Source organism: Panthera onca, chromosome C1, assembly GCF_046562875.1.
Source record: "Panthera onca isolate mPanOnc1 chromosome C1, mPanOnc1 haplotype 2, whole genome shotgun sequence".
Taxonomy (NCBI): domain Eukaryota; kingdom Metazoa; phylum Chordata; class Mammalia; order Carnivora; family Felidae; genus Panthera; species Panthera onca.
Window position 1 is genome coordinate 115,706,948 of NC_138346.1, and position 51,301 is coordinate 115,758,248.

The following is a 51,301-nucleotide window of genomic DNA, read 5'->3' on the forward strand; positions in this document are numbered from 1 at the left end:
CCCCTCCCCCACTTGTGCTCTGTCTCTCTCTGTCTCTCAAAAATAAATAAATGTAAAAAAAAATTTTTTTTAATGCACAAAATAATACATAAACATAAGGCTAATGGGCTCATGACGGTGGATGAAAGTGACTTTTATATAATTTTACTTAGGGAAATTTCAAAGAACCTCTGAAAATTTTCCTAACAATAAAAAATCAAGAAAATCTGCCAAATGAAGTGGAATTAAAACAGAAAGTATGCTTTGCTGGGATGAGGGGAATAACTTGGCCCCTGGAGAGGGAAATGGAATTGGGAGAAGTTATAATGGGATTTTAGCTTTACTATAATTTTTTTTTTTTTAAGAATGGATATAATTGCTTATATAGTTGATTTTTAAGGTATTTATGAGACTTTTGGTTTTAGGATGGTAAAGTAAAGATGTCTGCACACCCTGGCATCTTCAAAAATCTTAGGATTTGGAGGCATTGGGTACCTCGAAAAGCTGGGCTGAGGTGGGGGTGCTGAAAATTCAGACTTTGATGGAAACAGGATCACCAGGGATCACTAGATATTTGAGGAAAGCCTTCAACATAAAGGAGACAGAAACCCTCCTCTGCAAACGGAAAAAGTTCTCTTGCCACTCCTGAGTATACACCCATGAGAGATGAGAACATATATCACAGGAAACCTGGTACACACATATTCATAGTACTCCAAAAATGGAAACAGCCCATATGTCAATCAACTGATGAATGAGCACACAAAATGTGGTATATCCATACGATTGAATGTTATTTGGCCACGAAATGGAATGAAGTACTGATATGTGCTACAACATGGGTAGACTTTGAAACTATCATGCTAAGTGAAGTAAGCCAGGCACAAAAAGCCACATATTATGTGACTCCATTTAAATGAAATGTCCAGAAAAGGCAAATCCATAGATTAGTTGTTGCCTAGGGCTGGGGTGGGGAATGGAAAGTGGCCACTAATGAATCCTAGGTGGTTTTGGGTTTTTTTCTGACCTCATGGAGATATTCTAAAATGAGATTGTGTTGATGGTTGCATACCTGTGAATATACTAAAAATCACTGAACTACACCTTTTATATGGGTGAGTTTTTTGGTATGTGAATTATAGCCAAATAAAGCTTTTAAAAAAGTGATCTGAAAAGAAGCAAAGATATTGGAGGGCAAAGAAGAAGATATCAGCCCTCCTCTCTTCATGTTGGGAACAAGCCCTTCGAAAATCCTACATCAGAGAATGTGTTTCTACACATTTGTCTTTTCTTTTCTTTTTTATATTTAATTATTTATTTTGAGAGAGAGAGAGAGAGAGAGAGAGAGAGAGAGAGAGAATCAGACGTGGGCTCCAGGCTCTAAGCTGTCAGCACAGAGTCCGATGCAAGGCTCGAACTCATGAACCGCAAGATCATGACCTGAGCCAAAGTCAGACGCTCAACCAATTGAACCACCCAGGCGCACCTGGTTTTTTGTTTGTTGTTTGTTTGTTTGCTTAAAGAGAACATGTTATACATACAGTTCGGCAGTTGGCACCCTGCTTTTTGCTCAAATATCTTGACTGTCCTTCTGTGCCAGTATGTATGGTCTGCTTTCCTTGTGTTCTACAGCACAGATATAACCCAAATTATGTAATCATTCTCTTAATGAAATGTCTACTGTTGTCACTATTACAAATAATGCTGCACCGGACAGCTATTTTTGTATACTTATGCACTTGTTAAAGTACTTCCATAAAATTGTATTGGGGTCAAAAACTTGACATCTAACATTTTGAAAGATATTAACAGTGTTGCCCTCCCCAAAACATCATTTTGAGCCCAGCATAATGTATAGGATTATCAAATCACAATGTTGTACACTTAAAACAAATGTAACATTGTTACACTATACTCAAATAAAAATAGTTTAATTTGATTTTTTAAGGCATTTCATTAACGATGAGTGTCATTCTCTCACACCTCTCCATTATAGGATGTTATCAGCCTTTCTAACTTTTGCCAAACTAATAGGGCAAAACAGTTTTGCTGGCCTGCACTAGCTTGTGAAACGGACTTGTGCCCCATCTCTTCCCAATTCTGTTTAGTGATGACTCATTGGCAGCTAGAAATCAGTTGTATTTACACCACAAAATTGGCAAAGATTACAAATTAAAAGCATACACACACATATATACACAAAGTAAGGAAGGGAATATGACTAGAGACTACAGTTCTCGTCTTTTTTGTTTTTTTTTACTGTTCTCTTGTTCTCATGTTTTTGTTTTGTTTTTTGTTTTTTGTTTTTTCATTTTATTTAGAGAGAGAGAGAGAGAATGAGCAGGGGGAGGGGCAGAGGGGGAGAGAGAGAGAGAGAGAGAGAGAGAGAGAGAGAGAGTCTTAGGCAGGCTCCACACCCAGCGCAAAGCCCGACTTGGGGCTCTGTCCCTCAACTCTGGGATCATGACCTGAGCCAAAATCAAGAGTTGGACGCTCAACCGACTGAGCCACCCAGGTGGCCCTCAGGGTTTTATTTTTAATTAAACTTCTTCTTTGGAGGTAGTTATAGATTCCCATGCAGTCCTAAGAAAAAATACAGGAAGATTCTACATACTCTTCCTAGTTTCTCTGGATGGTAACTTCTTGCAAATTATAGTGCAGTTTCACAACCTGGAAATCATTGATACAGTCAAGATACAGAGCATTCATATTACTACAATTTCCCTCATGTTGCCCTTTTATGGCCACACCCACTTTCTTCACACCTTAACTCCTGGTAAACATTAATCTGTTCTCAATTTCTGTAATTTTATAATTTCAAGAATGTTAATGTAGATTGAATCATACAGTATGTAACCCTTTGTGATTGGCTTTTTTCACTCCACATGATTCTCTGGAGATTCATCGAGGTTACTGTGTGTAAACAATAGTTCATTTTTTTTAATTGAGATATAATTGACATATGACATTATATTAGCTTCAGGTATACAACATAATGATTTGATATTTGTATATATTGTAAATGATCACCACAATAAGTCTAGTTGACATCATCACCATAGTTACCAATTTTTTTTTAATGTTTATTTTTGAGACAGAGAGAGAAAGAGAGAGAGAGAGAGCCCGTGAGCAGGGGAGGGGCTAGAGAGAGAGGGAGACACAGAATCTGAAGCAGGCTCCAGGCTCTGGGCTGTCAGCACAGAGCCCGATTTGGGGCTCGAACTCACAGACTGCGAGATCATGACCTGAGCTGAAGTCAGATGCTTAACTGACTGAGCTACCCAGGCGCCCCACCAAATTTTTCTTTCTTGTGATGAGAACTTCTAAGATCTACTGTCTTAGCAACTTCTACATTTGCAACATAATATTATTCTATGATCACCAAGCTGTATATTACATCCCTATGATTTATTTTATAACTGGAAGTTTATATCTTTTGACCCCCTTCACTGATTTTCCCCACCCCCCACACCCCTCTTCTCTGGCAACTATCAATCTGTTTTCCATATCTATGTGTTCTTGTTGTTGTTGTTGTTTAATTCTGCATATATGTGAGATTCGTATTTCTCTAACTTATTTAACGTAACGCCCTCAAGGTCCATCCGTGCTGTTGCAAATGGTAAGATCTTATTTTTATGGCTGAATAATGTTCCAGTGTGTGTGTATGTGTGTATTGTAAATAATACTGCAATAAACATAGGGGTGTGTATATCACTTCAGGTTAGCATTTTCATCTTCTTCGGATATATACACAGAAGTGGAATTGCGGATCATAGGGTGGTTCTAGTTTTAATTTTTTTACAAAACTCCATACTGTTTTCCACAGTGGCTGCACCAATTTACATCCCCACCAACAGAGTACGAGGGAGGGTTCCCTTTTCTCCACATCCTTGCCATCGCTTAACTATTTCCTGTCTTTTTAATAATAGCCATTGTGACAGGCATGGGGTGATATCTTATTGTGGTTTTGATTCACATTTTCTTGCTGATGAGTGATGTTGAGCACCTTTTCATGTGCCTTTTGGCCTTCTGTGTGTCTTCTGTGGAAAAATGTCTACTTACGTCCTCTGCCCATTTTTTAAATGGATTGTTTGGAGTTTTTTTCTGTTGAGTTGTGTGTCTTTGTATATTTTAGATATCCACTCCTCATTGCATAGAGGATTTGCAAGTATTTTCTCCTATTCGGTAGGTTGCCTTGTCATTGTGTTGATGTTTTTCTTCCTGTGCAATGGTTCATTTCTTTTTGTTGCCAGGGAAACTTACTGTGGTGTGGATATACCTTCGTTTAATCATACCCACATTGAAAGACATCTGGACTGTTTTTATTTTTGGCTAATAATAATAAAACTAACATAAGCATGCCTGTACAAGTTTTTGTGTGTACTGTTCTCATTTTCCCAGCTGGTCCTGAAGCTTTTGCTGGTATATATGACTTCCCTCTGTTACTTCTCATTCCTTTGCCTTAATAATGGCTAACATTTATAGGGTGTTTACTGCATGCCAGACCCTGTCCTAAGTGCTTTAGAAGTATTACTCAATTCTCAAAATAACCACTTGAGGTATGAACTATTATTATCCCTAGTTTATAGGTGTGGAAACTGTGGTAGGGTCCCCTCCCTAAGGAAAGAAAAAAAAAAAAACCCTCAAGGCAACCTTGACAACATCCTTCCCAACATTGTAACATGAGACCATTTAATCAGACTACATGTGTGTGTGTGTTACCATATATGGGAGATGAAGAAGTAAAAAATATATAAAAACTATGCCACATAGCATTTGGGGCTCCATTCTTTGGGTATGAACCCAACTGAGCGGTGCTGGAACAAATAAAGTTGCTGCCTGAAAAAAAAAGCCTGGGTGTCACGACTCTGTGCGAGAATCCTGCTACAGAAACTAAAGCAGAGATAGACATGCAGCCAGCTTGTGTTAGTGCTTAGATCTGAATCCATATAGACTGGTTCTAGAGCTCAGCCAGGACTTAAGACAACTGAGGTTCTTTCCTTGTGGAGTGACCTCGGCCTTCACTCCTGGAGGACCTGAACTCTCAGTTCTCTTCTGCTGCTTAGTCTTCTGTTAACATTAACCATTGCACATGGTGGTATGAGGTACGCTGGGGGTGCCCGTAGGTTGCACCCATCTCTCTCCCTGACCCTGTGTGTAACAGCAACCTTATTTTCTCTCAATCATCAGGATCAATCGCCCCAGCTAACATCTTGCCCCCTTTTCTGCCTTTCACTCGATGGCATAAAAAAACTAAAATACTCAGGTTACTGTCTCAAGGTCCAGTTCAACGGAACTACTGGTGTCTCCTCTTTGCAGAAGCAAATCTCCTTGGGATACCAAACCTCTAAACGGGCAAAGCTGATAGCCATGGATCTGCATGCAAAAAATGTTGTGAATGGGTTATAACTCCCACCCTTGTCTCTGTTTCTGGACTCATCGTGTATTCTGGCTGGAAGAGAAATGGTGCCATAGAATGGTTGCTGGTTCAGAACATAAATTGCACTCTGTGGTCAGCACTCCAATCTTAAAAGGTTTTACCATAAATGAGTCTTCTGGGAGGTCAGCTGCTTCTGAGGGATGGGGTACATGATAAGATCCATGACTCCCATGAATCTTCGTGTGGTGGTTAAAGCATGGACTCTAGACCAAATTGTCTGGATTCAAATACAGGCCTCACCACTCACCTACTTCTGACTTTGAGCAATTTAAGAAACTTCCCTGTGACTCAGTTTCCTTATCTGTAAAATGGAGCTAATAATAATAGTATTTTGCTCAATATGATTGCTGTGAAGATTAGATGAGTTAATGTCTGCTGGACATTGCTAGCACTCTGTCACTGTACATCGAGAGCTTTGGTCAGAAGCCATGTTATGTGGGCCACCAAGGGAGCTACAAGGCATCCAGGATGCCCACAGATGGTGGTGGTCGTGGCAGCGAACATATGGGAGCAGGGAAAATAAGTCCAAATATGAAATTGACTTCCAGAGAGAACACATTTCTGCCCCCTCTTTGTTGAAGAGACCTAACATAAGCATCCTTCACCAGGTGGTGGGCTGGTTTGGTAGCTTTTGTAGGCCAAGTAATAGCCCTGGTAGGTCAGCCATGGTAAGGGGGTAGTACATCCTGGGAAGGCCACATGCAGCCTGTGTTCTTGCCACCACAGCCACTTCTTTCATGGAATGTCTGGGGAGGAAACAGAATGACATCCACAAAGTAGGTTCCCTTGACCCACTTGGCCACCAGAAGCAACCCTAATTTCTGATGGTGAGGGACCACTGACACAAATATTCTTCACATTCTGGGACCCTCCTGTGTGGTCTATGCACAAGCCTTCTTCCTGAACCCGCTGTCCCCGATCCTCTGTTCTCATTCTGTTCGAATCTGTCCACCCAGCCAAAGCACTGGCCTTGCACGTGGATCAGTAAAGATCCTCAGACCGTCTTCCACCAACAGAGCCAGTAACAAATTCTACTTGAAATTTTACCCACTGGAGGATTCTCCTTCTCCACTAACTTCTAGGACTATCTCTCAGAAAGCATTATTATCTTTTTTTTTTTTTTTTCAGATTTATGATTTTATTTATTTATTTTTATTTATTTATTTATTTATTTTTATTTTTTATTTTTTTCAATATATGAAATTTATTGTCAAATTGGTTTCCATACAACACCCAGTGCTCATCCCAAAAGATGCCCTCCTCAATACCCATCACCCACCCTGCCCTCCCTCCCACCCCCCATCAACCCTCAGTTTGTTCTCAGTTTTTAAGAGTCTCTTATGCTTTGGCTCTCTCCCACTCTAACCTCTTTTTTTTTTTTTTTCTTCCCCTCCCCCATGGGTTTATGTTAAGTTTCTCAGGATCCACATAAGAGTGAAAACATATGGTATCTGTCTTTCTCTGTATGGCTTATTTCACTTAGCATCACACTCTCCAGTTCCATCCACGTTGCTACAAAGGGCCATATTTCGTTCTTTCTCATTGCCCTGTAGTACTCCATTGTGTATATAAACCACAATTTCTTTAAAAAAAATTTTTTTTCTTAACATTTATTTATTTTTGAGACAGAGAGAGACAGAGCATGAACGGGGGAGGGGCAGAAAGAGAGGGAGACACAGAATCCGAAGCAGGCTCCAGGCTCTGAGCCATCGGCCCAGAGCCCGACGCGGGGCTCCAACTCACGGACCGTGAGATTGTGACCTGAGCTGAAGTCGGACGCTTAACCGACTGAGCCACTCAGGCGCCCCTAAACCACAATTTCTTTATCCATTCATCAGTTGATGGACACTTAGGCTCTTTCCATAATTTGGCTATTGTTGAGAGTGCTGCTATAAACATTGGGGTACAAGTACCCCTATGCATCAGTACTCCTGTATCCCTTGGGTAAATTCCTAGCAGTGCTATTGCTGGGTCATAGGGTAGGTCTATTTTTAATTTTCTGAGGAACCTCCACACTGTTTTCCAGAGTGGCTGCACCAATTTGCATTCCCACCAACAGTTGCAAGAGGGTTCCCGTTTCTCCACATTCTCGCCAGCATCTATAGTCTCCTGATCTGTTCATTTTGGCCACTCTGACTGGCGTGAGGTGATATCTGAGTGTGGTTTTGATTTGTATTTCCCTGATAAGGAGCGACGTTGAGCATCTTTTCATGTGCCTGTTGGCCATCCAGATGTCTTCTTTAGAGAAGTGTCTATTCATGTTTTCTGCCCATTTCTTCACTGGGTTATTTGTTTTTCGGGTGTGGAGTTTGGTGAGCTCTTTATAGATTTTGCATACTAGCCCTTTGTCCAATATGTCATTTGCAAATATCTTTTCCCATTCCGTTGGTTGCCTTTTAGTTTTGTTGGTTGTTTCCTTTGCTGTGCAGAAGCTTTTTATCTTCATAAGGTCCCAGTAATTCATTTTTGCTTTTAATTCCCTTGCCTTTGGGGATGTGTCAAGTAAGAGATTGCTACGGCTGAGGTCAGAGAGGTCTTTTCCTGCTTTCTCCTCTAGGGTTTTGATGGTTGCCTGTCTCACATTCAGGTCCTTTATCCATTTTGAGTTTATTTTTGTGAATGGTGTGAGAAAGTGGTCTAGTTTCAACCTTCTGCATGTTGCTGTCCAGTTCTCCCAGCACCATTTGTTAAAGAGACTGTCTTTTTTCCATTGGATGTTCTTTCCTGCTTTGTCAAAGATTAGTTGGCCATACATTTGTGGGTCTAGTTCTGGGGTTTCTATTCTATTCCATTGGTCTATGTGTCTGTTTTTGTGCCAAGCATTATTATCTTTTTAAATAAAGAGGCACTTATTAATTATCTGCACATTAAGAAAAGAATCACTAATTCTCTAGCTTTGAAAGTGAGTATCTTGGTTATAAAATTCTATGTGTAAAAACTTCAATTTCACAAGTTTTATAACATTTTTTATTGTGCTGAAGAATCTATAACATTAAATTTACCATCTTAACCATTTATTTTTTTATCTTTTTTTTTTAATATTTATTTATTTTTGAGAGAGAGACAAAGCACGAGTTGGGGAGGGGCACAGAGAGAGAGGGAGGCACAGAATCGGAAGCAGGCTCCAGGCTCTGAGCCATCAGCGGGGCTCGAACTCACAAACCGCGAGATCATGACCTGAGCTGAAGTCAGATGCTAAATCAACGGAGCCACCCAGGCGCCCCTATTTTATTTTTTTAAATAAGTTTATTTATTTATTTTGAAAGAGAGCATGAGCAGGGGAGGGGCAGAGAGAGAGAGAAAGAGAAGATTCCAAGCAGGCTCCACACTGTCAGCACAGAGCCCAATGTGGGACTTGATCCCACAAACTGGGAGATCATGACCTGAGCTGAAATCAAGAGTTGGGCGCTTAACTGATTAAGCCATCCAGGTGCCCCCATTTTTTTTTTATTCTAGAAAGAAAGAGAGAGCACATGAGTGGGAGAGAGTGACAGGGGAGAGGGAGAGAGAATCTTTTTTTTTTTTTAATTTTTTTTTTTCAACGTTTATTTATTTTTGGGACAGAGAGAGACAGAGCATGAACGGGGGAGGGACAGAGAGAGAGGGAGACACAGAATCGGAAACAGGCTCCAGGCTCTGAGCCATCAGCCCAGAGCCTGACGCGGGGTTCGAACTCAGGGACCGTGAGATCGTGACCTGGCTGAAGTCGGACGCTTAACCGACTGCGCCACCCAGGCGCCCCAAGAGGGAGAGAGAATCTTAAGCAGGCTCCACACTCAGCATAGAACCTGATGTGGGGCTCGATCCCATGACCTTGGAATCACGACCTGAGCCGAAATCAAGTCGCTTAACCGACTAAGCCACTCAGGTGCCCCCATCTTAACCATTTCAAAAAAACTTTTTTTAATGTTTATTTATTTTTGAGAGAGAGAGAGAGACAGAGACAGAGAGACAGAGAGACAGAGGGCAAGCAGGGCAGGGGCAGAGAGAGAGGGAGACACAGAAACCAAAGTAGTCTCTGAGCTGCCAGCACAGACCCTGATGCGGGGCTGGAACCCACAAACAATGAGATCATGGCCTGAGCCGAAGTCTGGCCCTTAACCGACTGAGCCACCCAGTCACCCCTTAACCATTTTTAAATGTACAGTTTGGTTTTGGGTTTGTGCAACAGATCTCTAGAACTTTAGACGGGCTTTATTACTGCGATCATAACATTAGCACTCCAGTGCATGCTCACTGCTACTAGAAGAACTTTACATTTATTAAGTCATTTAATTTTCAGTGCAGCCTATGAGAGTAGGTATTTTTATTATCTCTCTTTTAGAGATGAGGAAACTGAGGTACACAGAGGTTAAATAACTTGCCCAAATTCATTCAGCTAGGAACTTGTAGAACCAGAATTCAAACACAGGAAATCTGGTTCTAGAATTTTTGCTGTTAATCTCCTGATGGGCCACTCCTGCCTGGCAATGGTCTGTTGTGGACAGCCAGCCACCTGTAACCCAAGCTAGAATGTTTTTTCTTCTCAGTATCTTTCCTGATGCCAGCGGCTTTCCTGATGAGCAGGCTTTTGAAGCCATTAGAGCATACTGAGGAAGATGAGTTTTGGCAAGACAGGGCAAATGAGAGGGCACAGCGGGGCATTTTGTGGTTTCTTTCTGCCTTCAGGATGTTCTCAGGCTCCACCCAGCTATACTTGGAGGTAAGAAGCATGGAGCTACTGAAATCCTGGGCCAACTAGGCGGATCAGATAATCCTTAGTTTATGAAGGGGCTTGGGCCACAAAGTCACCCGGTGTCCCATGGTCCCACATTTTGTTTCTCTTGGGACCCAGAAGCCCACAAGAGTCTATTTATCAAAAGAGGAGCCTGCTAAAGGGGGCTAAGCCTCAACACCTCTTTTGGCCACCGTGGGGACTCTCCTTCTGGGTCTTGCTTGCCACAGCCTCATGGGTCACCCCAATTTGTCAAGCACTGTTGGATCCTTTGAGTCATACGGCCCCATTGGCAGATGTGTTGAATACAGACAGGCGCGGCCAGAGAGCCCTTCCTGGTAGGAGACCCCGCAGTCACTGCAGGGGTTGGGGGGTCACTGCCTCCACCCATCATGCTCCAAGTGCAGCCCTGGACCCTGCAGCATGGCTGGTCACCCGCACACTTGTCTGTGTCCACATCCACCAAAGCCCACTCACCACTGTCCTACCTCTTTGTGTCTGAGCCCTCCTGGGCACACCTAGATGTCCAGGACTGTCATGTGCTTGATCCTAGCTGCAAAGGGATCTGGGACAGTGAGCATGGGGTCTTTTTGGTTCCTAGAGTGGTTGGTGGTGGGTTCCATCTGCCAACAGACAGAAAAAGAGCCATACGTGCTGGCCAGCCCCAAACAATGAAACACAAAATGACCCATCTCAAGGAGCTCTTGTGAAAGTTCTATGATTCACTACAGGAGAGTGTAGCCGTTTATAGGCACAGAGTCTGAAGCCAACTGCCTAGATTCAAATCCTAGACTCTGCTACCCACTAGCTCTGTGAGTTGGAGCAAGTTACTTCCTTTTTGTATGCTGTCACTTCCTTATCTGTAAAATGGGCGCAGTAAGAGTCTCCACTTCATAGGTTTGTTGTAAGGATTAATTAAACAAGGTAGAGCATGTAAAGAGCTTATGGAAGTATCTGGCACATAGTAAGCTTTTATGTGGATTGGGGTTCATTTCTTTTTTGTCTTTAAAGTGCTTAGAGCGATACCAAGGGTATGTTAAGCATTTAATAAGTGATGTCTGTTTTTGTTGTTGTTGTCATTATGACCTATTTATTGCCTACTTGTCCAGGTGCTTCTATGGACCGTATCCTAGAACTGGAACTCCCAGGTAAAAACGCTGTGCACAATTTAACTTTTGATAGGTATTGACGAATCGCATTTGTAAATAAGGCACCAGTTGGCACTCTCACCCATCTCCAGTGATGACCTTTTCCTCATGTTCTCACCATGACTGGATTTTAACCTTTTAAATTTTGGCTCAAGACACAAGAGTGTTATCGTATTCTTTCACTATTTCAATTTTTAAATTATGTGTGTATTTCAAGCTTACTTAAAAAAATGTAAAAAATACATAATTGGTACATAATGTGAAAAAGAAATATTTTTCCCTATAATCCAAGTCCTCAGAGGTAACCAGTGTTGGTTACATTTGGTAAGTTTGGTATGAGCTTACAAGAACTACAAGAAGTTTTGTCTCTTCAAATACTTTTCTGTAAACATGTAACCTTATTTATTTGTTTGTTTGTTTGTTTATAGTATACATTTATAGTACATATTAAATTAGAAGTTATGTAATTATATACTATGCAATTATAAATTATAATTTAAATTAATTAGTTTAATATGTAAAGTAGTCAAACTAAATAAAACTATATGGTTTAATTAATTAATTTTATATATAGTTTAAATTGAATGGGTTCATACTATTTTCTGTCTCTTTCCCCCTCGTCCATATTTCTTGGATATCCTTCCACATCCATATGTATAAAGTTATACATTATGGTTTCTTGGTGTTCATGTTATGGATGTTCCATAATATATTGAACTATTCCCCTACTGGTTGTTTCCAACCTGTCACTATTATGAACAAGGTTGCAGTGGACATCTTATTAATAGATTTGAATACTTGTCCATTTCCACAGAGTGGATCATCCAAGGTGGATTCCCACTGAAAATGCTGCCAGGTGCTGCTAAACTGCCTTCTGAAAATGTTCCACCATTTTATACTCTTGCCAAAAAATACAAGAGTGTCCTTGTCCTCACACCTCTTCCAACACTAAACGTTAACAATCTTCTTATTTTTGAAAATCCTGTCATGTTGTTGTTTTAACAAGCATTTCTTTAGTTGCTAATGAGGTTGGGTATCTTTATTTATGTTTATTACCCATTTAACCTTCATTTTCATATCCTTGGAATATTTTTCTATTGACCGATTGTCTTTTTCTGATTGATTTGTTGGAGATCTTTGTATACTTTTTTTCTTTTGTTTTCTAAGTTTATTTATTGTTGAGAGAGACAGAGACAGTGTGAGTTGGGGAGGGGCAGAGAGAGGGAGAGAGAGAGTCCCAAGCAGGCTCCACACTGTCAGCACAGAGCCCAATACGGGGCTTGAACCCACGAACTGTGAGATCACTACCTGAGCCGACATTAAGAGTCAGAGACTTAACCAAATAAGCCACCCAGGTGCCCCGGAGATCTTTCTATATTAAGAGAGATCATCATTTTTCAGTTTAAGCCTTTTTAAACTCTGGTTTCTGAGCAGCCTTTTGATAAGGTGAGACAGGAAATCCCAAAATATCCCCTTTCCAAACAGCACTCTCCATCTTTCTACACTTGTGACCCTGGGGAAATTGCAGTGGAACAGCAGGTTAGATATGGTATATGGAAGACAGAGAGTCCAGGACATGCAGTGAGGCCCTTTCCCAGACCTTCCTCTGATTCCATGTAGAATGAAGACAGGTGTCCCAAAGCCTCAGGATTCCTGTCTCTTTGGGACACTGGAGGGAGTATCCAAGTTGCTTGCCCTTTTCCCAGGCAGCATCTTGGTGGTGAGGTGAGAAAATGTAGGCCCTGAGAAGGAGGGGAATTTGTTCCTGCCTGTCCTGAGCTTAGTAGAGAAACTGTGACTCAGAGATACGACTCCAGGGGCCAAAGGTCCTTCCAACCTCAAATAGAAGGGCTTTCATTTTCCTTTGGATTTTTTTTATTTACAGTATTATAACATGTCCAAAATGGAAGCTTGATTAGAGGTTTTGATGGCTTAATTTGGGCCATTAACCGAAACTGATGTAATTCTTTCTTCCCAGGGCTTGTAACTGAGAAGGTGCAAGCCAAGTGAGCCTCTGTAAAGGTGGAGACGATTGCATAAAAGCCTTTTTATGGTTCTCGTCTCAGCTTTTCTGGAGCCAGGCTTGGCACAGGAGGAAGGCTGGCACAGGAGGGGCTGGGGAGGAAGTCACAGCAAACTTCCCTGTGTCCCTGGGACTGATGTCGCTGTTACCTCCTCTAGACTACAACACTGGGTTCACACCCACCTCACTTTTTCTTCTTGTAGGTTAGATATGTGACAAGATACATAATTTCTGTTGTAGTGAGATCCTCCTTCACTTAAACTTGAATCTATCTTCAAGGTAGATAGATACCCTTGCTTTCCTACAGATTAAACAGATTTAACAACAATAGAGGGGTGCCTGGAAGGCTCAGTTGGTTAAGCGTCCAACTCTGTTTTGGCTCGGGTCATCATCACACAGTTCATGAGTTGGAGCCTCACATGGGGCTTGTGCTGACAGTGTGGAGCCTGCTTGAGATTCTCTCTCTCTCCCTCTCTCTTTGCCCCTCCCCCTCTCACTCTGTCTGTCTCTCTCTCAAAACTAAATAAATAAACTTTTAAAAATGCATAAGAAAAAGAACAATAGAAAGGTACGGACCCTCTTCAGATCTTGATTCAAATAACCTGTAAAACAAAAACGTGTAAGACAAAAGGGGAAATTTGAATATCTGATAATAGTGAAGACTTACTAATTTGCATAGGTGCGATTATGAGACAGTGGTTTAAAAAAAAAAAAAAGATGGGAATGCAAGCTGGTGCAGCCGCTCTGGAACACAGTATGAAGGTTCCTCAGAAAACTAAAAATAGAACTACCCTAAGACCCAGCAATTGCACTACTGGGTATATAACCAAGGGATACAGGTGTGCTGTTTCAAAGGGACACATGCACCCCGATATTCACAGCAGCACTATTAACAATAGCCAAAGTATGGAAAAAGCCCAAATTTCCATCGATGGATGAATGGATAAAGATGTGGTGTATATATATATATATATATATATATATACAGTGGAGTATTACTCGGCAATCAAAAAGAATGAAATCTTGCCATTTGTAACTACGTGGATGGAACTGGAGGGTATTATGCTAAGTGAAATTAGTCAGTCAGAGAAAGACAAATATTTTATGACTTCACTCACATGAGGACTTTAAGAGACAAAAGAGATGAACATAAGGGAAGGGAAACAAAAATAATATAAAAACAGAGAGGGGGACAAACATAAGAAACTCATAAATATGGAGAACAAACTGAGGGTTCCTGGAGGGGTTGTGGGAGGGGGGATGGGCTAAATGGGTAAGGGGCATTAAGGAATCTACTCTTGAAATCATTGTTGCACTATATGCTAACTTTGATGTAAATTTTTAAAAAATAAAATTAAAAAAAAGAATTCTAATCTTGAAAGGATGCTTACAGAAATATTAATGCAAGGAATAATACAGTGTCTCGTGTTGGCTTCAAGAAAATCTGAGGTAGAGGAGGTCTAGGAAGAAGAGTTGAAGCAGGTAGGGTTGTGAGCAGAGTTTTAGGGAAGGTGGTGGTGTAACTGCAGGTTCATCATACTCTTCTATTTTTGTAAAAATTGACATTTTCTACTGAGAGAGAGACCTAGAGAGAGAAAGAGATCTCCCTCTCTCATTTGCCTTTCTTTTCTTCTGTCCCAAGAGACGGCTTTTTAAACACTTCCCTCTCCTTCGCATCTCCCTTGCTCTTAAATTTTTTTTTTTTAACGTTCATTTGTTATTGAGAAACAGAGAGACAGAGCCCGAGCAGAGGCGGGGCAGAGAGAAGAGTAGACACAGAATCTGAAGTAGGCTCTGAACTGTTAGCACAGAGCCAGATGTGGGCTCGAACTCACAAACCGCGAGATCATGACCTGAGCCGAAGTCTCAGCTCAACCAACTGAGCCACCCAGGCGCTCCAAGTCTCCCTTGCTCTTATTATCAGAGGCATGCCTCTGATAAAACCAAGCCATGCTTAGCACCTCAAGGGTAACCTCTGAGGCTGAGAAGGTGAGAAGAGGACATCCCATCCCACAGAAATAAACTGTTAGTGGTGATCTTTCCAGCATCCGTGACAGGCCAGAAGGCGGCTATTTCTGAGTGCACTGAGGGTGGGCTGGAAGCCCTCCAAGTGCCTCTCAGATCACCCCCAGCCCTGGCAGAGGGTTTTTTTCCTCTGAGCTCTGTTGTTATTCTGAGTGGCAGGCTTTGAACTCAGCATTGTTCAGAGATAAGGAGGTGCTGTGAAATTAGCGTGAGCAGCTGGTTGAATTTGTAAAACTCTGTTTCCTCTGATGTAAGATGAAGAAAAAGCTGTTTACCTGTCCAGTTTGCTGTGGGCAGTCCCTGAGCTAACTGCTAGTGTGCAGGGCCCGGCCTGGCACCAGCCACACCTGCTAACAGGTCCTCAGTAAATGCTACTCCCTCCTGCACAGGGCGTGTCGTTGGTCTGTTAAAACCAGGAGAAATGAGCAGGACGTGGCTCAGGAACTGCTTAGCTGCGAAAAACCTCCACCTGTCCAGCCAGTCCCACATGAGGCCTCCGCAGGCTGCTGCCTTGGGTGCCACAGGCACCTTGAGTTGTGTGCTGGGTGTGTTCGTTCTGTTCGCGCTGCTCGTTTGCACACAAACCTGCACATGTATAGACCAGACCACCCTGTCCAATCCCCGTTTACTCTCGGCCACCCACATTACCCCATGTCCTTCATTGCACTTTATTGGTAATGATGCTATTGCCTTGATTAGTTGCCATCTCCCTCCGCAAATCATCTCTATGATGGCAGAAACTGCCTTGTTTCCCACTCTGCCTACAAAACCTGGTGGAGGCCAAGACTGAATGAATGACCACGCACGCGTGTCTCTCCCAAAGGAAAGGGCAGGCAGGCAAAAAAATAAATAAAATAAATTAGTACCTTTATTTGGGGTTTTGATTACAAAAGTAATACATGCTTATTATTTTTTAAAATGTACAAGTGTCGGGGCGCCTGGGTGGCTCAGTTGGTTGAGAGTCCGACTTTGGCCCAGGTCATGATCTTGTGGTTTGTGAGTTCAAGCCCCGCGTCAGGCTCTGTGCTTGGAGCCTGGAGCCTGCTTCTGATTCTGTGTCTCCCTGTCTCTCTGCTCCTCCCCTGTTCATGCTGTCTCTCTCTCTCAAAAATAAACATTAAAAAAAAATTTTTTTTAAATGTACAAGTGTCTGGGGGTGCCTGGGTGGCTCAGTTAAGCATCTGACTTCGGCTCAGGTCATGATCTCGTGGTTCATGAGTTCAAACCCCGCATCGGGCTCTGGGTTGACAGCTCAGAGCCTGGAGCCTGCTCTGGATTCTGTGTCTCCCTCTCTCTCTGCCCCTCCTCCGCCTACTCTTGTCTCTCTCTCTCTCTCTCTCTCTCTCTCTCTCAAAAATAAAAAAATAAGCATTAAAAAATAGATATATACAAGTGTCTGAAACAAAAGTAAAAAAATTATCCCCTTCCTTCCGTTGCCTCTCTCCAAAGGTAACCATGGTTACACATGGACGTAGTACCTTTCCTGTAGCAGGGGGCATCCCCCACTCCCTCCGCACCAGGAAGACCCCGCTGTTCAGTTCAGGAGACACCTGCTTCTTCTTTCCCCATTCCCAAGAAAGTGTCCCTGAGAGTCCCCAGAAACAAAACAGCACAGCTTTCCACATTCCTTCTGGAGCTTCTTCCTCCCCACCACCCACACCCCTCCCAAGCCAAACAGAGCCAAACAAAACACCAAATGGCCTGGAGTGATTAGAAAAACTGTGAGCTCCAGAACCCAGGAACCTGAGAGGGGTTCCTGCTCGGCACCTAACTTGGCCTTGGCCCCTCTGAGCCTCAGCTTCTTCCTAAGTCAAAGGAGGATGATTCACCTACAAATTTGGGGTGTGGCAAGGGTTAAGTGGGGGTGCTGCGGGCAAGGGCGAGTGTGACCAGGTAGTTCATTCAGTTTAGTTCTGCTTGATCCCTGATATCCTCCCCTCCACCCCCACCCCCCCACCAGCCGGACTGGGATTGCTTCCCCATTGCTTTTGTTTTGCGAGAGATGAAGAACAACACTTTTTTTCCTCTCTCTCTCTTTTTAAAATTTTTTCAAATGTTTATTTACATTTTGAGAGAGACAGAGCATGAGTGGGGGAGGGGCACAGAGAGAGGGAGACACAGAATCCGAAGCAGGCTCCAGGCTCCGAGCTGTCAGCACAGCTGTCGAAGCTCAAATCCATGAACTGAGAGATCATGACCTGAGCTGAAGTCAGACTCTTAACAGACTGAGCCCCCCAGGCGTCCCTCTTTTTGTCTCTTTTTTTTTTTAAACGTTAAATTATTCTTGGAGACTCTGACGTCATATCCTCTCCTTTCCTTTCTCTGGGTTTAATCTTTCTTTCCTCACTTCGTCATCTTGCCAAAGAGTGGTCTGTTTAAAGAGGCCCAAAGAAGTCTGGCAGAGACTGGAAGGAAAGGGGGGAACCAGCAGAGGGGCTCCATACCCCCTACACCACAAGAATCTGCTTTCTGTCTGCAGATGATGGAGCAAAGCCAAAGTTCAGGCAGCGGTTACATAACCGCCTTGCTGTTCAGCTGCTGGCCTGATAACCTACCTCCTCTAATATTTACTGTGCTTTTTTGGAGCTTGAACCAGCAGGAAGGAACATGGGCCGCACCCACCCTCCTTTGGGGTGGGGGTGCCCAGTGTCAGGCATATGGCCTCCTGGGATTAGCAGACCTGGGCTGGGGTCTCACCCTCCCTGGGACTGCCCAGGGCAGGAAGCTCGAGGCCCTCCTCATATGCCTTCATATCAATCTGGGAGTCAGCCAGCTCCAGTTGGACTCTGGTTGGCTATGGAAGGGCAGATCAGAGAGAGGAGAGAATGCATAAGTTCCTGAGAAGCAACATTAGGGATGCCTGAGCCACAGTGAGGCTGAGTGGGGTGGCCCATCATGGAAGCAAAGACGCCATGGGCCATGGACCCTTCTACGACCAGCCTGAGCCCTCTCCCTGGGCTGCTTCCACCTGTAGCCCTGATTTGAACGAATTTTCCCAACCACCTTGCAGGCTGTGGAGGAAGCAGTAGGTAGGGGCTAGGGGTGCCATTCAGGAGCCACAGAGAACACCAGGTCAGGGTTCAGAGCATGAAAGAACCTACAGTCTGTGACAGAACGGTGCTTTGCGGTTCTTGTCTAGAATAAGCAAAATCACAGTTTCTTTGGGGGTGATGATTCAAGAACCTTTTTTTTTTAATGTTTACTTATTTACTTTGAGAGCACATACGCAAAAGGGGGAGGCGCAGAGAGAGAGAGGGAGACAGAGGATCTGAGGTGGGCTCAGCACTGAGAGCAGAGGGCCCAACGCGGGGCTCGGTCCCACGAACTGCAAGATCGTGACCTGAGCCGAAGTCAGACGCTTAACCGACTGAGCCCCCCAGGTGCCCCAGAACTTTTGACAAGGGGGTGAGGATGGGCTTTCTTTCTCTTTCAGATCTTGGTTGTAAGGCTACTTCAAGCCCCAAAGCAGGAAAGTAGAGGAGGTATGAGATGGGGTCCTAGGAGGAGGAGGAGGAGGCCAGAGGCGCAGGCTGGAGGCAGGGTGAGGAGAGACAGCCAGCAGATGGGGAGGCCAGCCCAGGCGAAGAAGCAGCCCCCTGGGCCACCCCCTGGGGGACAGCTGCACCCACAGGGCTGACTGCAGCACATGCCTGGCTGATGGCGTGATGGTGAGGACCCAGATGTAGGAAAGAGCCAGGGGAGTTGAGTGATAGTGAGGAGAAGGGGGTAAGGGCAGCCACAGAGCATCTCCCTCTGGGTGCTCCCTTACCCACAGGAACCAGGAGGACAGATGCCTGTCATCTGTCATACTGCAGCCCAGCTTTGTTCTTCCTTTCACTCCGGTTTGGAAACACCATGGATCTTTCCACCGGCAGTCTCGAGACCAAACTTCGTCCCTTTCACTATCCAATAAAAACTTCACCCCATAGCTTTCATCCAAGATGAAAGTGGCTTCTATAGACGCCGAGTCAGCAGGTTCCTAGAAGAAGCAAATGTTACCCCTGTCAGGCAGCCAGGTTTCAGGAAAGAGGGCCCCTTGACTTCACGATGAAAAACAAGTGGGGTGGGTTCCCTTGCCCAGCCCTTTGAACCTGGGCCTCTCTGGATTGGGGCAGCCCCAGAGAGAGTTAACAGATCAGGCCTCAACCTTGCCTTGGTTCTTCAGCAAGCACCTGTCATTTGCTTGGCAGCTGTGTGGCATGTCCCTGGGACCCTGTACTAGCAGGCTAGGCAGCCCTGGTGGCATTGAATCCTCCAGCTGGGGGACTCCTTCCTTCCTGGATGAATGGAACCCTGAGAGTCTTCTGACTTGTCACAGGCCAGTTAGGGACAGTGACATCATGCTGGACTGCTCTGGGGCCCTGCTACCCACCTAGGGAGCTGTATGAGGTACCCAGCCCAGAGATGGGGGGGGCACTACACTTCCACCTGCCGGGATTTATGAGGGTAATGAGCGTGATAATGAGTGCTGCCAATTTTCCTTCCACTTCAAAGCTCAACAGGAATACACAAGTCAGGAGAAAGTGAAACCTGGACATGGGTCCTAGTTAACCCCGGTTCCTGTCAGGGCAGCCATGGCAGGAGGACAGGGTGGGCAGTTTGGGGGTGGGTAGGACTGTGCCTTTTGGAGCCTGGACGTCTGGAATCAGAGGGCAATCTTAGGAGAGAGCTGACCCTGGCTGTGAATAGGAGCAGATGGGCCCACAGCCCTGCGTGGAAACAGACCCAAGTACAGAGGTAAGCACTGACACAGGAACATGTGCGCTCATACACTCGCGCAAACACACACTCACGCGCACAGACACATATGCATAGGCCCACACAAGCAACACTCCGGCAGGCACAAGCTCACTTAAGTACACACAGACATGCACAAGTCCAGACACACAGGAACACTCACACAGGCACGTATGCACACACAAAGACACACACACACACACACACACACACACACACACACAGAGGCATACAGGACTGTGCACATACACAGACCCACAAAGTATTCCCAGGCACCCACAAGAGATACACACACAGGCACAGTGCATATCTGCAAATGCACAGGCTCCTAACACACGCGCACGCGCACACACAGATACACACACACCCTGCAACTCAAACAGCAGCCTCCCAGGCCATTTGAGAACGTCCTGGCCAGCTGCCCTTGGTGGTTCACCCTGGGCTGTAGCCGGGGCCCTCCCCCTGCCCCGCCCCGCCCCCCAATTGGTTGTATAAATTCCTTCCCTTTGCCCCTTCCCGGGGCACAGCGTGCCTCGGACACCAGCCCGGCCTCTGTTTCTGCTCCCTCCTGACAGGCCAGTCAGGATCAAAGCATACCAGCAAGCAGCATGGGTAAGGAGGGGGCTTTCTGACAACCAAGTGCCGCCCACCCTGCCACTGGAAGTGGCAGAAAAGTTAGGTCGGGAGAGCTGGGTGGGGGGGCAGGCGCTGGACTCTGCTCCACCGGCGCCACCCCACCCCCACCCCTGAATCTCCCAGCTCAGCCAAAGTTTCTAGAGGGTGCCAGAAGAGGAGGGTGGAGGGGCTGCGGAGATGGGTGGCCCTGTACCCCCACCTGGCTTCTCAGCTGCAGCCCGGGCGCCTTTCTGCAGCTGGGAATATCTGGTGGGGCGGGAATACAGTGGCAGAACCTTTTGTCCCCAGCCTATCACCATAGGTGAATGACAGTCCTGATTTCAGCCCTGGGCCAGCTTCTTACTCCAGGAAGTAGGGAGCCCAGGCCTTTGGGGACAGATGGCTCTCTAGCCACCCGGAACCTGATCACTCTGGGATGGAAAGCGGAGCCCACACTCTGCCGCTGGGCGCCTATTCCAGTGCCTCCCACCCCTCAACCCACCCCCCAGTCCCCAAGCCCTCCTGTTCCTCACTCTCAGGCTCCTAGAAGCTCCAGTGAGCTACCCTGTGTTCATCCTAAACCCACAGATGTTCAGAGATCTTGCTAAAGATGCTTAAGACAGGGCATTGTTTCCCAGAAAGAACACTGATGCTCCTGGGGGCCTGGTGGGTGCATGGGCCTGACTGATTCTAAGAACTGCTGGGAGGTGGTGGGGGCAGGGACAGGAAGACAGCCTCACACCTCCCTCACACCTTTATTTCTCTCTCTCCGTTCAGCTTTGCGGGTTTTGTGTCTCTGTCTTGAGGTCTTGGGAGTTTTGAATCTCCTTCTGTTCTGTGTTGGGCAACCTCCCTCCCCTCTCCCTCCCCTCCTGTGCCAAGCCCTGGCACAAGTCCCCTTAATTCCTTTGGACTGGACCTCTCACCCTGCCACACCCACCCAGCCCTATGAGCAGCAACCACTGCCTGGGATTTCTGTCCCCAGCTTCTGGCACAGTCCTTCCCATATTTATACAACACTTCTCCTTTAAAGTACTTCTGAATACATTGGCTTATTTGACCTTCATGGGCACCTAGAAAAGAAGGTAAGATATTATTACCCGCTTTTAGCCAAAGCAGGGGAGAGAACATGAGAGAACAGACATCAGACCTGGAGCTTGAAACCAGGTTTCCGCACTCAACAATGCTGTTGCTGCCACCTGGGCCTCCTAAGTCACTTGGCTGCCATGAGTAGGGGACCTGGCTTCCCGGCTGAGGCCCGACTGAGGGCCTCCAGGTACCATGGAGGCTCAACTCTGGCTACTCCTGCCTCCCTACTTGTGGCCCCCCAGCTGTCAGGGCAGTGGCCAGACCGGCCATGGGCTGCAGCAAGGAGGCAACGCCCCATCCTGTGATCTCCACTCCGGGATTTCTTTCCTCCTACAGCTCCCTTTGTGCTAGTCCTCCCTCTGCCTCCTGGTCAGGCTCCAAACCCTGATGCCTGACACCTGGTCCTGGCAGCCCTCCTTCTCAGAGACTGATGTTGGTCCTGTAGATCCATGTGGCTTCTCTTGCCAGACTTCAGGGACAAGGAGGGCCACACCCTATAGCTCTGGTAGGTGGGCCTCTGAGCCCTCCAGAGCAGGACCAAACACCTAGCGTTACAGATGCAGGAAGTGGGTGACACCCGGGGGTAGAAACTAGTCTCTGCACATCCAGGTGGTAACAGCTCTGTGGCCCCAAACCAGCCTCCGATCCTTACCAGACCTTCGGAGAAGTAACCCAGGCTTTGGACAGCAGCCTAGGTCAGGACCCAGAGGGGAGAAAGGCAGGAAGTGTCCCAGACCCTGGCAGAGACAGCTTTCTGGGAAGGGAGGTGAACAGGCACCACCCTCACTTGCTGAGGAACAGCCAGGCTTTGATGGGCTCCTGTCAGGCAAGCACGAGCTGCATACTTCACTCACTGCACCTTCTTGTTTCCTTCTAATAAAAGCCAGTCGTGGTATTCTTATTACTTTCTTTTTACAGATGGTGTGGATGTTGAGGCTGGGGAGGTTAAGTAACTCGCCCCAAAGCTCCCATGGCTTGGAGCAAGTCCCAGTGAGCAGCCGGGACTGGGACGCAAGTCAATGTCATAGCCATTGTACCACACAGCCTCTCCTCCCCCTCTCCTGGGTCCTGCTTGAGTGTCTGTCCACCTTCAGGTCATACCTGTGAAGGCTCTTCCTGCCACATGCACACATGCATCAGGGCTCTGAGGGCCGGGGAGGATGGTGGTGGTGACAGGGCCGGAGTCGGGACAGGACCTGGGCTAGCACGTGGTGGGATATGTGTTGCCACAGGTAGGGAAGGAGCCTTGACCCTGCAGGGAGTGACAGAGCCAACCTGCCTCATTGTTTTCACAGCTACAAAGTGTGAGAAGTGTGGACCGGGCTACCCTACCCCTCTGGAGGCCATGAAAGGTAAGTGTGCAGCATCTGCCAGCCTGTGCCCCCAGAAGGGAATTGTGCAAAGCCATCATCCTCTACTGATCCCACTGCCGGTGAGGGCAGGAGACCTGAGGCCTCAGCCTCGGGCATGCCCAGCTCCGTGCCCATCATTCCTCTCTACCCTGCCATCCCCACTAACTGCTTTCTACTCTTTAGGACCCAGGGAAGAGATTATCTACCTGCCCTGTATTTACCGAAACACAGGCATTGAGGCCCCGGATTATTTGGCCACCGTGGACGTTGACCCCAAGTCTCCCCACTATTGCCAGGTGAGGTGCAGCTTGGGCACTGGAGTACCCTGAGTCCTCTCTCTAGCCCTGGCCCCGGCAATGCCCTTCCCCAGCTGCATCCTTCTTCACCCTCCTTGGGTACGGTTGTACAGTCTGTTCACTGCACAAGGGCACCCCCAAGGTACAGGACAACGATGAACACCAGCCTGTGCTGTGCTGCCCAGCCCAAGTGGGTCCAGGGATCCCAGTGGCATGGTCTGGGTGAGCACCACCCCTTGCCCCCTCTCCCATCCTAGGTCATCCACCGGCTGCCCATGCCCAACCTGAAGGATGAACTGCATCACTCAGGATGGAACACCTGCAGCAGCTGCTTCGGGGACAGCACCAAGTCCCGCACCAAACTGATGCTGCCCTGTCTCATGTCCTCCCGCATCTATGTGGTGGATGTGGGCTCCGAGCCCCGTGCCCCGAAGCTACACAAGGCATGTTCCCTGCCTTTGTTGCTCAAGGACCTAATGGACATGCCACTCTGGGCACCCTCCAGGCCACAGGCCACCCCCCAGCCAGCTGCCTTCAGCTCTTGCACAGTGTCAGGGCTCAGCAGCAGGGGGCGGGGGCGGGACTTCAGAGGAGGGTTACCAAGGCCTGCGGGTGGTCACCATATAGAATCATGGGGGTGGGCACTAGAGGGGTTGGGAGGAGCTTTTTGTTTTGACTCTGAGAGAGGGAAGGAGCCCTTTTTTCCCCCAGCCAATTATGAGCCAAGGACTTCCCTCAGGCAGGAGCCTCTAACCACCCCTCCCAACACATGGTTGAGTGCCATCTTTGTGCCTTGATGCTGGTGATGGCCCAGCAGGGGAGGAGCTTCTGGTCTCAAGGGTCGTAGTGCCTTCAAGACAGACGATGGGAGAGAAGTCAGTGTTTTCTGCCTGCGGAGTTAATCTCTCAGACTCTCCCTTGCTGCTCTGCAGAAGCTACCAGACTGAATCTCTGCCATATTCCCCCTGGGAAAATTGTGTTCATGTCTTGAAGGAAAAAATATGATGGTGTCAGCAGATAGGAGTGGGGGGATGGGGGAGTCACAGGTGGGTCCCCCCAGCCCTATAACATTCTGATGCCATTCCTTACCCATATCCAGGTCATTGAGGCTGAAGACATCCATGCCAAGTGTGACCTGGGCTACGTCCATACCAGCCACTGCCTGGCTAGTGGGGAGGTGATGGTCAGCTCCCTGGGAGACCCCAAAGGCAATGGCAAAGGTACCTGTTGGTACTGTAGGCACATCTGTGGGGAGAACAGCTCCCGAGCTGAGGCAGAGGGATTGAATGACCTTCCAGGGAGAACCAGAGGGCTGGGTCTTACCCAAAATTTAAACTATAGTCAAGGAACTTTAGTCGTTTCAATGATTTCTATAAAGATGAAACTTGAATGACAAATTCACTTAGAAATTTCAGTCAGAACAGTGCCCTATGTTCTGGGGGACTATGACATGACCCCGGAAAACACAGACATTTAATATCAGCCTTTACGAATTCATGGGCAAGTCTCACAGTCCGTGGGGTCCTTAATCTTCACATCGGCACTCTCATTTATGGTGCTGTCTTAGCTAATACTTACACAATGTCTCCTGTGCGCCAGGTACAACCTATGAGGTAGGTGTGCCTAGCATCTCTGTTTTCCAGATGAGAAAGCCAGGGCACAGGCTGGGTAAATAACTTAACCAAAGTCATACAGCTAATAAGCTGTAGAGGCAGAACTCAAACCCAGCAGAGTGGTTCCAGAATCTATGACCTAATCACCACACTGAGCTGTTTCTCTCTGAACCTTACCTATTCCATTTGAGGGCTTGGAGTGGGACACCAGTTCCTTCTCAGAGGTAGGAGGAATGTGACCCTCCTAGGTTTAATACCACTGAGGAGTTGACATCTAGTTGTATTTGCAAAGGACTATCAAGGCGTCATAACACACTAAGCAAGGGAGGACATGTTAGGCATTCACAGTGAATAACGAGTATATGCAATTTGTCTGCTCTAAAAAAATACAACTTAGTGAGCAGAATGGAGCCTAGCCTCTGGAAGGGAGTCCACACTGAGAGAGAGGCTGGGCAAGAGAGCCACAGCCTTCTGAGTCCCAGACTCTCGGCTCAAGGGGACAGAAATGTCCCCTGTGGTCTAGGACCGGGATGAAGTTGATGGGAGGTAGGGGCACCAGAATGAGTCCCCTCCCACCTGGTCCCCTGGATGGAACCCTTTGGGCACCTGAATTGAAGGACCTAGCAAATCCAGGGGGAGGAAGGGGCACCATGAAATGGACTTGCAGCCCCTTGGACATGCCTGGGGGCAAGGGCTGGATAAGGCTGGCATCTCCACTGTTGCTACCTGCCACTTTACTTCCTTCACTGTTCAGGGGGTTTCGTGCTGCTGGATGGAGAGACATTCGAGGTGAAGGGAACATGGGAACGGCCTGGGGGCGCTGCACCCATGGGCTATGACTTCTGGTACCAGCCTCGACACAATGTCATGATCAGCAGTGAATGGGCGGCTCCCAATGTCCTTCGAGATGGCTTCAACCCCGCTGATGTAGAGGCAGGTGAGACTTGTCCCCCATAGGCCAGTAGGAGCCTGGGCACACACACCCCTACTTTCTGCTTGAAAACCCCTCTTCAGGTCTCCTACTTCTCTCCTGTGAACCCGACTCTTGGGGTGATTGATGGTATAGGACTCGATGAGTACTCCAGCTTGCTCAAGCATCCTTCTTATCCCTCCAACCAGTTTTTCAACCTTATGCCCTGGGTTGTGCCCCAGCCTTCACTCATGCTGCCCTGCCCTGATCCTGAGCCCATCCTCTGGCCCCATCCCTTCCTCAGGGCTGTATGGAAGCCATTTACATGTGTGGGACTGGCAGCGCCATGAGATCGTGCAGACCCTGCCCCTGCAGGACGGGCTCATCCCCCTGGAGGTCCGCTTCCTGCACAACCCAGACGCGGCCCAGGGCTTCGTGGGCTGTGCCCTCAGCTCCACCATCCAGCGCTTCTACAAGAATCAGGTGCCTCGTGTCCTCTGGCCCTGTCCTCCCAGCCATCCGTAGCCATGAGGCACCCCTCTCTCTAGGGCTGACCCAAGCCCCTCTGCCTGACTCCGCTAGCCCTATTTCTCCAGGAACAAAAACCAAGGCCACTTGTCCTATCTCTCTTCTCCCCTGAATCCTAAATTCCTACTCATTCATTCAAAAACCGTCTGTGGGCTTCTATGTTAGGCACTGTGCTAAGTGCTAGGAATGTAGTGGTGAAGGAGACATCATCCCTACCTTAAGGGTCTTGCACAGGAGTTAGACCCAAGTGGCAAGAGGGCCCTCCATCTGCTGTCTCACTGCAGACAGCAGGCGCTGGGGAGACCCAGATGCAACCCCAAGTCCCCAATCTAACAGGCTCACCTCTCTGCCTAACCCCACCGTCCACCTCCTGACGCAGGGAGGTACTTGGTCAGTGGAGAAGGTCATCCAGGTGCCCCCCAAGAAAGTGAAGGGCTGGATGCTGCCTGAAATGCCCGGTGAGTGTCCAGGGGACGTTGGGAGTCAGAAGGCTGATTCCTGGCCCCGGGGAACAAAAGTCCTTACAGCCTCTGAATGGCACCCCTGCCCCAGGCCTGATCACCGACATCCTGCTGTCTCTGGATGACCGCTTCCTCTACTTCAGCAACTGGCTGCATGGGGACCTGCGGCAGTATGACATCTCTGACCCTCAGAGGCCCCGCCTCACGGGACAGGTAGGGTGCTAACACGATGGGGGAGAGAGAAGGGGGAGGAAGAAGGCTGGGGATGAGGTGGACGGTAGGAAGTGGCTGGGGGATGATCAAGGAGGTTCAGGAATAGCAAAAATGCAGACTGAGGGGTGGCACAGGCCAGGACTGTGGGCAGTCGTGGCCACAAGTGAGGGAGTGTGGGCATGCTGACTGAGGCACCCTGCTCTTCCTGCGATGTCCTCACCTCCCACCACCGTCCTCCTTTCTGTTCCATATCCCCCCACCCAGCTCTTCCTTGGGGGCAGCATTGTTAAGGGAGGGCCCGTGCAAGTGCTGGAGGACCAGGAGCTAAAATCCCAGCCAGAGCCCCTGGTGGTCAAGGTGAGGATCTACCCCTAACGTCCACCCCTCACCTGCACACCCCCACCCTCCACTCCAGCTCATGGGTACCCTCATATCCATGCTGGAGAAGTATGGGGTGGGGGCATGCTCCATGATCCCTCTCCCAGGACCTGCGTGTTATCACGGGCCCTGACCCCTGATTTTCCCAAGGGGAAACGGGTACCCGGAGGCCCTCAGATGATCCAGCTGAGCCTAGACGGAAAACGTCTGTACGTCACCACATCTCTGTACAGTGCCTGGGACAAGCAGTTTTACCCTGATCTCATCAGGTGAGAAGCAGACAGCCCTGGGCTCCCCTCCCCAAGTCCTCCTTTCCCAGAAGAGTCTGGTTTCCTGAAGACTCCTTGGGCACCCCACCCGCCTCCGCCATACAGGCCCTGCTCCTTTCTTAGGACCCACCCCTGCATCACAAACTCTTGGGGGAAAGGGATGGCCACCCTTGACCTCTTTCTTACCCCCTCCCTCTTTCCACCAGGGAAGGCTCTGTGATGCTGCAGATCGATGTAGACACAGTAAAGGGAGGCCTGAAGTTGAACCCCAACTTCCTGGTGGACTTTGGGAAGGAGCCCCTAGGCCCGGCCTTGGCCCATGAGCTCCGCTACCCCGGGGGTGACTGCAGCTCTGACATTTGGGTCTGAAGTCCACCCCAGGTAGCCCCATCCCACATCTGAGCCCTCACTTCCTCAGACACCTGGCTTCACGCTGCTCCCTCTCGGCCCCCAAGCCTTGGCAGGTAGTCCCACCAAAGCCAAACAGAGGCTATTGGGATGTATTGAGTGGTGTCTTCATTTACTGACCACCTGTTGCATGTTGCTCACTGGCTGTTTTTACACAAACTCTTGGAAATTGCTTTACCAAGAAATAAACTACTGAACCTATTTCTTAGATCACCTTGTCTTTGGGGGCACAGTCTGTGACCCCGCTTCTGCCGATCCTTTGTATCTTGTATGGGAAAGTCCTGACGAGGACTCCGGGGGACTGACTAGTTCACACCAGGGATTACAACATGATACTGAAGGTGCCCAAATCTCACTTCTATGGCCAGACAGAATGTGAAGACTTTGGAGGTGGTTGTCACAAGGAGACCTGAGGGGACAGAGTGTCTACTGGTGTTCCTAAACTTCACTATTTTTTTCAATCCATCCTCCACAGCCTGGAGGCTTTTAGGCCCCCTCTCCAGGATGGGGCCTCCTGCACTTAACCTCAGCATGAACATATGTCACATTACATTGAAACTACCTGCTTATTCCCAGCACCTGGCTTGTGCCTTAGCACAAAGAATGCTTTACTGAACAAATGAAAGTAAGGAGGCATGTGTGATGCGTGACTTATGGGGGCCTTGGGATCTAGTGTGTCTTACTAGACGTTTCTCTCCTAAGTTTCTCCCCTGTCCTTTTCAATGACCAAACTGCTTCAGAAAGAAAAAGGATCATATCGTTCTACATCATATTTAAATATTTCTAAAGGTCTTGGGCACCTGGGTGACTCAGTCAGTTAAGCGTCTGACTCTTGAGTTCAGCTCAGGTCATGATCTCATAGTTTGTGAGTTTGAGGCCCACGTCGGGCTCTGTGCTGACTGCGGAGCCTGCTTGGGATTTTCTCTCTCCCTCTCTCTCTCTCTGCTCTTCCCCTGCTCTCTCTCTCTCAAAATAAATAAATAAACATTAAGAAAATTTCTAATACTTCTAAAGGCTTAAAATTCCATTCAACAAAATGAGCCTCAAACACTTACCATGCCAGAATCTATGAAGACTACAGGGGTTATATCTAAAGGACATGGGACACATCTGACCAAAGACTTGTATCTAGAACACAAAGCTCTCAAAATTCAACAGTTAAAAAAAAACCCAAATTCCAGTTTGAAAATGGACAAAAGACGTGAACAGACATTTCACCAAAGAGGATATAAAGATGGCAAGAAAGCACATGAAAAGATAATCAACATTACCAGACATCAGGGAAATACAAATTAAAGCCATGTGATATCACTACACACCTATCATGATGGCTAAAATAGAAAATAGTGACAATACAAAAATGTTGGCCAGGATGGGGAAAAACTGAATCATTCAGACATTGCTGGTGGAAGTGTAAAACTGTACAGCTACTCTGGAAAATACTTTGTCAATTCCTTATAAAGATCAAACATGGGGCACCTGGGTGGCACGGAACCTGCTTGGGATTCTCTCTCCCTCTCTCTCTGGCCCTCCCCAGTTGGCACTGTCTCTCTTTTTCTGTCTCAAAAAACAAATAAATAAACTTAAAAAAGGGCGCCTGGGTGGTTCAGTCGGTTGAGCAGCCGACTTTGGCTCAGGTCATGATCTTCCGGTCTGTGAGTTCAAGCCCTGCGTCGGGCTCTGTGCTGACAGCTCAGAGCCTGGAGCCTGCTTTGGATCCTGTGTCTCCCTCTCTCTCTGCCCCTCCCCCACTCATGCTCTGTCTCTCTCTCTCTGTCAAAGATAAATAAACATTTAAAAAAGAAATTAAAAATAAATAAATCAATAAACTTAAAAAAAAAAAAAGACCAAACATGAGTGGGGGGAGCTAAGATGGGGGTATAGTAGGAAGACCCTAGGCTTGCTTCATTCCTTGAACACGGCTACATAACTGTCAAATCATTCTGAATAACCAAGAAATCGACCTGAGGACTGAGAGAACAAACTGTACAACTAGAGGGAGAGAAAAGGCCACGTTGAGGAAGAAGGAAGCAAAGTCACCGTAAAAGACAAAATAATTCTCAGTCTGAAGCAAAACAACAACAACAACAACAACAAAATTGAACTTTTGGGCATATATCCCAGAAAACTGAAAATGTATGTTCACACAAAAATCTGCACACAGTTGTTCATAGCAGCTTTACTCGTGACAGCCAAAAACTGGAAACCATCCAAATGTCTTTCAGTGGATTAATGGTTAAACTGCTATATCCATGCCATGGACTATAATACTCAGCAATAAAAAAGGAATGAACTATTAGTACACGCAACAGTCTGGATGGATCTCAAGAGAATTATACTGAGTAAAAAAAAAAAACAAAACAATCTCAAAAGGTTATAGATATTATGATTCAATTTATATAACATTCATGAAATAACAAAAGTATAGAACTGGAGAAAAGATTAGTGGTTTCCAGGGGTTAGGGATGGGACTGGGTGTGTGTCGGGGGGGGGATGGCTATCAAAGAGTAGCACAGAGGATTCTTTTAGTGATGGAACTGTTGTGTATCTTGACTGTTGTGATGGTTACACAAATCTACAATGTGATAAAATCTCAGAGAACTAAATATGCATATACGTACATACGAGTGAGTGTATGTAAAACTGGTGAAACCTGAGGAAATTTGGTGAGTTGTATCAATGTCAGTCAGTTTCCTGGTTATGATATGGCACTATGGTTATGCAAAGTGCCTCATCAGGGAAACTGGGTGAAGAAAGGGTACATGAGATCTCTCTCTCTCTCTCTCTCTCTACCTGTATTATTTCTTGCAATTATAAGTGAATCTACAATTATCTCAAAAGAAAAAATAACACAGAAGTCAACATGAAGGAGCTTCCACTGGCCAAAGATGGGACAATTAGAGTTTCAAAGAGAACAATAATTGAAATAGATTGAAATACACTATGTTAAAATCCAGAAGTTCATGAAAACACACATAGGAAAACTCTAATTGGTCATGTTTGAAAGATACTAGAAAACCATCTTGTTATTCTGAAAACTGGAGAACAAAGAGAAAGAATCAAGTATTTATCTTGCTTTTCCTCAGGAATCCACCTTAGGACAACCAAATAGTTGATGAGGAAAAGATCTTTAAGGAATTTCAGCTAGTACATTAAAAAGGAATGATAGAATTTGGATAACACCAATTTGTAACTTCTAGTGACAAATGAGCCTAACCAGTGGTCACCAGTAGCTGCTAAAACCATTAAGTGAAACACCAAAATGAAATTTTATAATGGATAGAGCTGACCGGCAAAACCAGAACTCACTAATCAATCTGCACCACAAAAAGAGTAATGACCAGGCATTAGGTGCTACTTATGAAGTATTCTTGCCAAAACATCAAAATGAATCTGAACAAGTCTCTAGATCTCACAGTCGATTTACAGGAAATATAGGAGACAGAAGAACAAGTTTCAAAAGCTTAAAAACATTACAAAGATGCAATTGTAAAAATGAAGAATGTGGGAAATTCTACAAAGCAAATGACTTGTTTCCTCAATGAATAAGTTGAAAGAGGGAGGGTATAGTTTAAAAAGATTTAAGAAACACATCAACCAAAACTAAATGCAACGTTTGGATCTTGTTGATACTGATTTGAACATAACAGGAAATACATTTTTGAGAAAATTAGAGAAATTTGGACACTGGCTGTTCAATGATAATAACTTATGTTTAATTTTTTTAGGCATGATAATGGCATTGGGACTATGTAAAAAAAGTCCTTATTTTTTTAGTTATACTGAAGTATTTACATGAATACTAAGTTACTTACAGATGTACTGATATAATGAGCACCTCTATTAAAATGACCAGGAGCAGGTACGTTGGAGAGTGGAGGAGGTACAGATAAAACAAGATTGACCAGATGTTGTTAATAATTCTTTTTTTAAATTTTTTTCTAACATTTATTTATTTTTGAGAGAGAGCACAAGTGGGAGAGAGGCAGAGAGAGAGGGAGACACGGAATCCAAAGCAGACTCCAGGCTCACACAGGGCTCAAGCTCACAAACCATGAGATCATGACCTGAGCCAAAGTCGAATGCTTAACCAACTGAGCCACCCAAGCACCCCTCTTGTTAAAATTCTTAAAGTAGGGTGATAGGTATAGGTATGCAGGGGATTATATACTTCCTTCTCCTTTTGTATGTTTGAAAATTTTTCATAATAAAAACTTTTTAAAAATTCACCTGTATCCTGATCCTAGATCTGTACTTCTGATCCTATATCACTAAAACAGAAACTCCAAAAAGAAGATTGTACTTCCTGTCACAGATGACCCAGTCACCAGCAGTATATGACCCAAATCTTCCCTAATCCCTGCTGTACCCATCCTGACAGGACCTTTCTCTGTTGTACTCACAAAGATACCACCCCATGCCCCTACACCAGACTAAGGGAGCAAGAATGCCAAAACTGAGCTTAGCATGTCTTGAGTCCAATGTATCATCTAGGGGCTCCTGCTAGCACCATGGTCAGCTCCACAAGTTGGTTTATGATACCATCTGGAAAGTTCTAGAGAGTTTGCTGAGCTCAAGGATATGCCCAGAAAAGCTGTAGTCCCAGGCCACCATGTCAAAGAGTATGACAGAGTTCTGGAAGGTGTCCACTCATCATTGGTCCCTTTAGACGGATTAGACCTCCTACCCATTGTAATTTGGGTAAGTCTTTCAGGACAACCTCAGGTAATTGAATTTATCTTAGTGAGGATCACCCTCCTTCTTGCATCTTCCAAAGTTGATTGCCTGGCTGCATGTTCTAAATATCTGCTCCTGGCCATTCTCTGGCACCCTACTGGGAGTCTCTTTCCTGACTTACTGATTTTTGAGGTCTAGCAAACTCTCTGCTCTAAACACTACCTGACTTAGAGAAATATGTACAACATTATGTTAAGTAAACAAATTAAGTTGCAGAGTTATATATATAAGAGAATAGTATAACCCCATTAAAAGTTTTTTAATGTTTATTTATTTTTGAGAGAGAGAGAGAGAGAGAGAGAGCAGGGGCAGGGCAGGGGCAGAGAGAGAGGGAGACAAAGAACTCGAAGTGGGCTCCAGTCTCCATGCTGTCAGCACAGAGTCCGACGTGGGGCTCAAACTCATGAACTGTGAGATCACAACCTGAGCTGAAGCTGGATGCTTAACCGACTGAGCCACCCAGGCGTCCCTATATACCCCATTTTTAGGAAAAAAATTGAACAAAAACCTTGGGTTGGGTGGACCTGGGTTTGTAAGAACATGAAATGGGTATGGAGCATACTTACCAGAATGTGTTGTCCTAGAGGGATGAGGGTTATGTACGAAATTCCTAAGCTGTTTCTAGAACTAAGCAGGAAATATAAAGGCATAGTGCTCCAGTCATCTATCGCTGGGTAACAAACCACCCCAACAAGTAATGACTTAAAGCAATGGCAACACTACTTTTTCTCACAAATTTGCAATTTGGACAGGTCTCTATGGGGACTCCATTCAGTGTCAGCTGGAGCAGCTTAAAGACTAGAGGCTAGAATCATCCAGTGGCTCACTCACTCCATGTCCAATGATTAATGCTGGCTGTCACCCAGGACATTGGCTGGGGTTATGAGCTACACATGGCCTTTCCATGTGGCTGCTTGGCTTCCTCACAACATGGTGGCTGGGTCCCAAGGGTGAGTGTCCCAAGAGACAGCAAAGAGGAAACTGTACCAGCTATTCTAACCTAGACTTGGAGGTCACACAGCATCACTTTCACTGCATTCCATTCACTGAGATAGTCACAAAGGCCTTCCCAGATTCAGGGAGACAGGAAATAGATTCCATCTCTTGATGGGGAAGTGGCAAGGTCCTGGAATAGTCTGTGAAACCAGCAACACTGTTGTGGCCGCATTTGGAAAATACAATCTTCCATATGTAGACACAACTATTTTAATTAATGAAACTTAGAGTGGAAAATGTTCAGCATCAGATAGCAAAACATACTACATAATTACATTAATTAAAACAGTGTATTATTTGGGGCACCTGGGGGCTCAGTCAGTTGAGTGTCTGACTCTTGATCTCAGCTCAGGTCTTAATCTCAGGGTTGTGAGCTCAAGCCCTGCGTTGGGCTTCACGCTGGGTGTGAAGCCTACTTAAAAACAAACAAAGAAAAAAACCAGTGTGTTATGGGTGGAGGAATAGACAAATAGAGTCAATAGAAAAGAAGAAGGTCCAGAAACAGACCCAACTATAAAAGGGAACTTAGCAGGCACCTGGTGACCCAATTGGTTGAGTGTCCAACTCTTGATTTTAGCTCAGGTCATGATCCCAGTGAAGCCTGCTTGAAATTCTCTCTCTCTTCCTCTGCCCCTCTTCCCAGCTCATGCTCTCTCTCTCTCTCTCTCTCTCAAAGATAAAAATAAATAAATAAAATAAAAATAAACATAAAAAAGGGAACTTAGCACCTGATAAGAGTATGAAAGGAAAGCTATAACAAGAAGGAAATGAGGGGCGCCTGGCTGGGTCAGTTGGTGGAGCACACAACTCTTGATCTCTGGGTTGTGAGCCCGAGTCCCACACTGGGTATAGAGATTGCTTAAAAAAATTAAGTCTTTAAAAAAAAGAAGAAGAAGAAGGAAATGATAAATATTTTGAAAAGACTGTCCATCTATTTGGAAAACAAACAAATTAAATTAGATCCTATGGAAGACATTGTCGATTGGCTCTTGAAGAAGCATTCCCAAAACTCTTTTCCCTTGCTTACTGAAGGTAACTTATATCTTTACTTTTATGGTAATAATTCTATTACTCTTACTCTTTACCACATATGTATTTATCCATAAACAATATATTATGCAGTTTTGCCTGCCATCAAATTTTGCAAATTGCATCGTGCTGTATGTTCTCTTCCGTGTTATAGTTCTTTCACTGTTTCTAAAGATTCGTCCTTGTAGATGCACGTGGCTGTGGCTCATTCATTCCCACTGCCCTATCGTATGAATATACGATCATATGAATATACCACAACTTTTCACTCTACTGTTGATGGACATTGGGGTTCCAGGTTTTGCTAATGCAAACAGTGAAACTATAAATCCTACTGCCTCTGTTTTCAAGGCATGTTTGTAGGAGTAGGATTGTTGAATTATAAAATATTTCCATATTCGACATTATCAAGTAATTCCAAACTCTTTCAAAATGATTACAGCAAACCACGTCCCCACCAGCAGTGGGTGAGGGCGCCTCTGGGCCCACAGCCGTGTCAGCTCTCAGCATTGCCAGACTTTGGAATTGTTGCCAATTTAGTGGGTATGAAATGGCAACTTATCGTGGTTTTAATTTGGAATTTCTTGATTACTATAGAGAGTGAACAACTTTTCATATGTCTATGAACCATTTCTGCTTCTTTCATGAAATTCCTGTTGATCTTCTCTGCCCATTTTTTGATTTGGCTATTTATCTTTTTATTTGTAGAAGGCCTTTATAAACTCCAGATAATAATCCTTTGTCAGTTATATGTCTTGAAAGTATCTTCTCCCAACGTGTGGCTTGATTTTATATACTTTTCATAGTGGTTTTAAAAATAAATTTAAGTTTTTAATATTAATGTATCTAAATTTATCCATCTTTTCTTTTATGGTTTGCTTTCTAATGTTCAACAAATTCACTCCCAATATTAGTAGGCATTGTACAATAGTGTTTAGAGCAAATTCTGAATCCAGATAGCCTAGGTTCAGATCTTGGCTCTCTCACTTACTGTGTGACATTGGGCAAATTATTAACCTCTCAATGCCTCAGTCTTCTCATCTGTAAAATAGGGATAATCACAGTACCTATCGGCTAGAGTTGCTATGAGATAAAGTGGCAACATCCGGGAGGCCCTTAGAGGAATCCTCGGCACATATTAAACTCTATATAAATTCTTGCTATTACTGTGGTGATGCTTACCAGATAATTTTTATTGTTACTTCTCAGGACAAGGTACATCATACCTCATTCAGCTTTATATCCCTAGCCCTTAGCGCAATGCCTGGCATAAATGAATACCTGCCTTTTTTCCCCATCTCAAGTCTCTCCTCCTACACAACCTCACCTTCTACAGTGCTGTCAAAATAATCTCCTTTGCAGAGCTATGATACTTTTTCTCTCTTTCCTGAAATTTCCATTTATTCCCCACCACCTGCGAATTCCTAAGCTGGCATAATTTACCCCAAACTCTTTTTCCAATCAAGTGCTCTATATTTCCCTTCATACCAAACGGTGGTGTTTGGGGGTACCTTTCCATCAGTCTATATCCATATTTGTATATGAATATCTACGAATATGTATCTACACGGCCTAGGACAGTGTTCAAGAGAATGGGCTCTGAAGGCAGACTGCTTGCCTTTGGATTCTGATTCCAGCACTTAACTACATATGTAACTGTGGACAAGTCCCTTCACTTCTCCAAATCCCAGTTTCTTTGCCTGGAAAACGGAGGCGGTAAGTACCTTCCTCAAAGAGCTGCCAGGAGCATTAAATGAGGTGTTTAGCATTTGGTATGGTGTCTAGCACACAGTAAACATCAGACACATTTTTGCTGTTATTAGAAAACCGTCTTGCCACTATATCCTTATTCCCCCAAACTCTGCAATTCCCTGGGTTCTCCCAGTACCCACAGAAGCTAGTAGTAGATAAATGGAGGCTAAAAAGGGCAAAGGTGACAAGATCAGGCATCATTGCTGTCCTCCTTACAAAAGTACACTGATGATGAGACTAGAGAATGTATTAGAAGTCAGGACTCCAAATACAGTTTTAGGTGTAACGTATCTGTTGTGCCAAACAAAATACATCCATTCAAAAAATCGTTAACCTGCAGTCCCTTACCTTTGAAATTAGATGCAAAACTTAGTCCTCACGTGCATTTTTCATAGCAGAGGGTCCACTGCTTTCATTTGACTCGCGATCTAAACAAAGCCGTAACCGAAAGGTTAAGAACCCATGACCTATTCAGCACAATGTTCTCTTCAAGAGTTCATGTGGGCATCCAGCACCCCCTGGGGGTGTCAGTCAAAATTCCAGTGTTCACCGAGTGAACTACGGGTATGCTAATACATTAGCAACTCTTTGGAAGTAAATAAAATACCCACGGGAAACCAAGAAACGCTTGGCATTTTAACTTAATGTGGTACAGCTGCTGAGACTTTGAGGCCTCCATCAGAGAGCAACGTGAGCCCGTGTTTGCAGATTTGCTGTGAATGCCTGTAGGCTGTGTTGAGGGCGGGGGTCGGAGGGTGGGGTGTTCAACTTATTTTTCATCAAAAGGAGATGGTGTGAACTTTCAGCGAACCTCCATCACTACCACCCATAATTTTCCAGTTATTTTATCAGCCACTGATTCTTTTCTTCCAGTTGCTCTGACAACCGAAGGCAAAACTGAAACCCTGAAGACGAGGGCAAAGGAAAAGAAAGCTCCAAAGGGTGCCCAGCGCCCGGCCTTTCGTCCTGCGGTCCCTTTAAGAGAAGAACCTCTCGGGACCGACAGTCCCAACCGACCCCAGTTTTAACCGAAACCTAACCCGGACTTCCCCCTCTTCACTCAAATAAGACCAACTTTGGATTTTCCCTCCCCTATTGACCAATCAGAATCTGTTACCAGGCAGACTTTAGCTGCCGCCGGTGCGAGCCCGGCGCCTTCTGTCTCCGGGTGGCCGCAACGACCAATGAGAGAACAGGCCGCGCGAGTCTCTAGGCAGATCGGGACTGCTCCAGCCACTCAGAAAAAAGAAAATAAAGCAACGCACGAGCCCTCTGGGCCAGGACCGTGGGGCTGGGCTGGAGTGAAGGTGGCTACGAGGTAGTTTCTCTTTCTCCCTTACCTTTATTGTTGCTTGTGTTGGAAGGCGAGTGTTCAAAGGTAGGGAGGGGGCAGTATGAGTTGGGAGGAGAGCAGAAAGAGATTGTGACCGTATTTTCAACAGCTCCTTCGCCCATGTGCACGTGCCCCGAATCCGGGACCCCGTTCCCCCAACCGGGTTTCCTACGCCCAGCCCAGGAGTTCGCCCCTCTAAAGCCTCCCACCTTGCAGCAACGCGGAATTGAATGCAGGGGGAAGGGAGGGAGGTGGGGGTGCGCCTCAGGATGGGAGGTTGAGGGAGATGACGTAGGGACCGGCGACGTGGGGAGGGGGAGCCGCGGGGGAAGCCGTGGCGAGATTAAGTAATGAGAACTTGGGCCCAGTTTTTTCCAAGCCTGCAAGGGCAGAGTATGTTCGTATCCTTTCTGACCTCCCAGGAAAATTCAGGCGTGAGGAGAATCGGAGAACTTTGTTTTGTGGTGGTTCTTGTTTTTGGTTTTTTAAGGGGGTGAGGGCGGGACGGGGCCAGAGGCAGAAATGGACATTTCTAACGTGGATTCCCAACCCGCCTATCTCTTCCTGTACAGTTTTCCACACTCAGGAGACTGCAGGAAGCGGGGGGGGGGGGGGGGGGGGGGCAGATAGAATGGAGGTGGCAGAGATCTCTTTGGGTGTATATGGGCCTGGAGAAGTAATGGGATCATTTCTAATTTGGGGAGAAGGCAAGTGGTGAGAAAAAAAGACCACTGAGGACATTCAGAGGCTTTCTGTTTCTCTGTGTTTCTGGGTAGGGAGACGAGGAGCTCCTGGGGAGTGGCGGGTGGCTCCAGGGGAAGGGAGGTTGAATCTTCCCGTCGTGTCTCCTCTCAACTCTAGCCCTCATGCTAGGATGGCAGAAGATGAACCCGACGCTAAGAGCCCCAAGACTGGGGGACGGGCCCCCTCAGGTAGTGCTGAGGCGGGAGAACCCACCACCCTTCTTCAGAGGCTCCGAGGTACCATTTCGTAAGTACTCCTCACCACCTCCAAGTCTTGCTCCAGAACCATAGCACTTCACTTCCTCTGTAGATGAACTGCCTCTCCCTGAGCAAGTGCCTGTGAGCACTGGGAGATTCTCCATCATGGTAGCCGTTGCTGAGCACCTGCCAGTCCTCTCAGCCCTCTTCCTCTCCCTAACAGTAAGACACCAGGGAAAATCTTGTGTGTGACCTCCAGCTTTCTCCTCTCCTCCACAGCAAGGCCGTGCAGAACAAAGTCGAGGGGATCCTGGTAAGTGTTTTTGGGAAGAGGGCAGTAGAGAGATGGAGTTGGTGCAGGGGGGAGGAGGAGGAAGAGGGTATGCCTAAATGAAAGGTTTCTGTGGGACAAGCGGTGTTGTCTTCCCCGTCAGAAGATAATTGGCTTTGCAACTTGCTGCCAGTTTGACCTTGAGCATCTTAGTTCATCTCTCTGTGACCTGTGGTATAGACACTCAGTAGGAATAAAATCAAAGCCGATCCCCTCCACTCCCCTCTCACCATGGTAGCTCACCTAGGTGCCTCTCAGATAGAGTGAGAACCCGGCGCCAGATCATTTCTAAGGTCCTTTTTCACTCTGACAGTCTCTAAGGCAGCCCAATTTGGGAGGAAGGATCAGAAGATCCTACCTTGGGTCCTTCTTGGCCTTATTTTTTTTCCCCTGCCTCTGTTCCTCCCAACCTCAGCAAGATGTACAGAAATTCTCAGACAACGACAAGCTGTATCTCTACCTTCAGCTCCCCTCAGGACCCAGTACTGGAGACAAAAGGTAGGTTTGGTGCTACAGTTGAAGGCGTCAGAGGTTCTGGTTCTTAAAGGAAGGCTCACTGAGATGGGGCTGGGTGACTAGGAATACTCATAACCGCTTGATAGAGAAGGAAAGGACCTGTGCTGTCCTGGTTTACCTGGAAAAGGTGGATTCTGGGCCGAGTGATTTGGTCCAGCACTGCTGAAGTGGTAGTCTGTTGAGAACCACAGCAACTATTAGGATCTTAGTAAGGTGTGTCCCTTTTACTTCTCTTGCAGCTCAGAGCCAAGTACACTTAGCAATGAGGAGTACATGTATGCCTATAGATGGATCCGCAACCATCTAGAAGAGCATACTGACACCTGTTTGCCAAAGCAAAGTGTTTATGATGCCTATCGGTGGGTGAATGGGGGGCCGGGGTGTGGGTTGGTGGGCTGGGACTACTCCCTCACCCCTGGAGAGCTCCCTGCCTTGATAGAGCCCCACTGACTTGTTAAGGGGTTTCCCATACTTGATGCCAGGGACCCTCCGAATTTACCCATGATTCGATACTCACTGGTGTCTAAGTATCTTCCCTCTTTGCCCCCTCCCCCCACTTACTCAGGAAGTACTGTGAGAGCCTTGCCTGTTGTCGCCCACTCAGCACCGCCAACTTTGGCAAAATCATCAGAGAGATCTTCCCTGACATCAAGGCCCGAAGGCTTGGTGGCCGAGGCCAGTCCAAATATCCTTGAGTGGAGAGGTTGGGGCTGGAGGACGGACCTGGGGAGGAAAACTTAGGGTGTGGAGGGCCAGGAGTAGAAACAGCCTAACCTTCCCACGGGGCTTGGAGATCCCCGTTGTTGGCTGCTCTTTAACTTGTCTCAGATATTGCTACAGTGGCATACGAAGGAAGACCTTGGTGTCTATGCCACCCTTACCTGGACTTGACCTGAAGGGCTTTGAGAGTGTAAGTAACAAACAACCCTCCGATTGCATTCTTCTCTCCGAAGTAGAGGGTGACACAGCCTAGGTCATTCTGCACGTAGCTTCTGGGTGTACAGGATATTCCCTTTACCTACCCGATGGCTCAGGCAGACGGTGAAGAGAATTTGTGGGTTCCTGGGGCGAGTTACTCCCATCTGCAGTCTGGTCTTGCTGTGGTTGACACTGGTGTCTGAGAGGGGCCAAGGTGGAGTGTGATTGGGCATGTCCTTCCCCACCACAGCCAGAAATGGGCCCAGAAGTAACCCCAGCACCCCGGGACGAACTGGTTGAGGCAGCCTGCGCTCTGACCTGTGACTGGGCAGAACGAATCCTGAAACGGTCCTTCAGTTCCATCGTTGAGGTCGCCCGCTTCCTCCTGCAGCAGCACCTCATCTCTGCCCGGTCTGCCCCTGCCCACGTACTCAAGGCAGTGGGGCTTGCTGGTGGGTGGACCATCATCTCTCAAGTCCTGAGAAACTCTCTGCCACTTTCAACTTCATAGGCCCTCCCACCTGCTAGGGTAGAGACACCTTGCATTTGCTTTCTATTTCTAGTGGCCCTTATAGGACATTAGGTCATGCCTTAGACCGCCTTCTTCCTCCTTCTCCATCAGTCAGAGTTGCCTCACTTGTCCATTGTTTCCTCCTCGCCCTTGCCTTACTACCTTTCCTGCACCTCCACAGACGACGATGAACATGCCCCTCGGGAGCGGTCCTCTAAATCCAAGAATGGTGTCGAGAGCCTAGAGGGTGGAGCCCATAAGAAACCAGAGAGACCAGCCCAGGTAAGGAAGTTGATGCCCCTGACCTTGCTGCCCTGGGCTGGGGGCTTTTGGTATCCCTTTCCCCATATTTTCTCACCCTTCTATGCCTGTGTTGACTCCAGTGTCCAGTCTTCCCACTTAACTGTGTCCTCTCTTTACCTTTTAGCCACCTAAGGAGCCGGAATCCCGGGCTGGGGCTGGCCCTCCTGCACGTGGAGAGCGGAAGAAGAGTGTAGTGGAGAGCCCAGCCCCAGCAGCCAATAACCCACAGGTTAATGCCCTGGTGGCCCGGCTGCCTCTGCTCCTTCCCCGGGCCCCTCGCTCACTTATTCCACCACTCCAAGTCTCTCCCCCCATCCTGGCCCCCAAGCTTTCTTCAGGCCCTCTGAAAGTGGCTCTGCCCAGTAGGGCTGGGGGACCCCAGGCAGCTGTGCCCATCATTAACATGATCTTACCAGCTGTTCCTGCTTTGCCTGGACCCGGGCCTGGGCCTGGGCCTGGGCCTGGGCCTGGGCAAGCCCTACCTGGGGTGCTCGCTCAGCCACGAGGCACAGAGAACAGGGAGGTAGGCATAGGTGGTGACCCAGGACCCCATGACAAAGGTGTCAAGAGGACAGCGGAAGTACCTGTGAGTGAGGCCATTGGGCAGGATCCACCAGCTAAAGCAGCAAAGCAGGATATAGAGGATACAGGAAGTGATGCCAAAAGAAAACGGGGGCGCCCTCGAAAAAAATCAGGTGGAAGTAGGGAAAGGAACTCTACCCCTGACAAGTCAGCAGCTGCCGTGGACTCTGCCCAGCCCTGCAGGTTACCACGGGAGACATGGGCCTCTGCAGGGGAGAGCAACTCTGCCAGAGGGTCAGGGAGGCCAGGGCCAGTGGGAGGGGCTGAGAAGGGGATGGTGCTTGCCCGGGATCAGGAAGATGGTGTTGTTTCCAGAGGAGGAAGGGGTCCCAGTTCCCGGCATGCCAAAGAAGCAGAAGATAAAATTCCTCTGGTCACCTCAAAAGTGAGTGTCATCAAGGGCAGTAGAAGCCAAAAGGAGGCTCTTCCAAAGGGAGAGGTAGACACCGCAGCACAGGGTAATAAAGACTTAAAAGGGCACATGCTTCAGAATTCCTTATCCCATGAAGGGAAAGACCCCCAAGCAACACCCCCTTGATAGGTACGTGGAGAAAAGTGTTTATATTCACATTAACTCTACCTGCCTAGTAGAGGCCCTTCTCTGCACTTGCTTCTCGTTTGGCTCTTCTTTTCCTAAGGCAGTTCATTCTCCTGTAGAGACCGCTGAGGCCCCCTTGTCTTACACAGTGTCTGGCTCCTGCCTCTGATGTTTCCAGCTCAATACCTTTGGCTTTAGAGTCCTTGATAAATGTAGTGACTGTCTTACCTGGATCTCTGCTATCCTGTGGGAGGATAGGGATGGAGTAAGTATGATGAATGTATAGGCTAGGAATCTTTCGGTTTTAAATCAAAGAAAACCTTACAAACTGGCTTAAAAATTAAGACTTCCTGGCTCACGTAACTGTGAAGTCCAGAGGTAGTACTGGCTCCAGGGAGAGCTGATGCAGTGGCTCAATCCGTTTCTAAATACCTGATCTCCCCCCCTGCTGCTGCCTTCTATAGGATCGTTTTAAACCTGGGCCACCTCATGGCTGCCAGCATTCCTGGGATTACACGTTTTCTCATTTATATCCAACCTGAAAAGGGAACATCTTTGTGCCAGGAATCATAGCAGAAGCATCAAGATTGACTCTGATTAAGCCATCCTGGGTCACATGCCCACCCCTAACCAATCACTGTGGCCAGAAGGATGGTACATGCTAATTTGTTCATTCTACATGGGGAAAGCCTGGGATCAGCCTCCCTAGAATCACAAAGGTCTCCAAACGGGCAGTTTCTGGGGAGGCAGCTGACGCGGGCCACACTATAAAGTACATGTGGTTTTAGTTTGCTAGGTTGGGATCGGCTACACCTGTTTCCTTTTTCCCCTCCCTGTCTTGCATTTTCCTTACTGCAGCTATAATAATAGCCTCTTTCCTCTGGTAGGCTCAGAAGGAATGAGAGGGAAGTCCCTCTCCTTTAAGGACTCTCTCTGGTCTCATTTAGATGATACTTCCTACATTTCAGAGATGGAGATCCTTCCCTTTCCTGTTTCTGAATGTTCGTTTTTTCCTCATTCTGCTTCCCTACTCATTCTGCTTTCCCGACCCTACTGCCAGCTTTCACCAAGTGGAGTGAAAGATGAACTTCTTAGCCATTTTATTAAATCCATTCTGTATCCACCAGGTGTCAGTCTCTTGTCATACATGTGTCAGGACTTAGCCAGGATTGTGGGGTTTAGGCTAGGTGTGTGGCAGGAGGTAGCTCTGCAGATCAGCACCAATAGGAAGGGAACCCAGACCTTATGTTCTCCTTTGGAAAAGCAGTAAACCAGTATTTACTGAGGACCTACTTTGTCTTCTGCATAGGGTAGCTTCTGTCAGGGAATCTGGTTCTGCCCAGGAAATAAATTTTCTTTCAGGGAGACTTCATTCATTTCCACCACAGCATATTTTTTAAAATTATAATATGTAATATTTGATATATAAAGAATATATTTAACATGAATAAATTATGAAACATAATTAAGTGAATACCTTTGACCCATCACCCAAATTATACATTAAAACATTAGAAATACCGTTGAGTTTCCTGTGTTCCTACCCTGGCCATCCTGCTGCCTCTCCCCGGACAATAACCACTGTCCTTAACTTTGTGTTTATTAGTTACCTACATACACACACACACAAATATATGTGTATCTCTATATTTAACCATATACATATAATATTCTTTTAAAATACTCAGTTTTGCTTTTTTAGCTTTACAAAAATTTTGTACTCTAATAGTCCCCTGCAGTTTTTCACCTAACACTATTTTTAAGATTCATCTATGTTGTAAGTAGCTATAATTTGCTCATTTTTCACCTGTATTCTACACATTCACCTATTACTGGACATTTGGATTGTTTCCATTTTTTTTGCTATTACAAACAGTGCTGCTATGAACATTCTTATACCTGTTAGTGCCTTTTTTTTTTTTTTTTTTTTTAGTAAGATTTCAAAAAAAATGTTTCTAAGATGGTTCATTTGATCTGTGCATCCTCTGAGTTGGGAACTGTTCCCTCTTATTCTCTGGAAGAGTTGACATCAGATCAGTAAAACTCAACTGTTGAACCATCTTTGCCTGGCATTCCTTTTTGGGAAAAATTTTAACCATTGATTGGACTTTCTATTTTTTGTTGAGTCAATTTAGGTTAAGTGTTTTTTTTAGGATTTTGTAATTTCATGTCTTTTTTTTTAAATTAAAATTTTTCCTTTTTTTCCCCCGTGCTCTCTGGGTAGTCATGTACTTTGTTTTTCATTTCTACTATTTACTTTTACCTTCTTTTGCACCAGAAATTTGTTATTTTACTTATTCAGCTACTACTTTTGGTTTTGTTGATCCTCTCCTTTATGTTTTGTTTTACATTTCATTAATTATGGATACTATCTATAGTATTTCCTTTTTTCTGCTTTCTTTAGATTTAATTTTATGTTCTTCCATAACATCTTAATTTTGACACCTAACCTAATTTTCAAGCTGTTATTTTTTTCTACTGTAAGTTTTTAAGGACCTGTTTCCCTATATCCCCCCAATTTTTCTGTTGTAAAGTACTTTAATTATAACTTAGTCCTAAGATATTTAAATTACCTTTATGATTTGTGATTTGTGAATTATTTAGAACAATTTTTTGAACTTCCAAACGTCTGAATATTTAAAGTTTTACCGTTTAGATACCCACTTTCAACTTTAATCATTTGTACTCAGAGATGTGGTACCCTATGATGCTAAATTTTTGAAACTCGTTGGGTTTGTTATTTTGTATTTCTGTAACTTCCCTGGATATCTAAATCTGTTTTGTTTTCTGCTCACTCTTGCCTGTGGTAGCTTGTTTCTTTGTATATTTTCAATCTTGGGGTTTTGAGCTCAAATTTTGTTAAACTTAATCTATGGGAATCCAGAGAGCCTAAATTGGGGGCACTTTCCTGCAGAGATTTGCATTTGCTTCTGCCAGGAGCCAAATGATGCTCCTGACCTGGGACTGTGTTAGCCCCTTCACGGGGCTCAGTTTCTTTCAGGAGTCCCAGGTTTTTTCCCCTTCCTTGGCTAGGCCCAGGGTTTAGCCTCTGTTCACAACACTGTTCACTCCTTCATATAGGTTTCAGCTTAATGTTATTTTTTTCTTCCTTTAGTGATTTCTCTTACTTTCTAACGAGCCCAGCAATATGCTGACCATTATGTTTGTTGAAATGTATCCAGGATCTACTTGTATTTTAATGGGAGAGCCCTTTCTTTTATCCAGGCTGTCAGAAATCGGCCTTACTGTGGTTTTGGCAATTTCCTTTTTGTTTTTTAGGTGCCAGGCACTTTTTAGAAGCCAACTGACTTAAGCTGTCTTCAAGTCAATAATGATCATAGCATAGTGGCAACATAACAGTTATGTTAGCAGTAAGCATAGAGCTATGGGGGCCCAGAGGAATAGCATATAGATCAGACAGGGATCCGGATGACTTCCCAGTTGAGGTGAGTAGGAGTCACCTGGACAAGTCTAACTCCTAAAACAAGGACAGAACAACATAAGACCTATAGAAAAAAAGCTAAATCATGGTACTCATTCTGCATAAGAGCTATAAATTCAGAGAGATCACTTGGGCTGAATAATTTTGGAAGACTTCATGGAAAAGAGGGTAAGTAGAGCTTAGATAGGTGGAAAAGAGAGGACATTCCAGGGAAAGCAGAGGTTTGGAGATGTGAGATGTGACTAAAGACCTAGGAGAACCATCCCCTGATAGACACCTGTCAGGTAGAAGGGGGGTGTACGAATAATAGAAGTCAACTAGAAGGACATGCAACCATCATAGTACTCTGTTGACTGAATGAGTGGATAAAGGTATGAAGTTTGCATTAAAGGATGGAGGAACTGGAGTCATAAGGAAACAGCCAAGCAACTGGTTCCATGTGGGAGGAGAAAAGGGATTGGACTGGGCTGCTGATACATTAAAAGTGACAGGCAGGGGCACCTGGGTAGCTCGGTTGAGCATCAGAGTTCGGCTCAGGTCATGATCTTACAGTTTGTGAGTTCGAGCCCCGTGTCAGGCTGTGTGCTGATAGCTTGGAGCCTGGAGCCTGCTTCGGATTCTGTGTCTCCCTCTCTCTGCAACCTCCCACTCTTGTGCTCAGTCTCTCTCAAAAATAAATAAACATTAAAAAATTTAAAAAAAAAGTGACAAGCATATGGGAAAATAAACCACTCATGTTAGAATAGATGAAAGCATCCAAGAAAACCTTGTCCTCACCATGGTTGGCTTTGGGGATGTATCCATTCACTCTGGGAGACCAGCCCACCTGAGGATTTTGAGATTTATGTTTTTTTTTTTTTTCCAAGTTTGTTTATTTATTTATTTATTAGTAAACTTTACACCTAATGTGGGGCTCAAACTCACAACTCCAAGATCAAGAGTTGTATGCTCTTCTAACCAAGCTAGCCAGGCATGCGCCACTCCCTCCCCAACCCCTAATCCCTGCCATGGGATTTTTAAGTAGCCTATTTTATTTATTTGTTTATTTTATGTTTTATGGTTGTTGTTTTTTTTTAAGTAGGCTCCACATTCAACTAATGACCCTGAGATCCAAGATCTGAGCTGAGATCAAGAGTCACACGCTCAACAAACTGAGCCACCCAGGCGCCCCAGTAGCCTATTTTTAAAACTTACCTATTAAAAAAATTTAATGTAAGGGGTGCCTGGCTGGCCCAGTCTGAAGAGTGCAACTCTTGATCTTGGGGTCTAGAGTTCAAGGCCCACGTTGGGTGTAGAGATTACTTAAATCACTTAAATAAGTAAAACTTTTTAAAAAATGTAACATGGGGGGGGGGGGGCGGGGACCTGGGTGGCTCCGTTGTTTAAGTGTCCAACTTTGGCTCAGGTCATGATCTCAGTTTGTTGAGTTCAAGCCTCACATCAGGCTCTCTGCTGTCAGCACAGAGCTGGCTTCAGATCCTCTGCCCCCCCCCAAATAAATAAATATTAAAAATAATAATAATCTAACATGGGGTACCTGGGTGGCTCAGTAGATTAAGCATTTAAGTTTTGATTTTGGCTCAGGTCATGATCTCACAGTTTGTGGGTTTGAGCCCTGTGTTGGGCTCTGCACTGTCAGTGCTTGGGATTCTCTGTCTCCCTTTCTCTCTGCCCCCTTCAAAAATAAATAAACCTTTAAAAATAAAAATAATCTGGAGCACCTGGGTGGCTCAGTCAGTTGAGCGTCCGACTTCAGCTCAGGTCATGATCTCGTGGTCCGTGAGTTCAAGCCCCGCATCGGGCTCTGTGCTGACAGCTCAAAGTCTGGAGCCTACTTTGGATTCTGTGTCTCCCTCTCTCTGCCCCTCCCCCACTCATTCTCTCTCTCTCTCTCTCTCTCTCTCTCTCTCTCTCTTTCTCTCTCTCTCAAAAATAAACTTTTAAAAAAATTAAAAATAATCTAACATGAAACAAATTATTCTATAGTTTAGGCAATCTTCAGTTTACTAGATGAAGGGTTAAACTAAGATTTTGGGGATTGCCTACTGCTTCCTCTACCATTTTTATTCTTTCCCCAACACCCTACTCTGTACTCACATGACCTCACCCCCCAAGTGTCATGTTTTTTCATTTTAACCCTATCATAAATTAAGTTAAAGATAATTTATAATTTACTAAGATTTGAAATAACTGTTTACTATGAAGCCAAGATAAACTCTACATGTCTAGTCGATGGCCCCAAATAAGTGAACTTATTATTTTTGTGGACAATTAACTTTCTTTAGAAATCAAAGCAAATGCCACATTTACTCACATACTAAATGAAAGGACTAATGTCATCACATATTTGTCTAAGTATTTCATCTTATGGTATGGTTCCTCAGTAGGCCTATCCCTTCTTTGCCTAGGATTGTCCAGGTAGCTCTGTCCTATGAGATAAAACTAAGCACAACATATAGGTAATGCATTATTTAAGAGATGTTCATGAGAAAGTATTTGTTTGCTGAAAAGAGCATGAATTCAGTTCATATCTTAGCCCATTCATGGGTTGTGAAACTGATTTAGCAGGGTGCAAAACAGTGTTTTCAAAAATGAAGTAAAACAGAAACTATCAGTATTTGCATATAGTAAGGGTAAGTATTAGTTCCTGAAACCTTTATTTCAGCGAAGGTACGTCTGTGTGTTCTTCAGTGATCATGATATAAAATGTACTTCTTATTGTGGGTTGAAGTAAAACAACCTTGAAAAAGTGACTTAACCGTTCTGAAGCTTAGCTTCCATAAAATGGGATAAAATCTCTTTCACAGGGTTGTAATGAGGAACAAAGGAGGTAATATTTGTATTCATACACAGTAGGGGCTTGGCCAACAACTGCAGGCTTCTTTATCTTTTCTCTGGAGGAAAAAAACCCCCTAATTTCTGTGGCTCAGGGAGAAAAAGTTGTTCTTTATAATTTCTTTAGCCACAGGGGTGTTTAAAATATAACAGGAGTTACATTATGAACTGGGTCCGCTAGTTATACCAACTTTTGATGACTAAGCCAACTTCTTTACCTGATTTGGTTAAATTTAAATAAATAAACGACATGGGGTGGATCAGTCAGTTGAGCATCCAACTCTTGATTTTAGCTCAGGTCACAATCTCAGGGTGATGGGATCGAGCCCCACATTGGGCTCCATGCAATCAGTACCGAGCCTGCTTGGGATTCTTTCTCTCTCCCTCTCTCTCTCTCTCCCTCTCTCTCTCTCTCTCTCTCTCTCTCTCTCTCTCTCTGCCTCTGCCCCTCTCGCCTGCTCACACTCTGTCTCTAAAAAACAAAATAAAATAAATGACATTACCTGACCTTGTTGGTACTTTCCTGCCCTCCCTATACTCCAAGGTGCCACACACACATATACTTTTCCATCAAAACAAGAGGTGTCCCACACACATAGGACAGTACAGTTTCCCATAGGGTCACATCATCCATGTGCAACCATCTATACCTGCAGTGGCTCCCTGGGACCTAGGAAGGAGGCAAATGGTACTTTTTCTAGCAAAAGAAAATTTTCAAAAATAGGTTCAATGTGGTGGGGAATTTTAGAAGATATCCTAAGTGTTATGCTTTTAATTTAATATGGGAAACAGAATAGCATTCAGCTTTATAATTTGACAACTGAAAGCAAATAGGATGAGAGAAGAAAACTAGTCAATATTTACTTGTTAACATTTTTAATTTATTCATTTATGAAAAATAACTTTTTCCAAACCAAAAAGAAAAATGGTAAGACAGTTGGTTTTGTTTTACATTTTTGGAAATTCCTTTAATGCCTAACTGGATTCTTATATCTGCTTCTGCATTCCATCTGTTGCTATATCAACAAATATAATTTCTGCCCCTGTGGTAGAAACTAAAGATACAGCTAGAATACAAAGGTGAATCCCTTCCTGCCTTGGGTTCAGACTAGAGGGGTTTGGAGACTCATAGAAACAGGAGAGTAACAACAACAACCACTCCAGAGAAAGTCAGAAAAACCAAGTCATACAGAGATGCAGAGAAGTTCACACGTGAGCCCTTAGAATCATAAACACAGAAAACTCAACATACTTCTGCTTAATATTGTTTGTAGGGGAGGAAAAAAGTGGGGATCTCACTTGGTTAATAAAGGACTTAATAACTGCCTATGGCTATAAAAAGTTCCACTTAATGTTTGAACAGAGATGTTCCTGAAATCTTGTTTTGTTGTTATTGGAAAATAAAAAACTTCCTACTATAAAAAGTAGGGCTTTCACATCCCTTTTCACACTGTTTCAAAAGCTGGTCTGAGGCCCTTTGGAATCCTATACACTGGAAGGGAGGGATGTATGACATTTTAAACTCTAGGCTAAAGCAGGATCATCACCTCTTGACCCTTGCCTGACAGCTGATTGGGAGCTGGCCAAGAGTTGCAGGACCTAACAGGTGGGTTGGTGATTCTCTCCTCCAGACCAGTGGTGACAAATTTAAACTATCTATGGCACTCTTGTCCTCTTTCTCTGCTCATCTTTCATAACTGTACTCCTGCTTTAACCAAGTTTATCAGCTTGCCCTCAAGCAAATTCCCATCTCTATTCTTCACCATACAATTTTTTAGTCTTCAGAATGCTCTCTCTTGTTCTGCTGGATCATGTCCAGTATCTCTTCTAAGACCTGGCTTATAGTATTTTTGAGAAGTCTTCCATTCATTTGTTCACCATATACTGAGTGGCTAGGCCTTCCATATTCATCAGACTCCTCTATGTTCCTTCAGCAATTGGATAGCCCATTTGTTCTACTTTTGTACATACTGCGTTGCATGCTTTACATAGGTATTTTAAAGCGACTACTGTTTATTCTGCTTCCCTATTAAACACAGAAGCAATGACCCTCTTTTCTTTCATTATCCTATATAATTGTCCAAATAATAGTAATATATAGTACTATGGTAGTAATCTATACCTCTTTTAATCCTCACAAAGCCTGTTAAGTGTTAAAATTCCTGTATCCACTTTACAGACCTAGAAACTGAGGTTCAAAGCGGTTACTTCAGTCCTCCCAAATCAAACAGCCTTTAAGTGGCAGGGAAGGTGGCATCCAAGATCAGGGCTAGCTCAGAAATCTAGCCTCAACGTCGAATGTCCCAGCGCGACTGGGACTGAGGTTCTGAGGGAAAGGG

The 51,301-nt window shown here is 45.6% G+C and overlaps 2 protein-coding genes and 2 long non-coding RNA genes across 11 annotated transcripts; 2 read left to right on the top strand and 2 right to left on the bottom strand.

The window, feature by feature from the left end:
• Positions 1–9,894: 9,894 nt before the first annotated feature.
• SELENBP1 (selenium binding protein 1) lies at positions 9,895–28,399 on the top strand. Of its 3 annotated transcripts, XM_060622725.2 has the most exons (13): positions 9,895–10,121; positions 11,243–11,281; positions 23,066–23,122; positions 23,306–23,418; positions 23,676–23,861; positions 24,518–24,638; positions 25,786–25,968; positions 26,246–26,424; positions 26,849–26,927; positions 27,022–27,143; positions 27,408–27,500; positions 27,672–27,790; positions 27,997–28,399. In XM_060622725.2, the coding sequence occupies exons 2-13, from the start codon at positions 11,251–11,253 to the stop codon at positions 28,157–28,159; spliced, it is 1,446 nt and encodes a 481-aa protein (XP_060478708.1). In that variant the 5' UTR covers positions 9,895–10,121; positions 11,243–11,250; the 3' UTR covers positions 28,160–28,399. The 3 variants fall into 3 exon arrangements, with proteins under 3 accessions (XP_060478708.1, XP_060478709.1, XP_060478710.1); XM_060622726.2 differs by lacking the exons at positions 9,895–10,121; positions 11,243–11,281 and adding an exon at positions 20,553–20,678; XM_060622727.3 differs by lacking the exons at positions 9,895–10,121; positions 11,243–11,281 and adding an exon at positions 22,687–22,981.
• On the bottom strand, positions 17,414–38,168 carry LOC132671665 (uncharacterized). Its single transcript, XR_009607211.2, has 3 exons — positions 38,053–38,168; positions 37,061–37,140; positions 17,414–19,308 (listed from the first exon to the last, which is right to left on the bottom strand). It is a non-coding gene; the product is annotated as an uncharacterized LOC132671665 (long non-coding RNA).
• On the top strand, positions 37,886–46,169 carry RFX5 (regulatory factor X5). Of its 4 annotated transcripts, none has more exons than XM_078451442.2 (10): positions 37,886–38,090; positions 38,907–39,035; positions 39,266–39,299; positions 39,733–39,815; positions 40,073–40,192; positions 40,399–40,518; positions 40,662–40,743; positions 41,002–41,203; positions 41,444–41,544; positions 41,690–46,169. In XM_078451442.2, the coding sequence occupies exons 2-10, from the start codon at positions 38,920–38,922 to the stop codon at positions 42,683–42,685; spliced, it is 1,854 nt and encodes a 617-aa protein (XP_078307568.2). In that variant the 5' UTR covers positions 37,886–38,090; positions 38,907–38,919; the 3' UTR covers positions 42,686–46,169. The 4 variants fall into 4 exon arrangements, with proteins under 4 accessions (XP_078307568.2, XP_078307565.2, XP_078307567.2 ...); XM_078451439.2 differs by having other exon boundaries at positions 37,888–38,030; XM_078451441.2 differs by lacking the exon at positions 37,886–38,090 and adding an exon at positions 38,365–38,438.
• On the bottom strand, positions 39,042–42,249 carry LOC144617184 (uncharacterized). Of its 3 annotated transcripts, none has more exons than XR_013557371.2 (6): positions 42,150–42,249; positions 41,070–41,275; positions 40,856–40,950; positions 40,395–40,556; positions 39,952–40,008; positions 39,042–39,486 (listed from the first exon to the last, which is right to left on the bottom strand). It is a non-coding gene; the product is annotated as an uncharacterized LOC144617184 (long non-coding RNA). The 3 variants fall into 3 exon arrangements; XR_013557373.2 differs by having other exon boundaries at positions 41,070–41,272; positions 42,150–42,245; XR_013557372.2 differs by lacking the exon at positions 42,150–42,249 and adding an exon at positions 41,425–41,503.
• Positions 46,170–51,301: the final 5,132 nt, after the last annotated feature.

Excerpts from the sequence above, each read along its gene's own strand:
- SELENBP1 (XM_060622727.3), top strand. The coding sequence starts at position 22,894 with ATGCACACATGCATCAGGGCTCTGAGGGCCGGGGAGGATGGTGGTGGT. Across the intron at positions 26,425-26,848 it reads AGCGCTTCTACAAGAATCAG|GGAGGTACTTGGTCAGTGGA; the intron begins GTGCCTCGTGTC and ends CTCCTGACGCAG. Across the intron at positions 27,144-27,407 it reads GGCCCCGCCTCACGGGACAG|CTCTTCCTTGGGGGCAGCAT; the intron begins GTAGGGTGCTAA and ends CCCCCCACCCAG.
- RFX5 (XM_078451439.2), top strand. The coding sequence starts at position 37,897 with ATGAGAGAACAGGCCGCGCGAGTCTCTAGGCAGATCGGGACTGCTCCA. Across the intron at positions 38,031-38,906 it reads GGAGTGAAGGTGGCTACGAG|CCCTCATGCTAGGATGGCAG; the intron begins GTAGTTTCTCTT and ends TCTCAACTCTAG. Across the intron at positions 40,744-41,001 it reads ACCTGAAGGGCTTTGAGAGT|CCAGAAATGGGCCCAGAAGT; the intron begins GTAAGTAACAAA and ends TCCCCACCACAG.